Source organism: Arachis hypogaea, chromosome 20 (assembly GCF_003086295.3).
Source record: "Arachis hypogaea cultivar Tifrunner chromosome 20, arahy.Tifrunner.gnm2.J5K5, whole genome shotgun sequence".
In the NCBI taxonomy this organism is placed as follows: Eukaryota; Viridiplantae; Streptophyta; class Magnoliopsida; order Fabales; family Fabaceae; genus Arachis; species Arachis hypogaea.
Genome location: NC_092055.1, coordinates 88,981,270 through 89,053,358, shown reverse-complemented (window position 1 = coordinate 89,053,358; position 72,089 = coordinate 88,981,270). Strand labels below are relative to the sequence as shown.

The window sequence follows — 72,089 nt, the reverse complement described above, 5'->3', positions numbered from 1 at the left end:
AATAACATTCACCTTTGCTGGGTCTACAGAAATGCCATTATTAGATACCACATGTCCTAATACAATCCCTTATTTTACCATAAAGTGGCATTTTTCGAAATTCAATAGAAGGTTTGTATTAATACATCTATCTAATACTCTAGATAATCCCTCTAAGCAAAGGGTAAAAGAATCACCATAAACGCTAAAATCGTCCATAAAAACTTCCATACAGTCCTCAGTAAGATCAGAGAAAAGACTCATCATGCACCTTTGGAAAGTAGCTGGTGCATTGCATAAGCCAAAGGGCATTCTCTTATAAGCATAAGTCCCAAAAGGACATGTAAAAGTAGTCTTTTCCTGATCCTCAGGAGCTATATGAATCTGGAAATAACCTGTGTAACCATCTAGAAAGCAATAATGTGATTTACCTGACAGGCGATCCAGCATTTGATCAATGAATGGAAGTGGGTAGTGATCCTTACGGGTAGCTTGGTTGAGACGCCTGTAATCAATGCAGACTCTCCAAGCATTCTGAACTCTAGTTGCTATGAGCTCTCCATGCTCATTCTTCACTGTAGTGACTCCAGACTTCTTGGGCACCACTTGTACTGGGCTTACCCATTCACTGTCTGAAGTGGGATATATGATACCGGCCTCCAATAGTCTAGTCACCTCCTTCTTGACAACTTCCAAGATGGTGGGATTCAATCTTCTCTGGGGTTGACGGACAGGTCTTGCTCCCTCTTCTAAAAATATTCTGTGCTCGCATACTTGAGGGTTGATTCCCACTATGTCTGCCAAGCTCCACCCAATTGCCTTCTTATGTTTCCTCAGCACATCAAGTAGTTGCTCTTCTTGTTGAGGAGTCAGTTCTCTTGCAATAATAACCGGAAGCTTCTGCTCATCCTCAAGATAAGCATATTTGAGATGTGGAGGAAGAGGTTTCAATTCTAACTTTTGATCATGGGCAGGCGCTGGATTATCTGGAGCTCGTGAAAATGGCGAAGTGCCCTCACTGTCAGTTAAGAGGGTCCCCACACTCGGACCTTGTCCAGTGTGCCTCTCTTCAAACTCTTCTTTTTGAACTTCAGCCACACTTTCGTCTATGACATTACACTGGAAGATAGAACGATCTTCTGGGGGGTTGTTAATGACTCCATTTAGATTGAAGATCACTATGCGGCCATCTATTTCAAAGGAGTATGTTCCTGAAAAAGCATCCAATTTGAATTTTGATGTCTTCAGGAATGGTCTTCCAAGTAGGATCGATGATGACTTATCTGAATCATTATGGGGCATCTCCAAGATATAAAAATCAGTGGGAAATGTGAGCCCTTTAATGTTCACCAAAACATCTTCAGCAACTCCAGCCACTGTAATAATGCTTTTATCTGCTAACACAAAACGAACTGCTGACCTTTTTAAGGGAGGGAGCCTCAAAACATCATATATGGACAAAGGCATTATACTGACATATGCTCCTAAATCACACATGCAATCATAAATTACTACACCATCAATAGTACAACTAACTATGTAAGGACCTGGATCACTACATTTTTCAGGTAATCCTCCCATTAAAGCAGATATAGAACTATCTAAAGGAATAGTTTCTAATTCATTAATCTTGTCTTTATGGATGCATAAGTCTTTTAGAAACTTTTCATATTTAGGTACCTACTGAATAACATCAAAAAGGGGGACAGTTACCTTGACCTTTTTGAATATCTCTACCATTTTAGGATCAGGTTCCAGCTGCTTCCTGGGCTTCCTTGCAAGCTGTGGAAATGGAATGGGAACAGTGGTTTCCGTGGTGCCTGCGCCTTTTGGTGCTTCTTCTTGTGGTTGAGCTATCTCTTCTTCAGCTATGTCCTGTATATCCTCTTCCTCTTCAACATCTTCGATTTCCACCACCTCTTCAGCTGAGGAATATTCTGGTGAGCTTGGTTTCTCCTGATTCCTCTCCTGTAGTGTAGTTCCAGACCTCAGGGTGATGGCATTAATGCCTCCCTTTGGATTGGGTAATGGTTGAGAGGGGATTCCAGTGGTGCTTAAAGGTTGGTTACTGGAATTTTGTGCTGAACCAAGCTGTGTCATAAAAGCTTGCAGAGTAGAGGTGAGACCATTCAGACTGGCGTTAATACTGTTCACGATGGTACTTTCCATGGCCAGTTGTCTTTTCTCAAAAGCTTGTAATAAATCTTCATTAGAAGATACAGAAGAATGAGTAAATTGAGAGGTTTGCTGCTGATTGTTCGGTGGTCCTTGGTTTTGCCTCAGGTGAGGTGCTCGGTAAGGTTGATTTTGCTGCCTGTTGTTGTTATTATTCCACCTCTGATTTCCCTGATTATCTCTACCTCCCCTGTTATTGTTGTCCCTCCAATTCTGGTTTGAATTGTCCTGCCATCCATGGTTATTATTTCCACTTTGATTGTACCCTTGGTTGGGGCGGTCATAGAAGTTGTGAGTGGATGCCACCATGTTGTCTTCTTGTTGGAGCTGCGGGCATTCATCAGTGTAATGGCTGTAATAAGCACAAATTCTGCAAATTCTTTGTGGGACTAGTTGTTGGTTTTGCTGCGGTTGAGTTTGCTGAACTTGTTGATTCAACTGCATTTGCTTCAGCAGGTTGGTCATCTCACAGATGCTTTGAGTTAGAGCAGCAGTCTCTCTGCCAGAAGATACTTCTGCAACGGCTTTTGAACGGCCTTGCTTCTGTCTGTGGTTCCGAGTAGATTCAGCTAAATCACTGATCAATTGCCAAGCTTCATCAGTGGTCATGTACTTCTTCATAAACCCATTGCTGGCACTTTCCAATGTGGTCTTATCTTGGGGCCTCATACCTTGTGTGATATAGCTGAGTAGCATGATCTTGTCAATCATGTGGTGGGGGCATGCTTCCAGAAGATTATTGAAGCGCTCCCAGTATTTGAAGAGAGTCTCATTGTCATCCTGAACAATCGTAGAGATATCCTTCCTCAGTTTATCAGTAACTTCAGATGGAAAGAATTTCTCTAGAAACTCCTTTCTGAGTGTATCCCAGTTGGATACATTTGCTAGAGGTTGAGTGTAGTACCACTCTCTTGCTTTTCCCTCAAGAGAAAACAGAAAAGCTTTCAGCAGAATTGAAGTTTCATCAGTGCCGTCACGCCTGACAGTAGAATAGGCTGCCTGGAAATCTCTCAAGTGCTTGATAGGCTCTTGAGCAGGTAGGCCATGAAACTTGGGCATCAAATTTAACAGTGCGGTCTTTATTTCAAAATCTGTAGCTACCGCTGGATGATGCACTTGAAACGGTTGCATTGTAAAATCAGGAGCTCCTTCCTCCTGAATGGTAACTCTTCTAGCTGCCATATTTTCTGCACGTAAAACAACTGAATCAGTAGAACGGGGGCTGGTTTCTTCCTCAGATTCACTTTCAGATCCGCCCTCAGAGCGGGCTAACCTACGCTGTTCTCAATTTATTCGTGAAATAATCCTTTCAATTTCAGGATCGAATATTAGCAAGCGCGGATCAGGAAGTGAACGCGTCATTTGACGGAAGAAACATGCAGCTCATAGTAGCAAAATTAAATAAAATGCAAATAAATAAATTCTAATTAATAAAATTATCACTCTATTGCACCTCCCCGGCAACGGCGCCAAAAATTGATGGGAAGCAGAAGCTGATGAATTAAAAAATTATTAAAATTGATACGTTGCAAGTATAGTTCTTAATTCACCGAAAATCTGCCTATCAATTTAGAAATGTGTCACAAAGAGTTTAAATCAAAATTACTGGGAGTTTTAAGTCCCAGGTCATCTCTCAACGAGTTGCAGAGAAGGGTGCTATCTTATTAATCAGAGGTTCGAAGAAGTTGAGGTAAGTAAATTGGAATGTAAACTGAGGAAAATTAAATGATATGAATAAAAACCTTGACTAGTAATTGATTAGTTAGAATCTCTATCATTGATGGAATGATTTTTTAGATGGATTTATAATTAACGGTTACTCTGTTTAGTTATCCTTTACTAGGTAAGGGAAAGTCAAACAAGTTGGATTACTAGATCCGTTCACGAGTTACAACCCACTTAGTTCAAGGGATTGACGTTGGTGACAGGATAGCAATTCAACAATTAACCCAATTACAAATTTTCTTTCAATCCTTCCAACTCAAGAGTTCCTTTTCAATCAATTCCCCATCAAGTAATGAAACTACTCACGCATTGTAAATAATAAACCCATAACACATAAAAGGGAATTAAAAGAAGACATGATTATTGGAATTGAAATTTAATTAAAAAGAAATAATCCTTGCATTAAATAATCATAAAAGTATCTGAATAATAAAATTGAACAAAACAAAGAATATGGAAGAATAAAACCAAGTTAAGAAAACAAACTAGAATGATGAAGTCTTGATGAGGAAATAACTCTTCTCAATGTTCCAATGCTAAGACCAATTGAAAATTAAAATTCTAAAAACTAGAGAGAAAAACCTAAGAGGGTGAAAAACTAGATCTAAAACTACTGAATGAATGTGTGTGTTGTTTCTGCATATTCTCTGACTCTAGTCTGCTGTTCCGGGCCGAAAACTGGGCCGAAATAAGGTCCAAAAATCGCCCCCAGCGAATTCTGCAGATTATGCAGATCGCACATGTCACGCGATCGCGTCGTCCATGCGGACGCGTCACTTGCGCTTTTTCCTCTCCACGTGTTCGCGTCGTCCACGCTACCGCATCGCTTGCGCTTTCCAATCCGCACGGCCGCGCAAGCCATGCGGCCGCGTCACTGCGATTTGCGCTCCTTCACGCGGTCGCGTGAGCCATGCGACCGCGTCACTTATAAAGAGATAAAGAGATAAAGAGAAAAAGAGTAATATAGATACAGAGGAAAGAGAAACCAAAACAGAGTAAAGAGATATAAGGAGAAAAGAGTAATATGATAAACAGAATAGAGAACATGCAGAGGGCTTGTTGAAAGGTCATTTGTTGCACTAAGGCAACTCCAGAGTTATTTGTATGATCATCTGCTGCACTGAGGCAGTCAGATAGATGGTGGTACAACCACTGAGAGTGCTTTCCTGGGATACCTTACCATAATGCTTTGCTGTAAGACAGAGGTTGCTTACAGAGGTATCGAGATTAGTGTGCTCCTGTAAGACAGAGGTTGCTTACAGTGAGTGTGTTGTACTCATGTAAGACAAAGGTTTCTTACAGTGAGTGTGTTGTGCTCCTGTAAGACAGAGGTTGCTTACAGTTAGTGTGTTGGGAGTATATTGGCTAATATGTGCCACCCTGCAAGACAAAGGTTGCTTGCAGTGTGTATTACCAATAGGAAAGCCTTATCCAGACAGAGATTGCTGGATAACGTCGGGAGCGGGTATGTAACCGACAAATGAGCTCATTACCTACACTAGGGCTAGAGATGCATCATACTTGGTTGTACATTTCCTTTGTTATGATTGTGGTATGAATGTATGCTTTCCTTGTTTGTATTCTATTCTCTGTGTCTGTGTTGTATTTTCTTGTATTCTTCTGTTGGTATTCTGTTTTTCATTTTCTCTATTTCCTCTATTTATCTTCATCTTCTATTTACTGCTTTCTGTATTTTGCTATTCATTTGCAAAATAACATATAATTAATGAACTTAACTAATAACCCCGACCCTACTAAGAACTCCCTAGTTCTTACCCCTTCTCTCTCCCTTCCACCTTCAGATGGAAGTATGAGTACCCTTTCGTAGTTCGCTGACGATCGTTCCCAAAAAGGATTCCGCTCTAGGTAGTATTCTAAGTCTAGGGTGAATCTCGTTCTCTATTTATATGTATATACTGTGAGACCAGCCAATGTCTGCACCCCGTTTGTACGTGAACTTTAACCTAAATCATATGTACCAGACTCCTGTTGTGTGGCTACTTGATGAGGTACCAGAGAGACGTCCTATAGCAATGTCTGATCGTGCAGAGGAGTAGCAAATGATGTTCTACCTTTTGATGACGTTCCACCTGACTTGAGTTTTGAAGACTTAGAATGTACTTTCCCTCGCTTTAGTAGTTTAGAGGGACTAGGTGAGTATAGAGTCTAGGCTATCCTGGGTGCCAGCTTAGGGACTTCTTGAACAGGTTAGGGCCTGGGATGTTGTATGTATATATATGTATATAGTTATTATCTAGCTATATCTAGGGGTGTTCTAACTAACAGTCTATACTCTAACAAAGGCTGAATCACCGAATGTTGTCAACTACTTGTGATGTATTTATGTGTGGTTATTTATAACTGTTTTATCTGTTATTATTTGTGAATTGATTATAAATGATTCTATTTATTAATTTAAACTTTTTCAAAAAAAAAGTAGCTCGCAAACTAACTACGCTTTTAACAACGAATCAGGCTCATATAATAAATAATAGATAATAATTAGGATGACAAATTGGTAGCACTCAGTTTCTGGTATGTCCTAGGTGTACTGAAAATTGGGTCGTTATAATTTGGTATCAGAGCAGTTTGTTCCCAGTAGAGCCTGGGGAGTGGACTGACTATGCTTTACTGCATACTCTTCTTTTGTGTCTCATGCTGTTAGGGTATCTTTAAGATATATTGGGCATGAAGGTCTATGAGTGCTCATTTTGGGAATGTTCGTGCCTAGCTTGAGATATTAAGATTGATCATCTTAATGTTGATTGTTTGGTGCGGATAAGACCTCAATGACTGTGAATAGACATGGTTTAATTGAGCTCTGAAAGGCAAATCGACGTGAGCCACGGCTATCTTCATAGCTGTTCTGATCTTCATGGCTATGGCTGTGTGAGATTTGGATGCTGTAAGGAATGAACCGATCTCTTCATCAGGAGGGTAGAATGTAACAACCCTAATTTTCGAGTACACGAGATCTTTTCTAGAGACACGGATTTCTCTGGAAGATCAGTAAAGGGAACACCTCTTCTGTATCATCAAGCATCTCAATCCTCATTGTCATTATATTATCTTTAACTCAGGAACTTAGTTGAGACAAGCCCGACAACGTAATCGCGAAGAACCTTGTTTTTGAACCGTATCGGTTAGGAGTTTTGATTCTAGTTTTCGTAAATAGTCTCTGTTTGATGAACTGGACTCGATTCATGAGAGAAAAGAGATAATAGTATAATATTATCATTATATTAGTATTAGAAGGTGATTGAATGATATTATAAGGTTACTTGGTCTGTTTTAGTTAAAAACAAGGAATCGGTTTGACCAGGTTCACAGTTTACTGGTGCAGCTTAGCACTAGCACTCTCTGATGACTTTAGCAATGCTAATGCCTCATCATACATCATCTATTCTCATATTAAATATGTTACTAGTTTCTTTTATGCTAGTAGCTCATAAAAGAAGTTTTAGAGATGTTTTTACAAGTGTTCCGATACACCTAGTTTTAGTAGTTATACACCTGAGATATTTTAATATTATTTTAATCCACCTCCAAGCCAACCAATCACGACTCACCCTACACCCCCAAGACACTCCAAGGCTGGTCATTTACTCTATTTGGCCGAAAATGAGAAGAGAGAAAAGAGAGAAACTTTCATGACACTTAAATCTTCAAAGCTTGATTTCTTCTGAACTAAAACTCAAATCAAAACTCCGATTTCACCAAAATGATCCTCTCCTTCCTCTACATAACCATGTAACTTATCAAGGCTGGAAATAAGGTGAGATGGCTGTTCCTTTCCCCTTTCAATTCGGTTTTCAAGGAAACATGCTTAAACATGTGTTTTCTTGATGTTCTTCCTTAGGAATCATGCTTAACTTGACTTGAAGGCCAAGAAACGTTAATTTTCAGCAAGTCTAAGGTGAGATATCCCTTCCTAACGTGCTGAGAGAGATTTGGTTAGTTGAGGGTTTGTAGATTTAAAGTTGTCATTGATGTGATCTAGGAGGAAAAAGTGCTTAAGGACCACCTGAAAGTATAACTGAATTTGGAGAAGCAAAACTAGGTAGGGTGTGACGAAATTAATCTTGATTATTTGTGTTTGAGTTGTGTGAATGTTGTATGATTTGTCTGTGCTAAAAGTTGGCTGCATATATGATTGATTCTTGGTGAAAATTTGGTGAAATTTTAATGAAATTTGATGAAATTCAAGCTTTAAAGTTCATGTTCTTGGAGCAGATGGAAAAACGAAACCCTAGGCTTAAATTGAGGATCAATTTATGTTGAAATCATGTAGAAAATATGGGGTTTTAGTGGCTGCAATTTTATTTTGAATTATGGTTAAAATCGGTTGCTGAAAAGACTAAAAAACGGGTAGAAATAGAGAAAAAATCTGAAGAATTTACGAAGAACACAAAGAACACTTTGAGTGTGATTAAGAACATTGAAGAACACCTTTTAGATCTTAGAAAGGGAAAGGAAGTAAATATTTTGGTGTTTGAGGGGTTATTTTGTACTTTCTAAAAGTTAGGGTGGTTAAAGTAGAAATATTAAAAGTTACGGGTGGTAAAAAGTGAATTTTAAAGGTTAAAGGTTAAAGTAAAGTTAATTTTCGAAAATTTAATGATAAAATAATAAATAATAATAAAATATTAAATAATAATATTTAATTAAAAATAATATTTTAATAAAAATAATAAAATAATGCGAAAAAGACAGTTTTCTATAAAAGCTTTAGAAAGACAACTTTAAGTGCAAAATCTCATAATTACCTTCATAAAATACTTAGGGAGTGGTAAGAACATATTAGCGAGGCAAAGATAAAAGAAAGATAAGAAGTTGAAGAAAAGATAAAAATCGAAGAAAAAGTCTGTAAAGTATTAAAGACAGAAAAACAGACAGGGACTAACGAACGAACTAGGGCAACATAGTTAGTCCTTGAGTTACGAATAGGGTTAGGTATTATATGAAAAGTTAAACTGTTTCAGTATAGACTTAATGAACCTATACTCGGGATAGGCTAAATATTTATACCGAAATTTACATAAGCTTTAAATACATATGTTAAGCAGAGATGTCAGAGCAGAGTAGAGAAATATAAAGAAGATCAGAGCAACCAGAGTAAAGTAAAGAGATAAAGAGAAAAAGAGTAATATAGATACAGAGGAAAGAGAAAACAAAACAGAGTAAAGAGATATAATGAGAAAAGAGTAATATGATAAAGAGAATAAAGAACATGCAGAGGGCCTAATGAAAGGTCATTTGTTGCATTAAGGCAACTCCAGAGTTATTTGTATGATCATCTGCTGCACTGAGGCAGTCAGATAGATGGTGGTACAACCACTGAGAGTGCTTTCCTGGTATACCTTGCCATAATGCTTTGCTGTAAGATAGAGGTTGCTTACAGAGGTATCGAGATCAGTGTGCTCCTGTAAGACAGAGGTTGCTTACAGTGAGTGTGTTGTACTCATGTAAGACAAAGGTTTCTTACAGTTAGTGTGTTGTGCTCCTGTAAGACAGAGGTTGCTTACAGTGAGTGTGTTGGGCGTATATTGGCTAATAAGTGCCACCATGCAAGACAAAGGTTGCTTGCAGTGGGTATTGCCAACAGGAAAGCCTTATCCAGACAGAGGTTGCTGGATAACGTCGGGAGCGGGTATGTAACCGACAAATGAGCTCATTACCTGCACTAGGGCTAGACATGCATCATACTTGGTTGTGCATTTCCTTTGTTATGATTGTGGTATGAATGTATGCTTTCCTTGTTTGTATTCTATTCTCTGTGTCTGTGTTGTATTTTCTTGTATTCTTCTGTTTGTGTTCTATTTTCTATTTTCTCTATTTCCTTTATTTATCTTCATCTTCTATTTACTGCTTTCTGTATTTTGCTATTCATTTGCAAAACAACATATAATTAATGAACTTAACTAATAACCCCGACCCTACTAAGAACTCCCCAGTTCTTACCCCTTCTCTCTCCCTTCCCCCATCAGATGGAAGCATAAGTACCCTTCCGTAGTTCGCTGACGATCGTTCCCAAAAAGGATTCCGCTCTAGGTTGTCTTCTAATTCTAGGGTGAATCTCGTTCTCTATTTATATGTATATACTGTGAGACCAGCCAATGTCTGCACCCCGTTTGTACGTGAACTTTAACCTAAATCATGTGTACCAGACTCCTGTTGTGTGGCTACTTGATGAGGTACCAGAGAGACGTCCTATAGCAATGTCTAATCGTGCAGAGGAGTAGCAGATGATGTTCTACCTTTTGATGACGTTTCACCTGACTTGAGTTTTGAAGACTTAGAACGTACTTTCCCTCACTTTAGTAGTTTAGAGGGACTAGATGAGTATAGAGTCTAGGCTATCCTGGGTGCCAGCTTAGGGACTTCTTGAACAGGTTAGGGCCTGGGATGTTGTATGTATATATATGTATATAGTTATTATCTAGCTATATCTAGGGGTGATCTAACTAACAGTCTATACTCTAACAAAGGCTGAATCACCGAATGTTGTCAACTACTTGTGATGTATTTATGTGTGGTTGTTTATAACTGTTTTATCTGTTATTATTTATGGATTGATTATAAATGATTCTATTTATTAATTCAAATGTTTTCAAAAAAAAAAGTAGCTCGGAAACTAATTACGCTTTTAACAACGAATCAGGCTCATATAATAAGTAATAGATAATAATTAGGATGACAAATTGGTAGCACTCAGTTTCCGGTATGTCCTAGGCGTACTGAAAATTGGGTCGTTACAAGTTTGGTGTTGCAAAAGCTTTAGTTTTTTACTTTTACCACTCCTAAGTATGGAACCAAAGACCGGGGGAACCTTAAGGAAGAAGAAGAGAAAGGAACTTGCCTTCTCTTCCCTTACCTTATATGTCACCTATGCAATTCAGCCGGAATTCTCACAGAATGAGACATTCCCAGTAAGAAGAACAAGCCCATTACTAAAAGAAGGATGGAGCATGTTAGAGAGCCGTCACATGGACCACAACAAGAGCATATGGAGCCGCCTCAACAAGAACTCCCTGAGATGCCTCAAGGATGTATTTTCCTCCCCAAAATTTTTTTGGGACCAATTGCATACTTCTCTCAGAGAATTGAGCTCTAACAAGGATCGACTGAGGATGGGACACCAAGAGCACTCCACCATCCTCCATGAAATAAGAGAAGATCAAAGAGCCATGAGAAAGAACAAAAGAGGCAGGGGCGTGGCATAGAAGAAATCAAGCACCCCATTAGATTGCCAGAAGCAGTAGCAGCTGCCATTACTAAGGTGGATTCGTTCCCTTTACTCCGCTGTTGCCTATCTTATTTTTTTCTGTTTTCCATGTATTTTGTTTTGTTGTCTGTTTCTAGTGCATGATCATCTGTCTTTATGTCTTAAAGGTATGAAATATTCCATGCATCTCTCATCTTGCTTAAAAGAAAAATTATTTTATTGAAAAAGAAAAGTAAGATGCATGAGTTTCAAGTTTTATATTAGGAATAGTTCAATTATATGATGTGGTGGAATCGCTTTTATTTTCTGAATGTATGAATAGACAGTGCATATTTGATGTTGGAGTTAAAGAATGTTGGCTCTTGAAAGAATGATGATGAAAGAGAAGTGTTATTGGTAATCTAAAAAATCCAAAAATTGATTCTTGAAGCAAGAAAAAGTAGCAAAAAGCAATTAAAAAAATATGCAAAAAAAAAGCGGAAAAAGCTAATAGCTCTTTAAACCAAAAGACAAGAGAAAAAAGCCAGTAGCTCTTTAAACAAAATGGCAAGAGCAAGGATCCAAGGCTTTGAGCATCAATAGTTAGGAGGGCCTAAGAGAAACAATATCTTAGCCTAGGCAGTTCAATTGAGCTGCTTCCCTAACTATATGCTTGTGGTGTGAAGGTGTCAAGTGAAAAACTTGAGACTGAGCATTTAAAGTCGTGGTCCAAAGCAAAGAGTGTGCTTAAGAACTCTGGACACCACTAGTTGGAGCCTTACCTCTAGTTGTAAGGCAAAGAATAACAAAGTGCCACGACAGTTCTAAAGCTTATAATATATAATATATGTCCAAAAATATATATAACTAGAATCCCAATGAAGGAATAAAGCTCAAGGTCGCGTAAAGCGGAAATACAAAACGTGAAGCGTTCACACATGATAACTAAACACGGAAGCACGAACAGGACAAGACATAACACATATAAACCTTGTAGATAGCTCCAAGATAAATAAGGCAATAATCAAATTAACAATATATATATATATATATATATATGACATACCAAAACAAGAACTAGTCACAGTCTGCAGAGTTTAGGCCGGCTAGTCAAACTGAAATACAAAGAGTTTTTGAAGTTTAAAACAGCTTATGCAACTATTCTCTCAAATCAAGCCTCTAAGGCCATAAAGTCTAAAACATAAAGGTGTGAGAAAGTACTACAGTAAAATAATCAAAAATACTGAAAAGATTAAAAAAATCCTCCGCTCTATCACCATACTGCAACTCACCGAGGTGTGTTACAACCTGCATCTGAAAAGCAACAACAACATATGGTATGAGAACCGGAGGTTCTCAGTATGGTAACAGTGCCCAATATATAAGATGTAAGGTTCTGGGACGCCAAAGGCAATCCTAGAACTTCACACCGAAAACAGATATTCAAGCTTACCAAAATAAATAACGTAAACTATAAACAATAAACAATGTTATCTAAACTTAGGGAATTTCTAACTTGTACTAATCACACCGATGTAAAGCACAAGTAAAGCACAAGTAAAGTACATGTACAACAAATAGAACAATTAGCAAGTAAACATGTGATTCATTTAGGCATAACAGAAATTAAGCAAAGCAAACAAGCAGGTAGAAGATGCATATGATGAATGCCTTTCCTATTGGCTTGTGATATCACTTGTCGGTCTATAAATGCCAGCCTGACACATCCTTTCTGATGTAGCTTTTCTGCCACTCCCACGTATATAGTGTCGGGCACACTATATTGACCCACAGATATAGTGACGGGCACACGCTATTGACCCACGGATATAGTGCTGGGCACACTCGCATGCGTAACCCAAGGATATAGTGCCTGGCACGCTCTTGTAGCAGAAAATGTTATTAATCATAATTTATTACCAGGGACATAGTGCCTTGTACATTATCGTACTTAACCCAAGGATATAGTGTCTGGCACACTCTTAACATCCAACAAGATCCTCATCCCTTTTTAATTTCTCAACTCATCATAACTATTACTGATTTCCAACTTCTTAAAAAGCTCTTCAACTATATACTTCACAACTTAACACTCACCACTCAAGCTAGAAAATTACACAAACCTTCCAAAACCTATGTCACCAGCTCTAAACTCATAACTAAGAATACCCTTTTTATTCCTTTATTATTTTCTCCCTTAATTCTAGACCCTAAAACTAGAAAAATGTTTTAAATAAGTGTTACAGAAATTCGCAAGCTTGCTGGAAAGGTAAAACGGTTAAAAATAAGGTTTTAATTGCAAAACAGGGCAGTGTGCGTACGCATAGGGTTGTGTGTACGCACGCCCAGGAGAGTTTTCCCAGCTTATGTGTATGCACGATGTTGTGTGTATGTACAACTTGGGAAATTCGCAGGGTGTGTGTGTGCGCACCAGAGCGTCTGATCACTCTCAACAGTAGGCATCTCCCTGTGTGTGCGTGCACACCAGTGTGCGTATGCACATTTTTAAAAATTCACAGGGTGTGCGTGTGCACGTGGATGTGCGTACGCACAAGTCCAAATATAGCCACTGGTAAGAGCACGCGCACAGCAATGTGCATTCGCACACAAACCAGAAATCACAAATTCTGCAACATCATAGAATTCAGAATTTTAACACAAACTTCTAACGATCATATATTTCTTTACAAAATTCAGATATCTACAGAATATATAGCATTTTAAAGCTCTTCGAATTATCTTTAATTTGATATAAAATTTAATCAATTTCAAAAACTGTAGCTCAAGATATGATCTGCCAAAGTTGGCCTAAAACCCATTTTTACCAAAAATACTGAAAGCTCAAATTCACCAAAACCCTCAATTTAAACCAATTCAATCACATTTCAACCATACCAAAACAACCCAAAAATTCATACCAAACACTGGTTCAACCATTTTCTCAATCACACAACCTTCTAAACCATTCAACAATTCTAAATCCAACCTAATTCACATCTTTCAATTTCCATGGGCCTCATTAACATCCATATCACCACTCACCATTCCCATCAATCATCAACATTATATATTTCCAAACTTCCATCCAAATAGACACATTATCATCAATTCATCATCATCAATACTCATAATCATTATCAATCATAATTACCCTAACATTCATCATAATATCATCAAAATCATACTTTCCCATATACAACTCATTCAACCCTCATCATCATCATCATCAATCATAATATTCACATACAATTAATCATACAACCATATTATTCAATCCTATCTTAAAGATCACTAGCCTAAGTGTCCAGAAACATTACTTATTATATAAAGAAAATCGAAACCATACCTTGGCCGATTCAATGTGCTCAAACACCAAACATGATCCCAACAAGCTCCAAAACACCAAAGCCAACCCAACCACCAACTCCAAAAACAAGCTTCATACATACAACATAACCATGCATTATGATAAGAATTTAATTGGGGATTAATACATTCAAAGTAATAAAATCCTAATGGAAGGGGGACAAGAAAAGAATGACATTAAGAAGAGGAATGTATTGGCATAAAGAGACACAGCGGAAACATAAAAGATAGATAAAGAGGTTTTCCTACTAGACCTCTAAGAAATCTGTTCTTAGCAACCTAGGTCACCGGAAAAGATTCCATACTAGACCTTCAAAGAACTTGTCCTTGATAACCTAGATCAGAGGGATAAAAATTGAATCACTCAATTTTCTCCATGCAACAAGTGAAGCAAATCACTTACCTCACTTAATCACACTAAAAAAACGTGCATAAAGCACTAAAGAAATTTTATTCATCAAAAATTATGTAAATTGTCTCACCAAAGGTGTTTAAATAGGCCCCTAACAAACTAACTAAAAGATAAGATAAGATAACTTAATTTAGATCTCCTAAAGATAAGATAACTAATTTAAATCAGATTTGATCTTATTGGATTAGATCAGATTTGATTTAAATTTTAAAATCCTAAAGATATGATAACTAATTTAAATCAGATTTGATCTTATTAGATTAGATCATATTTGATTTAAATTTAAAATTCCTAAAAATACTACTAAGCAAATCAGAAGTAACTCAAATCTTCCAATAAACTCTAACAGCAAAATAAATAAAAAATAAATTACTAAAAATTCAAAAATTAATAAAAATCATGCCTCCCATCGAATTTGAACATCTTTATTAGGCTTCTCGTTGTCGTGCCTTAGCCCAATGGGCCTTATGGATTGTTGCCCTTTTAGCACCACTGTTTTTGAGACGGACTCTCGGTCTTTTTGATGTCCAAGACTGGCATGGCACAATTCTCCTAGTATTTAGATCCTTGAATATGACAAGATTACCATTCCACCCCTTAGGTCTAAGATGACGAAAATGCCCTCCTGACCACGTATCATCCTCTCCCTTTTCAAAAAGATTCATCCTCGAAGTTGTCTTTTTTCCTTTTCATCCATATTAATGCCTCCATAATTGACCAGTGAATCTACAAATTTTGGAAGAGTTGATATAAAAGCACTAGAAATTTTATGGTTAGATATATGAGAAACTAAGGACTCTCTAGAATTCAATGATACTAATGTACTCTTGTCTAAGCTAGAATTTTCTAGATCTCTCTCACAAGTGTGTTTACTGCTCTCAGTTTCTTTTTCGCTCATTGACTCCTCTCGCTCACTATTCTCATCTTTTCTCTCAAAACTCTTGCTTTCGAACAAACATGGATTCTTTTCACTCAAGCACTCACTCTCTTTTTTAATTTCCTTTCTCTCATATTTTTCAAATTGCTCATATCCTAAGGACTTAGTTGATAAATTCTACATGTTTGAATGTTCCGAGAATACATCACCATCTACAGCAAACTCAACAGATTCTTCCATCTCTGGCTTTGAAAAAGAATGAAAAATAGGTGTAAAAGAAATCCTCTTCTTATGACGATCTATCATTTCTTGCACCTGCTCCCAGTCAATGCCAATTTAACCAAATTCTCCATGGTTACGTAATGGTAACGTTGGATGTTATCTACAAGTTCTTCACGTAATTCAAACAAAAATCGGTCCATCAGAACCTCAGGACTCCTTTTGATATTAGCCTTGTCCATCAAATATAAAAACTCCTTGTGGTACTCCATCACTGATTGTAAACCTTGTTGTAACTTACAAAACCTTCCAAAAAATTCATTGTGGTAAGATGATGGTCCAACTCGATTCCTCATGTGGTATGATGATGGCACAAACTGGCTCCTCATGATTTTCTTCATCTTCTCCCAACTGCAAATTGGGCTCTTTCTATACCGTCTTCTAGATCTTCCTAATTCAGTCCACCAAATACGGGCAGCATCGAAAAAATTGGCTTGTACCAGTTGAACCTTCTTTTCCTCTGAAAGGATGCAATTTGCAAAAATTGATTCTCCCTTCCTTTCCCATCTGAAATACGCTTCAGGATTATTTCTTCCTTTGAATGCAGGGATTTGAAACTGAAAACCCTTTTTTGCATTTCATCATCACTAGGGTAATACAGAATCATTTTTTTGTAACTCTTTTTGTTTTTTTGGTCTTTTTTTTTGGGGGGGGGGGACTCTAAGGTGAATTTGCAGAAATTAAAGAGAAAAAAACAAAGAGATTAAACAAGACCATGGAACGTATAGATAAATAAGAATTTACCTACAACCTGTAACTAATACTAGATGATAAGGAATTATCTTGGGGGTTTAATAATTTAATACATTCAAACTAATAAAATCACAATGGAAGGGGACAAGAAAAGAATAGAATTAAAAATAGGAATTTATTGGCATAAAGAGACACAGCGGAAGCATAAAATATAGATAAAGAGGTTTTTCCTACTAGACCTCTAAGAAACCTGTTCTTAGCAACCTAGGTCACCGGAAAGGATTCCCTACTAGACCTTCAAAGAACTTGTCCTTGACTGCCTATATCAGAGGGATGAAAATTGAATCACTCAATTTTCTCCATGCAACAAGCGAAGTAAATCACTCACCTCACTTAATCATACTAAAAAAATGTGCATAAAGCACTAAAGAAATTTTATTCATCAAAAGTTATGTAAATTGTCACACCAAAGGTGTTTAAATAGGCCCCTAACAAACTAACTAAAAGATAAGATAAGATAACATAATTTAGATCTCCTAAAGATAAGATAACTAATTTAAATTAGATTTGATCTTATTAGATTAGATCAGATTTGATTTAAATTTTAAAATCCTAAAGATATGATAACTAATTTAAATCAGACTTGATCTTATTAGATTAGATCAGATTTGATTTAAATTTAAAATTTCTAAAAATACTACTAAGCAAATCAGAAGTAATTCAAATCTTCCAACAAACTCTAACAGCAAAACAAATAAAAAATAAATTACTAAAAATTCAAAAATTAATAAAAATTATGCCTCCCATCGAATTTGAAAAGCTTTATTAGGCTTCTTGTTGTCCTGCCTTAGCCCAATGGGCCTTATGGATTGTTGCCCTTTCAGCACCACCATTTTTGAGACGGACTCTTGGTCTTCTTGATGTTTAAGACTGGCATGGCACAATTCTTCTAGTATTTAGATCCTTGAATATGATAAGATTACCATTCTGCCCCTTAGCTCTAAGATGACGAAAATGTCCTCCTGACCACGTATCACATGAACAACTAAAGCTCACACTACACCAAACCACAAGAATATAAAGGTTCTTTACCTAATCCAACGGTGATTGGGGCAAAGTCTGACAATTACCCACTATTAGAGATCACCTAAACAAGCAAAATCACAAAATCTACTCAAAACCAAACCTAAAATGCAGAAAAACTAGAGCAGGAAACTAGAGCTTGAGATACGAGTTCTTACTAGCAAAGCCTAGATAAAAATGAAGAGCTCGACAAGAGCTTCGCGTGGCCGCAAATGGCTCATCAATCGGAGCTCCATAGCTCAAGTTATGGCTCCCGAAAAGTGACAATGAATAGTGTCACCCCCTTTCTTCTCCCTCCTCTCTCAATCCGCGTTTCCCTCTCTCTTTGTTGTGAAAAATGAGCTGAAAGCTTATTAGTTGGCATTATATATGTTGGGTCTTGGGTCCAATTTGGGCCCCGTCTAACCCGTTAGTGTTTTTAACCCGTTTGGCCCACTTTGGGCCAAAACCTTTAAGATTAGCGCCCGATTTTCGATTATAAAATTATTTTTATCCTTTCAAAACAATAAATTTAATTTTTCCAAAATACATGGTACCTAGCAAACTAGAGCCGGTACTGCCATCTTAAGCTCCGGTACACATTTTTACAAAAATCTTTCGCAAAAGATACATTTTCCAAATTAAATTTCACCTTTAAATTTTCAAATTTAAACTTCTAAATTTTGAATTTACATCCGGGCACTCAAAAATTATTATTTTATTAAAACGGTTATGCCGGTTCTTACATTCTCCCTTGCTAATAAATTTTTTGCCCTCGAAAATTCGAATTACGCGATATATCCTCCTCGAAGCATTCTACCGTGTCGATGTCCCCTCTCTCCTTCTACTACATCACTCTAATTAGTTGCCATTAAGAACCCGAATTTTCCTTTAAACCAAATATCGATTTTGTAATATTTTTGAAAACCTTCAAAAGAAGTTCAATATCAAACCTTTTTCAAAAGACTCAAAAATCATTTATTCTTAAATCAAATACTTTGAACCAAAATTTTATTAAATTAATTGAAATCCTTAAATCATAATTTCAAGTTGAATCCCTTTTTGATAAGATAAATTATAAACCAAAATCATAAATTAACAAAATCCTAGAACTCACTTTTCTTTTAAATCATATCATTTAATAAAAAATTTTGACCTAGTTTCAAAACCAACTCATGTAAATCGAAAGTTCCAAACCAAATTTCAAAGTCATTTTGAGCTTTCAAACCTTTTTAATAAGGCTCAAGGCCACACCGGTCAAAATTAAAAGTCCTAATTAAAAACCACAAAAGCATCAGTAGGTCCTTCTAATGTACACCCTCATTCCGTAGCTGTGTCAGTCGGCACTTCCATTGCTTTTAGTACTGTGCCACACTCATCAACTGTTATGCCACAACTCCACGAACTGGTTTTCCAGAACATGTTGAGCTCGTAACGCATAGGCTAGGTTAGTCATCCTCATACCTCTCCGTTAACGTGATCGACCCCATCTGTGAGTTGCCATTTGGGTTTTCTTTCCACACCAAACAATCGATATCGAGGTGATCAGTCTCAATATCTCAATCTTAGTGCTTCAACTATTCCAAAAAGGCACCCACAAACAAGAATGCTATGCATATCAAGCAGATAACCAAAATAGCATGAAAGAAAAATGACCCAGAGTGTGCAACGAAGCACAATCGGTCCATTCCTCAGGCTCACGAGGACGAACTTGGCTCTGATACCACTAAATGTAACACTCTGTTACCCTACGCCTTACCTCTAGTCGTAAGGCAAAGAATAACAAAGTCCATCGACAGTAATAAAGCTTATAATATATAATATATGTCCAAAAATATATATAACTAGAAGCCCAATGAAGGAATATAGATAGCTCCAAGATACACAAGGCAATAATCAAGTTAACAATATATATATATATATATATATATATATATATATATATATATATATATATATATATATATATATATATATAAGTATGACATACCAAAAAGAGAACTAGTCACAGCCTACGGAGTTTAGGCCGGCTAGTCAAACTAAAACACAAAGAGTTTTTGAAGTTTAAAACAGCTTATACAACTATTATTCTCTAAAATTAAGCCTCTAAGGCCATAAAGTCTAAAACTGAAAGGTGAGAGAAAGTACTACAGTAAAATAATCAAAAATACCGAAAAGATAACAAAAGATCCTCCGCTCTGTCACCATCCCGCAACTCACCGAGGTGGGTTATGACCTGCATCTGAAAAGCAACAACAACATATGGTATGAGAACCGGAGGTTCTCAGTATGGTAACAGTGCCCAATATATAAGATGTAAGGTTTCGGGACGCCAAAGGCAATCCTAAAACTTCACACCGAAAACAGATATTCAAGCTTACCAAAATAAATAATGTAAACCGTAAACAATAAACAGGGTTATCTAAACGTAGGAGATTTCTAACTAGTACTAATCACACCACTATATCCCACAGCCTTTGCCAACCTAACCTCCATGCAATCCCATCACCACTGCGTTCTGAACCTCCTCAATCCTAGCAGAAAAACACAAGTAATGCAGACATGTAAAGCACAAGTAAAGTACACGTACAGCAAATAGAATAATTAGCAAGTAAACATGTGATTCATTTAAGCATAACAGAAATTAAGCAAAGCAAACAAACAGGTAGAAGATGCATATGATGAATGCCTTTCCTATTGGCTCGTGATATCACTTGTCGGTCTATAAATGCCAACCCGACACATCCTTTCGGATGTAGCTTTTCTGCCACTCCAATGGATATAGTGCCGAGCACACTCTATTGACCCACGGATATAGTGTTGGGCACACTCGCATGCGTAACTGATGAGTGGATATTTTATACGCTTTTTGCCATCATTTTCATATAGTTTTTAGCATGTTTTGTTTAAGTTTTATTAAGTTTTCATAGGTTTTAGTGAAAAATTCACATTTTTGGATTCTACTTTGATTTTGTGTATTTTTATGCAATTTCAGGTATTTTCTGGCTGAAATTGAGGAGCTAGAGCAAAAGTCTGATTCAGAGACACAGAAAGCACTATAGATGATGTCTAGATCTGACCTCTTTGCACTTAAAACAGCTTTTCTGGGGCTACCGAAATCCAAATGGAGCGTTCTTAATGGCTATGAAAAGCTAACATCCGGATCTTATCCAAAACTGGCGTCCAACGCCAGCCTCCTACCCTAGTCCAGTGTCCAGCGCGCACAAGGGGAGACCAGCATCCAAATGCCCAAAGAGGACCATCAAGCCAGCGTTCAATGCCCTAGAGGCCTCCTAGCACGTGGATCTCATCAAAGCTTAGCCCAAACACTTACCAAGTGGGCCCCAGAAGTGGATTTTAGTACTAAAAGACTATTTTACCCTTTCTTATGTAATCCTTAATCATTAGTTTAGTATTTAAAGACTTTTACACCTCTCATTAAGGAAGATCTGCCTTTTTCATTTTTTACATTGTTTTTTCTATCAGTATGAGCTTCTAAACCTCCTAGGTTTAGGGGAGGAGCCCTGCTGAGTTTTATGGATTAATAAAAGTATTACTGTTTCTCTTTAATCCGTGTTTGATTCAATTCTAAGATGTATGTTCGTTCTTCAACTTGATGAATGGGATGACCCATGACAATTATCTCGTTCTTCACTCTAAGACCGTGTGCTTGACAACCACCCGTGTTCTTCTTGGGTTCGTGTGCATACATAACTGGAAAGCATCGAACCACTAGCTTGATTATACATCTCTTAGACAGCTAATCCACGACTTCGTTAGGGACTTCTCAAGACACCACTTCAGCCAAGGTATGGGGAGATTAGGGTCTCTGTGGTAGAGGCTAGAACCCAAAGGCACAGCATTCTCTGATCCGGAAGATCCGACCTTGTCTGTGGCATTTTGAGTAGGATCATTAAGAAGAACGGACTGCAGGAGTTTCACCCTCAATCAGAATGGATCCACACTAACCCTGGGGTTCAGATCTGGAGGAGATTGGTGACCTCTCAACCGGAGACAATCAGATATAGCCTACTATAGAAGAAATCATTCACAGTTGAAGAAGACAGTAAGACCAGAGTCAATCCAGAAGGACAAAGCATCTCCAAGCCTTAACCATCTTCTTATCATAATAAAGAGGTCAACCTAGTTCAGATCTCATTATTCCTTTCATGCAATAAAACAACATACCAACATCTCTAACTCACCTGACTAAGATCTGCAGGATAACCATAGCTTGCTTCAAACCATAATCCTCATGGGATCGACCCTGACTCGCTCAGGTATTATTTGGACGACCCAGTGCACCTGCTGGTTCAGTTGTACGAAGTGTGGGGATTCGTGCACCAAGTTTTTGGCGCCGTTACCAGGGATTGTTTGAGTTTGGACAACTGATAGATTATCTTGTTCCTTAGATTAGGTATTGTCTTTAATTTTGTTAGAGTCTTTTCTTTTATTTTTATTTTTTTCGAAAAATCAAAAACCTTTTTAAAAAATTTTTTTTCTTTTCTTTATTTAATCTTTGTTTTTGGTTTGAGTCTTTTGGTTTTGTTCTTGTTGAAATTTTCGAATTCTTTAAGTCTTTCTTTCAAAAAATTTTCAAAAATAGTTTCTTTTGTTTGAGTCTTATGTCAATCTTTAAGTTTGGTGTCTTCTTGTGTAATTTCTTTAATTTTTCATAAATTTTGTCTTTGGTTTTCAAAATCTTTAAAATTGGTGTCTTTTGCATGTTCTTGTGTTCTTTGAATTCTTTGAGCTTTGTTCTTGGTATTCTTTTTTATCTTCAAAGTGTTCTTGTTTTTCTCTTTGTTTTGATCTAAAAATTTTAAGTTTGGTGTCTTTTAGTTGTTTTTCTCTTTCTTCATTAAATTCAAAAAATAAAAAAAATAAATATCTTTTCTTATCTATGCATTAATTTTCGAAAATCATCAACAAGTTTTTCAAATTTTAATTTCAAAATCATTATCTTTTCTTATCTTAGTTTCAAATTTCAAATCTTTTCAAAATCAAATCTTTTCATAAATCATATTTTTTTCAAAATCTTATCTTGTCTTTTATCTTTCTTTAAAATTCAAAAATCTTATCTTATCTTATTTCAAATTCAAATTTTAAAATTCAATTTCAAAATTTAAAATTTCGAATTTCAAATTTTAAAATCAAACATTTTCAAAAATCAAATCTTTTTTAAAACCTATGTCACCGGCTCTAAACTCATAACTAAGAATACCCTTTTTATTACTTTATTATTTTCTCCCTTAATTCTAGACCTTAAACCTGGCAAAAAGGTTTTAAATAAGTGTTACGGAAATCTGCAAGCTTGCTGCAAAGGTAAAACAGTTAAAAATAAGGTTTTCATTGCAAAACAGGGTAGTGTGCGTACGCATAGGTTGTGCGTACGCACACCCAGAAGAGTTTTTCCTACTTCTGCATACACACAATGTTGTGCGTATAAACAACTTGCAAAATTCACAGGGCCTGCGTGTGCGCACCAGAGCGTGCGATCGCTCTCAACAGTGGGCATCTCCCTGTGTGTGCGTTTGCACCAGTGTGTGCGTACGCATGTTTTCAAACATTCACAGGGTGTACATGTGCACAGGGCTATGCGTACGCACAAGTCCAAATATAGCCACTGGTCAGAGCACGCGCACAGCAGTGTGCGTTCACACAAACCAAAAATTACAAATTCTGCAACATCACAAAATTCAGAATTTTAATACCAACTTCTAATGATCATATCTTTCTCTACAAAATTCATATTTCTACAAAATCTATACCCTTTTAAAGCTCTTTGAATTATCTTTAATTTGATATTAAATTTAATCAATTTAAAAAATTGTAGCTCAATATATGATCCACCAAAGTTGGCCTAAAACCTATTTTTACCAAAACAACCCAAAAATTCATACCAAATAGTGCTTCAACCATTTTCTCAATCACACAACCTTCTAAATCATTCAACAATTCTAAATCCAACCTAATTCACATCTTTCAATTTCCATGGGCCTCATTAACATCCATATAACCACTCACCATTCCCATCAATCATCAACATTACATATTTCCAAACTTTCATCCAAATAGACATATTATCATCAATTCATCGTCATCAATACTCATAATCTTTATCAATCATAATTACCCCAACATTCATCATATTAACATCAAAATCATACTTTCCCACATACAACTCATTCAACCCTTATCATCATCATCATCAATCATAATATTCACATACAATTAATCATACAACCATATTATTCAATCCTATCTTAAAGGCCACTAGCCTAAGTGTCCAGAAACATTACATATTACATAAAAAAAATTGAAACCATACATTGGTCGATTCCAAATATGCTCAAACACCAAACATGATCCCAACAAGCTCTAAACCACCAAAGCCAAACCAAAAGCCACCACCAACTCCATAAACAAGCTTCATACATACAACATAACCATGTATTAACAACTAAATCTCACACTACACCAAACCACAAGGATATAGAGGTTTCTTACCTTATCTAATGGTGATTGGGGCAGAGCCCGACAATTACCCACAACTAGAGATCACCTAAACAAGCAAAAGTACAAAATCTACTCAAAACCAAGCCCAAAAAAGTAAAAAAACTAGGGCAGGAAACTGGAGCTTGATATGCAAGTTCTTACCAACAAAACCTAGATAAAAACGAAGAGCTCAACAAGAGCTTCGCATGGCCGCAAACGGCTCATCAGTCGGAGCTCCGTAGCTCAAGTTATGACTCCCGGAAGGTGACAATGAATAGTATCACCCCTTTTCTTCTCCCTCCTCTCTCAATCCGCGTTTCCCTCTCTCTTTGTGGTGAAAAATGAGCTGAACGCTCATTAATTGGCCTTATATATGTTGGGTCTTGGGTCCGGTTTGGGCCCGGTCTAATCCGTTAGTGTTTTTAGCTTATTTAGCCCACTTTGGGCGAAAACCTTTAAGATTAGCGCCCAGTTTTCGATTATAAATTATTTTTATCCTTTTAAAATAATAAATTTAATTTCTTCAAAATACATGGTACCATGCAAACTAGAGCCGGTAGTGCCGGTTTAAGCACCGGTACCCATTTTTACAAAAATCTATCGCAAAAGATACATTTTCCAACTCAGAAAAATTCATTGAAATTAAATTTCACCTTTAAATTTTCAAGTTAAAACTTCTAAATTTTGAATTTACATTCGGCCACTCAAAAATTATTATTTTATTAAAACGGTTATGCTAGTTTTTACAAGACTCATATTAGAAAACCGTAGTTAATGTCTATAATGATATTAACCTAGATGCATCTAATTCAGACCTCAACTAACAGAAGCATTATTAGCTTAACATGTATGTCACACGTTAGATCTGTTATTCTATATAGATACACGAGAGAAAAAGAATACCCTTAGAAGTAAAACCTCCTAAGTGTGAACTATTTAATTTAATTTTTATATTGAGAGCTTCCCTATCATTTCGTTTATTTGTATAAATTGTATAAATTATCTTCTAAATAAAATATATTTTGATAATACTTTCTAACTAGTCTCGTATAGATTATAAATATATTATGTAGTCACTAAGTTACAAAATTTATTCCATTTTTATAAAAACAATTTTAAAAACAGATAATTGAATATGTATGCTTTTATTATCCAAGAATAATTATCTATAATAAATACTTACTATTTGTTGAGTTTTTAAATATTATATGCTCTATATATTACAGATAAAATCTAACAATGTCAATCTATTTTATGTTGTTATTAAAAATAACATATAATTTATTCATTTTAGTACTTATAAATTTATGAAAAATATTTATAACGTTCTTATTGATTTAGATTTAAATGTTATGTTTGACAGGAGACTATTTCTTTAACTCTTATGATTTTTCCTATGTTGCAAAGGTCTGTATCACAAAACTATGTGAGGAGACATGTGATTTACATTGTTGTGGGGGTAACGAATCAGTGTTTTTGATTTCTTTATATTTAACTTTTTTAACAAATAATCACACATAGCCATGGGCGCCGGAAACGTTCAAGAGAATAGGAGGGCGGTGGGGCAACGTGGTCCAGTGTGATGTAATGACGGGGGAAGGAGCATCGTTTGAAGCAGGGAGGATTCAAGTTGAGACGGGGGTATTCGATGTAATCCGAGAATGGATGCAAATTGTTGTTGGGAAGACGGTGTTTGAGATCTTTGTGAAGGAGGTAGAACCACAGGAGGGCGGTGCGGTCAGCATGGGGAGAAGCAGAAGTGTCTATGCGGAGAATGAAGTTTCTGGCACCGCTGGCACGGCCATGAAGAAGGGGGAGGGTAGTTGGGACCCGGCGGCGGAACTGGTTACTGGTAGGCCTACGGAGGCTGAGCACGGTGAGGACAGAATAGTAATCTCTGATGTGTTATTGAATGATGTGGACGTTGCCTTTTTGAAATTCAAAAAGGATACAGTTGTACCGGATTCAGCTAGTACCAAGGACGGTGAAGTAGCGGGTTTGAAGGGATGTGAGATAGTTCATGAAGGGGAGTCGGAGAATACAGTCACGCAAGTATGGGGAGGGGTGGGAGGAGTTCATGCAAAGTGGGCTGATCCATTTGGTATGACTAAAGAGGCCCATCCGGATTGGGACCAAGCTGGGACACGGTTGGAGTATTGTAACAGTATGGGCTCGCATTCAATTGGCCCAACACCAACTAAGAACGGAGGGGGGAGGCTGACCGTAAGGGACATGAGTATTGAGAGGGAGCCTGTTGTTGGGCTGGGCCAGGATGGCCTCCTAACTGAAACGGCGTATGGTTTTCTTTCCATTGGAGGCCACGACGGGTCGGGCGGCCTGAGGATCCGGAGGGATCCACGGGAGCTGTTTGAAGCGGCGCCGATGGAAGGTTTGCGAGGGCTGGGGTGCTCACCAGCGGAGAAGGATCCTGAGGCGAGAGGGTTGCCGCTTAAACTCGGGGATCCGTCGGTGGATAAGAACCCGGAACTAGAGGAGATGGTGGGGGGCGGAGGACCGATCAATGGGGTGGGAGTTGAGCTTGATGGGGGAAGGGTTGCGCAGGAGGGGACGGGAATCAGGGCGGCAGTCCACCGGCAGGAGCAAGGGGCGCATGATGGGATAAGTGAGGCCGGCTTGCACGATGAGGGATCCCAAGCGGGATTGAGCTGCCTAATGGGGAAGGATGGTACCTCGGGAGCACAGGAAAACGCAGTGAGGGACGTCCCGGAGGTGGCTGCCTGTGGCAATGCCCGGGGGGCAGGAGCAGGGGCTAGGCTGGGCACAGTTAGCCATTTAGAAGGCGAGGGGACACAGGAAGAGCGGCACCAGGAGAATCAAGCAACCTGGGCATTGGCTGTGGAATCAGGAGCGGTTTTATGCGATGAGGAAGAAGATATTATGGCGATTTTGCAAGCACAAAATGAAGAAATAGCAGCTAAGAGAAAACTGGCGAAGCAAAAGGAAAAGGCGAGAAGGAGTCGACCAAAAAATAAAAATAAGGTGAGCAAATCTTTATTTAAATGATTGTGAGCTGTTGGAATATTAGGGGGTGGAGGGGGACGGTAAATTAAGCATGCTGAAATCTTTGAAAAATAAATATAATTTGAACATGTTGGGATTGCTTGAAACAAAAAAAGAAGTGATTACTAAATATGAGGTTGCAAGGCTTTGGGGATCTAGTACTGCTGGTTGGGAGTTTGTGGAATCTGCAGGAATGGCGGGGGGTCTGCTATTAATTTGGGATGAAGGAGTGTTTCAAGTAGATCAAAGGTATAAAGGTGAGAGGTGGCTGTGTGTTGAAGGCGTTTTAACAAAGACCAACTTCCAATGTGCTTTCTGTTTGGTGTACGGGGCGCATGGGAGGGAGGCAAAGAGGGGGGTGTGGGAGGAACTGAGCTATGTGGCGGGGTTGTGTCAGATTCCTTTCTGTTTTCTCGGAGACTTTAATGAAATTTTACAAGTAGAGGATCGTAAAGGAGCTACTAGCTTGATGGCGTCATCGGAGGAATTTAAGGAATGGGTGCGAGACATGCAGTTGATAGATTTGCCTCTTACTGATAGGAAGTATACATGGTTTAGGGGGCGTTCATGTAGTCGGATTGATAGGGTGATGGTTAATGTTGAATGGACTGAGGTGTTTCCGGATATTAGGATTAAGGGTGGCCCAAGGGGATTGTCTGATCACTGCCCAGTGATCATGGAACTAACAAGAGTAACGGGGCCCCCTAGACCATTCAGAAGTTTAGACGCCTGGTTTACGCATGAGGGATTTCTGAGAATGGTGAAGGATGAGTGGCGAAGCCTCGGAGAAACGCAGTTCCCGTGCAAGCTGAGGGCTCTAGCAATACAACTGCGGCAATGGCACAAGGATAACTTCCGGGACATGGATAAGAGACTCATGAGGTTTGAGGAGGAGCTCACCAAGCTGGACAATTCAGTCAGTGATGGAGTTTATGATGGTACAACGGAGGCTAGAAGGAAGGCGCTTGTGAGCTTTTGTTCAAAATGGTATATTAGAAAGGAAATGCACTGGAAACAGATGTCTCGGTCTAAGCATGCTGCAAACATGGATAGGAATACCAGATACTTTCATAACATTGCTTCGGCCAGAAGACGGAATAACAGAATTGATGCTCTGATGTTACATGGAAGACTTGTGCGGAATCAGGCGAGAATAAAAGGTGCGATTAGAGGGTTCTACAAGGATTTATATCGACAGGAATATGTTCCGAGGATTGGAATCAGAGATGGGTTAGTAAAGTGTATCCATAGGGATGAGGCTGAAGCTTTAGAAGTGATGCCGACGGATGAGGAAATTAAGGAGGCTGTGTGGGACTGCGAATCTTCCAAGGCCCCAGGGAGTGATGGGTTTAACATGAACTTCATAAAGAAATGCTGGGATGACATTGGGCCGGAATTCACTGCTGCGGTAATGGGGTTCTTTCAAAGTGCGAAATTGCCAAAGGATGTCAATGTAACGTGGGTGACACTAGCTCCAAAGTTTGAAGGTGCAAAGGAGGTGAAGGATTTTAGGCCGATTAGTATGGTGGGGTGTGTGTACAAAGTGATTTCGAAAGTGTTGGTGCACAGGATGCGATCTGTGATGTCGGGACTGGTTGGAGAGACTCAGACTGCGTTTGTAAAGGGAAGGAAAATTCATGATGGTGCACTCATAGCCTGCGAGACGGTTCATTGGCTGAAGACTCGGAAAAAGTCAGCAGTCATTATCAAACTGGATTTTCAGAAGGCCTATGACAGAGTGAGATGGGATTTTGTTGACATTGTGCTACAGAAAATGGGCTTCGGCCAAAAATGGAGGAGCTAGGTGAAGGAGTGTGTTACTACGGCCACCATGGCAGTCTTGGTAAACGGGGCACCTTCCAAGCCATTCAAGATGGAGAGGGGACTAAGACAAGGGGACCCACTTTCTCCATTGCTATTTGTATTAGTTGTAGATGTGTTGCATAGGATGTTGGGGGAGGCTGTGAGGAATGGCCGCATTGCTCCACTGCTGGTAGGGGGAGATCTTATTGAACTGTCACACCTACAATTTGCAGATGACACTATTTTATTCTGCCCGCCGGAGACTGAAACAATTGTAAACTATAAGAGACTGTTACGGTGCTTTGAGTTGATGTCTGGGCTGAGCATTAACTTTGATAAATCGAATCTGATATCGGTGAACTGTGAGCAAGGATGGATTGATCAGGCATGTGGACTGCTGGGATGCCAACAAGCTTCTCTACCGGTTAGATACTTGGGAGTTTCTCTAGGTGCGAATCCGCGCTTGGTGAAGACTTGGAAACCAATCATTGATAAGGTGGAACAGAAGCTGAGTTTGTGGAAAGCCAAGGTTTTGAATAAATCAGGTAAGCTGGTCCTTATCAAATCGGTGCTGAATAGTCTCCCCATCTACTACCTTAGTCTATACAAGATGCCGAAGGCGGTAGCGGACAAGCTGATTGCTTTACAACGGAACTTTATGTGGTGCAGGGAGAACGGGAACTATGGTATACCTATGGTAAAGTGGGAGATAGTTCAGGCTCCAAAAAAGGTTGGGGGATTGGGGGTTGGTGATGCAGTGCTGAGAAACACAGCGCTTCTGTTTAAGTGGTGGTGGAGGTTTTCAAAGGAGGATTGTCCGCTGTGGAAGAAGATTGTGTGTTCGTGTAATAAGTTGAACCCGGATGTCATGTTAGCAACTCAGCCTTTACCAGTAAAGGGTGGCCCTTGGAAGGACATATGTCAGCTGAATATAAAAGAACCGCGGATTCGTGATAAAGTGGTAAGTGGACTGGCAATGGAAGTAGGCAATGGTATGCAGACTCGATTTTGGGAAGATAACTGGGTTCAAGGTGGTACTCTGAAAGGAAGTCATCCGAGACTCTACTCTATTTCCAGTCAGCAAGGACTTGTCATCGGGGAGTGTGGTTTTTGGGATGGGCTTGATTGGATTTGGAATTTTCAATGGAGGAGGGCACTGTTCCAATGGGAGCTGGAGCTTGTCAATCAACTGCATGAGAGGTTAAGGCCAGTGAGGTTGTCATCAGGTAGGGAGGACAATGTGGTGTGGAAGTTTGAAAATAAAGGTATTTTCTCTACTAGTTCTGTGATCCAGGCTATACAAGCGGAGACATTATCAGCTGAGATAACGAGTTATAACTTCACGAGTTCCATTTGGAAAGGTTTCGTCCCTCCGAGAATTGAGCTCTTTGGGTGGTTTGTGCTAGTGGGTAGAGTTAACACCAAGGAGCGGCTGACTAAACTAGGAGTCAACATTCTGGGGGATAGTATGTGTGTACTGTGTACCAAGGAATTAGAATCTGTTGAGCATTTATTCCTTAGGTGTGAGGTAACATGGCAGGTGTGGTGCAAGTGGCTGAGGTTACTAGGAAGGGAGTGGGTGATTCCTGGAACTGTTAAAGAAATGTTTGAGAGTTGGCATGGAATGCATAATAGACAACAGGGGAAGAAGATGTGGATGTCAGTGTTCTTTGCAGTGATTTGGAACATCTGGCTGGAACGGAATGCACGAATCTTCAAGAATGCAAGAGCAAGCCTGGAGGTTATACACACAAGGACGTTGATGAGCTACACGGAATGGAGTGGTGGTGATCCTGGGGGAGGATGAGAGTACTGGGGATAGTAGGGGTTGGTTTATTTGTTGGTAGCTGGTTATGTGTCTTCTTCTTTCTTTTATTTGCTCCACTTTAATGTGTTGAGCTTCCTTTGTTTCAAAAAAAAAAAAATCACACCTATCGAACCATTTAATTTGTGTTTTGAAAATTTAAAATTTTTTAATATTAAAATTGGACTGTCCAATATTACGTATTATTTATGTTTTTAAAATAAAAAATTACATTAAAATCAAATTTTTTAATTTTTATTTTTAAAAATAAAAAAATTTAAAGTACAAATCGAATATTTTGATTTATAGTTTATTTTTTTTCTTTAAACAAATTGAACATTTTGATTTGATTAATATCAATTTAAAAAAAATATTATATAAAAAAAAATACCCAAATTTTCAATGACAACGTATTACACGTATTTAATCGATATAAAAAAAATGAACCTGTTTCCTTGAGCCTGTCGTGACTTAATTTTGGGCTGTGATAGGAAATTTATATTATTTAATATATTATGAGATAAGAAAGGCGGTAGTTGAATTTGTTTTCACTTATTATTATTTGGTGCAACGTGCAAGAGAGATTTGAATTTCATAGACACGGAATGCACTTGTCCTTCTTGCCGTTATCCGTCACGCACTGCTTTCTCTGGAAGTGTCGAGCGTCTGACGTGTGTGGTCACGGGCCACGGTTCTGTCTTTTTCCCTTGTTTGTGCAAGAAAGCTGTCCCACTACAATTTTGGACAGCATCCACCTTTTCATATCAGTTTGGTACAACTTTTTCCCCTCTTCAATGTCTTTTATTTGGATTTTTATTCCTTTACATATATATATATATACGAACCATCAAATCTTGTTTTTTATTTTATTTTTATTTGTTCAAAATTTATTTAAGTTATTATCAACAGAGAAAAAGACAATAGGTTTTTGATATTTTTATTTATAAACATTATATTCTTAAGAATTTAAAAAGAGATCTACTACACATACAAGTCTTTTTGACATACAAGTTTATACAAGTTAATCCTAATTGAATAAAATTCACTTTTATAATGCAAGGAAGGAGAGGAAGAGTTTTGAATTATATATAACTTATCAATACACATACATAAAAAATTCTTAAACAATACAATATAAATGACTTGTATGGATTTGTATGTCTAAATGACTTGTATGTAGAGAATAATCCATTTAAAAATATATTTAAATTTAGACATACTAATTTTTAGATTTAATTTATTTTATTTTAAAAATTCTCCCATATATGTATCAGTATATCGGCTAAGCCAGAGCTATATTTAATTTTTTAGTTGAATTTGCCAACCACAAATTAATAAAAAGATTGATATGTATAGATTGTAAAAAAATTAAAAACTTAAATGTATTTTCAAATCGTTAGAGATTTAAATGTCTATGGGACAAAAAATTAATAATCTATTTATCCTATTTTTCTGTTATCATCGATTCTTTTTTAATAGAAATTTCACTAGCGCTCAAGTTTGTGATTCGTTTTAGTTCGTTTCTAATAAAAAATTTTGGAATAGATTTAGAAATAAAATAAAAAAATAATTATCTTTTTATACCTAATTTTTAATTTTAATTTTTAATTTTAATTTTTTAAATACGATTTTTTTTATTTAGGGCGAGTTCGCAACACTCCAAACTCTATATTTTTTTTATAGAGTTCGCTTAACTCCGGCCAACTTCAGTTCAATTTTTTCTAAAACCCACTAAATTCAAATTTTTAAGCAATTATAATGGTGTCCAAGAATACATAAGAGTATACAAAAATACACATTCAATTACCATGGCTTTTTCAATATTGCTGCCGGCAATGGCGACCATTATCATCGTCCGTTTCCACATACGTAGATACACGGGAATAAGCCATATTTAACAAGGATTTTTTTTTCATTATAAATAAAAAAAAAATATTATTTTTCCAATAAAAATATGACTTATGTACACTCTTATGTACTTTGAAAAAAATAATAATGGTTGCGATTGTCCGTTATGAAGTTTAAAAATTTGAGTTAGCCATTTATTTTTGGAATTTGAAGAACTCTATAAAAATTATAGAGTTCGCTGGGATACGACAAACTTGCTATAAAAAAAATATTTTTTGAGAAATTAAAGTTAAAAAATAAAATTTTAAAAAATACTAAATTTTTTTTATTTTATTTCAATGGAAAAACCAAAAAATCTCATATGTTCATACTTATATAGTAATATTTAAACAAAAGATACTAAAACTTAATACATATTCAGATTGATTTTAGAAATTTAAAACAAAAGCCGAAGATATCAATGCTAAATTCTTATTAACTAAAAATAAACTAATTCAACTCTAAAAAAATACTATTTGAAAAATTAAAGTTAAAAAATGGAGTTTTAAAAAATAATAAAATTTTTTATTTTATTTCAATAAAAAACCAAAAAATTTCATATGTTCATACGGATTCATTTTTATATAGTATTATTTAGACGAAAGATACTAAAAAATAATACATATTCAGATTGATTTTAGAAATTTAAAACAAAAACCGAAGATATCAATGCTAAATTCTTATTAACTAAAAATAAACTAATTCAACATGTTTATTATTTGGATATTTTATTTGTTCATTCGGTTTTGGAGTTTTACTTTAGTTTGGTTCGATTTTGAATACCTCTTATTACCAAGCAACAATAATGACTAATCTTTGGGCCGTAATTAGGTGAAATCCTTAAAAAAAAAAAGTAAACAATCAACTATAAAATACAATTTATTTTATTTTAGACTAAAGTATTATTTTTGTCTTCAATGTTTGGGGTAAATTTTATTTGTGTTCCTAATGTTTAAATCGTCCTATTTGTATCACTAAAGTTTGTAAAAGTGATTCAATGTTATCCTGCCGTCAATTACACATCATGAGCGTTTAAAAATCTCTTCTTAAAGTTAGAATACAAATGTCTGAGATAGAATCGATGATCTACTCCGAAAAATAGTTCATCAAATGTTGAAACTAATCCCTACAACATTTACATCATTTACTTTTCTAAGGACATAATTGAATTTAAACACAAATAGTGGATATAATATTAAAATCGAACACATTCAAGTGAGACCTAATTGAGAATGAATATATCCAAGTGAGAATAATTGAAAAATATAATCTGATTTGTTAGTATAATTGATAGTAGGATAACATTGGATCACTTTTATAAATGTTAAAAATACAAATAGAACAATTTAAACATTAGGGAAACAAACAAAACTCCAAACATTGGGGACAAAAACGATACTTTACTCTTTTATTTTATCAAATACGTTTTATGTACTGACGTGGCGGAAATTGGCGAGTCAAGAATTGTTATAAGATATGCATTGCAAGTATAGTTCTTAACCAACCAGAAATCCGCTTATCAATTTAGAAGGGTGTCACAAAAATTAAAATTAAAATACTGGGAGTATGAATCCCAGGTCGTCTCCCAACGAGTTGCAGAAAGGTGTGCTATTTTATTAATCAGATGTTTTCAAAATGGTTTGAATTGAATAACAGAAAATTAAATTACAGAATTTATGTAATTTAAATAAAAGCCTTGACTGGGAGTAGATTAGCTGGAAGCCCTATTCTTGTTGAAGTACTCTCAAGATTAATTGACAATTGAAGGTTGTCCTGTTTAGTTATCCCTTACTAGGTAAGAAAAAGTCAAACAAGTTGGAATGCTACTTCTATTCACAAGTTCCAACCCACTCAATTAAAAGGGATTGGTGTCAGTGACTAGAGGGCAATCCAACAATAAACCCAATTACAATTTTTCTTTTTGAGCATTCCGACTCAAGGGTTCCTTTCAATCAACTCTCCATCAAGTTGGGGAACTACTCGCTCATTGTGAATGTAGAATTCATAACATAGGAAAGGGAATTAAAGAAAGACATGATAAATAAAAATCAAAGAAATCAATTAAAAATAAAAGTAATTCTTGTATTAATAAATTCTAAAAATAATTCAATAGTAAAATTGAGTAAATTAAAGGACATGGAAGACTAAGAGCCAAGTAAAGAAAACGAACTAGAATGACGAAGTCTTGATGAGGTAATAACTCTTCTCAATATCCCAATGCAAAAAGCAATAGAAATAAAATCCTAAGAACTATGAATGTGTACAGAGAAAACCTAGAGGAGGAGTAAAACTAGATCTAAAAACTAAAAATTGTGTAGAATGAATGTTGTTCTCGCTCTCTGCATGTTCTCTGGCTCTAGTCTGCTTTTCTGGGCCGAAAACTGGGTCAAAACAGGGCCCAAAATCGCCCCCAGCGAATTCTGCAGATTATGCAGATCGCGCACGTAACGCGATCGCGTCATTCATGCGGCCGCGTCATTCGGCCTTTTGCCCTGCCACGCGAGCGCGTTGTCCACGCCTCCGCATCACTTGTGCTATTCCAATCCGCGCGGTCGCATGAACCATGCGGCCGCGTCACTGCGATTTCCTCTCTTTCGCGCGGTCGCGTGAGCCATGCGGCCGCGTCACTTCTCGCTGGTCACCTCCTCAATTTCTTGTGTTCCTTCCATTTTTGCAAGCTTCCTTTCCAATCTCCAACTCATTCATGCCCTATAAAGCCTGAAACACTTAACACACAGATCACGGCATCGAATGGAATAAAGGAGAATTAAAATACATAATTAAAAGTCTCTAGGAAGTAAGTTTTCAATCATGTAATAATTTTAGGAAGGAAATATAAATGCATACTAATCATATGAATAAGTGGGTAAAGATCATGATAAAACCACACAATTAAACACATTATAAACCATAAAATAGTGGTTTATCAACCTCCCAACACTTAAACATTAGCATGTCCTCATGCTTAGTTGAAGGAGATAAAATAAATGAGTAGGAACATGTAAAACTCATGCAATGCAATGTAACCTATATATGTGAATGCAACTATATGATTCTTGTCCACTTGATCAATAGTAAATAAGCTCTTCAAAACAATTACAAATCAGATTCCACTAATTCAATTCTTATACAGTAAGAACAGATAAAAATGCAAGAAGGTAGCTCATGAAAGCAGGGAATATAGAATTTTAAGCATTGAACCCTCACTGATGATGTATGTACGCTCTAATCTCTCTAGTGTATAGGGAAATCACTCTATCATTCTCTACTCCTAACCAATCAACAACATTTAATATACCAATGCAAACATCATGAGGTCTTTTCAAGGTTGTAATGGGGTCAAGGTAATGGTAAGGATACATATGTGGCTAAGTAAGCTTATAAACTGAATCTTTAATTAACCCAAGCTTTAACATAACCTATATATATTCTTTATAACTTTAGATAATTGAGCTAAACAATTAATGGCCTCAATCATATGCAAACATATAAATATAATAAACATTGGACATATAGGATGGAACAAAATATAGATTACAATCATAGAGAAGTAAACACACAAGAATAAAATAATTATGGTTAAATAATGTAACCATGCATAAAGGCTCAAATCTCACAGGTTGTGTGTTCTTTTAGCTCAAAAATCATGTTCCAAATACAACTTCAAGCAAATTTAACATAAGAGTTTTAATTAAAGTTAGTGAAATTTTGTTCCGAAAATAGGGTCTTAGAGGAAAACTTATTGTCTTTTCAATCAAGTAGAACATGCATGCAACTAACCTATTACTATGCAATTTATCCTATTCTACAAAAGAAAAACTAACTAAATATCCTAATTTATTGGTGTTTAGGGAAGAGAAATTACCTTCGGAAGTCAGATACTGACTGACCTCCCCACACTTAAGGCTTTGCACCGTCCTCGGTGCCATTTGTCAGAAATAAAGGTGGGCTGGTAGCAGTATCTCCACAGTCGGGACCATCATGGCTTCCTGTGCTGGTAAAGGAAGTAGAGTCCGAGGTGTCTGAGTCCTTGAATTTTCACATAATCAGCTCCTTGAGGTATGTGAATCGGCGCTTTTTACGGCTCTCTCTCATCTTAGCTTTGTATTCCTGCCGATCTAACCTTTCGAGTATCTGATGGAGCAATTGGTCTGTTGTAGGTGCTTGTGGTGTTGAAGAAGGAATATCTTCAACCGGTTCAGTAGGATGGCTTGTGGCGGCTGGTGGAGGTTTGATGTATTTCCCGTTAGGGACATACTGATCATCCCGTGGGAGCATGGCTTTGGCGTCCCAGTCAAATTGGTACATCTGGCGCTTGAGTGCGGCTTCTTGAAAGGCGTCCAATCCTTCTGGAACAGGGGGAAGACCTAGAGCTTTTTGAATGGCCTCTTCTGTAATGGGACTTGCTTCTGACGGACAAAGATAGACTGCAGGGTTGGCAGGTGGAAGTTGGAGTAGAACTCGACTACCCAAGAAAGATTGACCTGCCTCTGCTGTCTCTGTAGGAAACCCCATTGTCTTTGTGCAATTTGCGGCTCAACAAAGGTAGCAATATAGTTTGGGAGGAGAAGAAGGTATTCGTTGTTGTAACTCCTTTCTGCCAGGATGGGGAACATCTGCTCACAGTAGCGATTGGGAAATCGCGCAGTGTCCTTTGCTGGGAAGGCTTTTTCTTTATCATCAACCTTTATAATCCTCTTAATTCTTTTTGTTGAGGGTTTAACCGCAGTTGAAGAGGGCTCTGCCACTAATGCTCTTTTTGTTCCTCTTCTTGCTGGTGGTTTGGGAGTAGCTTTCTCTTTTCCTTTCTTGGTGGCCATCCTGAAAAGGGAAAAAAAGAAAGTAACGTAAATTCAAAGAGATAGAGCAAGGAAGAGGGTTGTATAAGTGATAAGCAATGCACGGTAAAGAGGATGTTGTTAACACATGGTCATGACTACATGCGAAAAGTTCATCAATGGAAATATAGCAAGTGCATTGGAGGATAATTAAATGCAAGGGGTTTATTGGCATGCAGGCAAAGGCATGAGTAGCATAGATCAAGCATTTAATTAGTTGAATGTGTTATCACTCTTAACAAACTAGCCATCACGTTTGTATTGACAATTAAATTTAATTAATATAATAGTAAAGAGAATTTGTGAAAAGCAAGCATTGAGTAGTAGAATAGAATAATGTAGAAAAATGCATGATGCCATATGGGCTTTTTCACAAACACATAGCATGCATGGTAAATAAGGTATAGAAAGTATTAAAGTGAACATGCAAGCAACCCTTTAAAAAGGTAATATATAATTGCCAAACAATTTTACAACAATCCACAAGCATCTAATGAGAAATAATGACTCAAATAAATTTTCAACACCAAGTAAAAAGGAAAAAGAAAGAAAAAGAAAATATGGATAATGAAAGTAAAAAGAAAAGAAAAGAAGATAACATATAAAAATAAGAAGAATAATAGAAAAGTAAGGGGGGAAGAAGAAAAGAAAACCTTGTTAATGGGGGTGAGAGAGAGAGAGAGAGTAGAAAGTGAGAAAGAAGGAAGAAGGAAAAAGGAAGAAATAAGGAGGGAAAAGAGAAAATAGGATTTGGGGAAAAGAAAGATAAGATAATTGGCAAACCAGGGAAGCTGTGCGGCGCAAGCGACGCGGTTGCGTGGGGCACGCGGTCGCGCGACTTGCACTTATACTAATTGACGCGGTCGCGTCGGTCATGCGGTCGCGTGACCCATTTTATGCTACTGGCGCGAGGACAGTCTCGCACTTGCACAACTCTCTGTTCAAACTCTTATTACGCCAAATGTTGGGTGACGCGATCGCGTGGGGCATGCGATCGCGTGAGTGGCCATTAGAAGGATATGACACGGACGCGTGAGCCATGCGTCCGCGTGGGAAGAATTGTGCGTTCAGCGCCAATCCAGCACCACTCTAGCACAACTTTCGGTCGTGCACCCTTTTCACGTCGAATTCCAGGGCACGCAGCTGCGTGAGTGACGCGGTCGCGTGGGAGGCCAATGTTCCCACCCGATGCGAACACGTCGACACGGTCGTGTGGGGCGATTTGTGCCACGGGCACACCTCCAACCACGCTCTTGCGTGACTCTCTGTTCGTTTTATTATTTTCTCCAATCACCTACGACGCGGACGCGTCGCGTGAAATTTTTTTTTTAAAAAATAAAAGTATGTAAATGCAGATGCACGAAATGTACTAATAAAGAGAAGAGTTATTGAATAGGAAAACTAAGAATAAAGAAAAGAACGATCATACCATGGTGGGTTGTCTCCCACCTAGCACTTTGCTTTAACGTCCGTAAGTTGGACGCTCCACTAGCTCAGTCTTCGGCTATGTGGGGATCTTCCAAGAGGAAGATCTCGAGCTCCTTGTTTTTCTTCATCCTCTCTCCATGGTACAGCTTTAAACGTTGTCCATTAACTTTGATAAGTTCAGAGCATGAAGGATGACTTAGGTGAAAAACTCCGTACGGTTCGGCCTTCTCGACTCTGTATGGACCTTCCCATCTTGATCTTAACTTGCCTGGCATGAGCCTCAGTCGAGTTTTGTAAAGGAGGACTAAATCCCCAAGTTGGAACTCTTTTCTCTTGATGTGCTGATCATGTACAGCCTTCATCTTCTCCTTGTATAGTCTTGAGTTCTCATAAGCTTCTAGGCGAAGGCTTTCCAGTTCTTGCAGTTGCAACTTCCTTTCAGCTCCGGCTTTCTCAATTCCCATGTTGCACTCTTTTACTGTCCAAAAGGCTTTGTGCTCTACTTCAACAGGGAGATGACAAGCTTTTTCATAAACTAAGCGGAAAAGACTCATCCCAATGGGTGTTTTGTATGCTGTTCTGTATGCCTAGAGTGCATCTTGTAGCCTGGTGCTCCAGTCTCTTCTATGAGGTTTGACTATCTTCTGTAAGATACGCTTTATATCTCTGTTTGACACCTCGGCTTGTCTATTAGTCTAAGGATGGTAGGCTGTTGCAACCTTATGAATTATCCCATGCTTCTTCATTAATCCTGTTAGTCTCCTGTTACAAAAATGGGTGCCTTGATCGCTCACGATTGCTCGTGGTGATCCAAAGCGACAAATAATGTGGTTTCTCACAAAGGAAACAACAGTGTTAGCATCATCAGTGCGGGTAGGAATTGCTTCCACCCATTTGGAAATATAATCCACAGCTAACAATATATAAAAATAACCATATTTGGAAATGGACCCATGAAGTCAATGCCCCAAACATAAAAAATTTCACAGAAAAGCATAATTTGTTGAGGCATCTCATCCCTCTTGGATATATTACCAAATTTTTGGCATGGGAAACAAGATCTACAAAATTCAGCAGTGTCTCTAAAAAGAGTAGGCCACCAGAATCCACAGTCTAAGATTTTTCTAGCTGTTCTTTGAGGGCCAAAATGTCCTCCACTCTCAGATGAGTGATAGGCCTCTAAGATGGACTGGAATTTTGATTGAGGCATACACCATCTAATTATCTGGTCAGCGCCACATCTCCATAAATATGGGTCATCCCATATATAATATATAGACTCGCTTTTCAGCTTGTCTCTTTGATGCTTAGAAAAGTTTGGAAGAAAGGTGCGGCTAACTAGATAATTAGCTACAGGTGCATACCAAGGGACTACCTCAGATACTGCTTGCAGGTTATCAAATGGGAAATTATTAGCTATAGGAGTGGGGTCATCTGTAATGTGCTCAAGGCGACTCAAGTGGTCTGCCACTAAATTCTAGTTACCACTCCTATCCTTAATTTCCAAATTAAATTCTTGTAATAGTAGTTTCCAACGTATAAGCCTTGGTTTGGAATCCTTTTTAGCTAATAGATACTTTAGAGTTGCGTGGTCTGAGTACACTACTACCTTCGTACCAAGTAAATAGGCTCGGAATTTATCCAGAGCAAAAACAATAGCAAGAAGATCTTTCTCAATAGTAGTGTAATTGGACTGAGCGGCATCTAAAGTTTTAGACACATAAGCAATAACAAAGGGGTCCTTACCTTCACGCTGAGCCAGTGCTGCTCCTACTGCATGGTTGGAGGCGTCGCACATTATTCCAAATGGCTGGCTCCGGTCTGGTCCTCTCACAATTGGAGCTTGAGTCAGGGCGGTCTTCAGCTTATCAAACACTTGTTTGCAATCCTCACTGAACTCGAACTCAATATCCTTCTGCAGTAGTCTGGATAAGGGAAGTGCTACCTTACTGAAGTCCTTAATGAATCTCCTGTAAAAAACTGCATGGCCAAGGAACGAACAGACTTCCCTCACAGAAGAGGGGTAAGATAAACTAGAAATAACATCCACCTTTGCTGGATCTATAGAAATGCCAGTATTAGACACAACATGTCCTAGTACAATATCTTGTTTTACCATAAAGTGATATTTTTCAAAATTTAATACAAGGTTTGTATTGACACATCTATCTAATACTCTAGATAATCCATCTAAGCAAAGGCTAAAGGAATCGCCATATACACTAAAATCATCCATAAAAACTTCCATACAGTCCTCAATAAGATCAGAGAAAAGACTCATCATGCACCTTTGGAAAGTAGCTGGTGCATTGCACAAGCCAAAGGGCATTCTCTTGTAAGCATAAGTCCCAAAAGGACATGTAAAAGTGGTCTTTTCCTGATCCTCAGGAGTTATATGAATCTAGAAATAACCTGTGCAACCATCTAAAAAACAAAAATGTGATTTACCTGACAGACGATCCAGCATTTGATCAATGAATGGAAGAGGATAGTGATCCTTACGAGTGGCCTGGTTGAGGCGTCTGTAGTCAATGCAGACCCTCCAGGCGTTTTGAACTCTGGTTGCCATGAGATCTCCATGCTCATTCTTTACTGTAGTGACTCCAGACTTCTTGGGCACCACTTGTACTGGGCTTACCCATTCACTGTCTGAAATGGGGTAGATGATATCTGCCTCCAGTAGTCTGGTCACTTCCTTCTTGACAACGTCTAAGATAGTGGGGTTCGTCTTGCTCCCTCTTCTAAAAATATGCTATGCTCACAGACTTGAGGGTTGATGCCTACTATGTCTGCCAAACTCTAACCAATTGCCTTCTTGTGCCTCCTCAGCATACTAAGTAACTGCTCTTCCTGTTGAGAAGTGAGTTCCCTTGCAATGATAACTGGAAACTTCTGCTCGTCTTCAAGGTAAGCATATTTGAGGTGTGGAGGAAGGGGTTTTAATTCTAACTTCTGATCATGGTCAGGCTTTGGGTTGTCTGGAGCTGGTAACAATGGTAAAGCACTGTCATTGTCCTCTGAGAATGTCCCCACACTTGGACCTTGTCCTATGTACTTCTCTTCAAATTCCTCCTGGTGAACTTCAGCCACAGTTTCATTTATGATGTCACACTGGAGGATAGAATGATCCTCCGGCGGATGCTTCATAACTCTATTCAGATTGAAGATTACTACTCGGCCATCTATTTCAAAAGAGTATGTTCCTGAAAAAACATCTAATTTGAACTTCGAGGTCTTCAGGAATGGTCTTCCGAGTAGGATTGATGATGGCTTCTCTGAGTCATTTTGGGGCATCTCCAGGATATAAAAATCAATGGAAAATATGAGCCCCTTAATGCCCACTAATACATCTTCAACAACTCCAGCCACTGTAATAATGCTTTTATCTGCTAACACAAAATGAGCTGCCGACCTTTTTAAGGGAGGGAGCCTCAAAATACCATATATAGACAAAGGCATTATACTCACACATGCTCCTAAATCACACATGCAGTCAGAAAATACTACACCACTGGTGCGTGAAATTCTGATCATCAACAATGGCACCTAAGGACTTGGAGCTCTCAAACGTGAATCACACTTTGTCACAATTCCGCACAACTAACCAGCAAGTGCACTGGGTCGTCCAAGTAATAAACCTTACGTGAGTAAGGGTCAATCCCACGGAGATTGTCGGCTTGAAGCAAGCTATGGTCATCTTGTAAATCTCAGTCAGGCGGATTCAAATGGTTATGGAGTTTAAGGTGATGAAAATAAACATAAAATAAAGATAGAGATACTTATGTAATTCATTGGTGGATTTCAGATAAGCGTATGAAGATGCTTTGTTCCCCTTGAACCTCTGCTTTCCTATTGTCTTCTTCCAATTATTCATACTCCTTTCCATGGCAAGCTTTATGTTGGGCATCACCATTGTCAATGGCTATATCCCGTCCTCTCAGTGAAAATGGTCCTGATGCTCTGTCACAACATCGGCTAATCAGCTGTCGGTTCTCAATCATGTCGGAATAGGATCCATTGATCCTTTTGCGTCTGTCACACGCCCCACAATCGCGAGTTTGAAGCTCGTCACAGTCATCCCTTCCCAGATCCTACTCGGAATACCACAGACAAGGTTTAGACTTTTCGGATCTCAGGAATGGCCGCCATTAATTCTAGCCTATACCACGAAGGTTCCAATCTTAGATTAGAAACCCAAGAGATACGCATTCAAGCCATTGCTAGTAGAACAGAGGTGGTTGTCAGGCACATGTTCATAGGTGAGAATGATAATGAGTGTCACAGATCATCACATTCATCAAGTTGAAGAACAAATGAATATCTTGGAGAAGAAATAGACTTGAGTTGAATAGAAAAACAATAATACTTTGTATTAATTCATGAAGAACAGCAGAGCTCCACACCTTAATCTATGGTGTGTAGAAACTCCACTGTTGAAAATACATAAGAACAAATAGTGTAAGCATGGCCGAATGGCCAGCCTCAAAGGTCTAAGGAAAAACGTCCCAAGATTTGTCAAAAGTATGAAAATACAATAGCAAAAGGTCATATTTATAGAGAACTAGTAGCCTAGAGTTACAGAAATGAGTAATTAATGGAGAAATCTTCTTCCGGGCCCACTTGGTGTGTGCTTGGGATGAGCATTGAAGCTTCCATGTGTAGAGACTTTTCTTGGAGTTAAACGCCAGCTTTTGTGCCAGTTTGGGCGTTTAACTCCAGCTTTTGTGCCAGTTTTGGAGTTAAACGCCAGAATTCTTGGGCTGACTTGGAACGCCTATTTAGGCCATTAAATCTTGGGTAAAGTATGGACTATTATATATTGCTGAAAAGCCCAGGATGTCTACTTTCCAACGCAATTAAGAACGCTCCAATTGGGCTTCTGTAGCTCCAGAAAATCCACTTTGAGTGCAGGGAGGTCAGAATCCAACAGCATCTACAGTCCTTTTTCAACTTCTGAATCAGATTTTTTGCTCAGGTCCCTCAATTTCAGCCAGAAAATACTTGAAATCACAGAAAAATACACAAACTCATAGTAAAGTCCAGAAATATGATTTTTAAATAAAAACTAATAAAAATATAATAAAAACTAATTAAAATATACTAAAAACATACTAAAAACAATGCCAAAAAGCGTATAAGTTATCCGCTCATCACAACACCAAACTTAAATTGTTCCTTGTCCCCAAGCAACTGAAAATCAAATAGGATAAAAAGAAGAGAATATACAATGAATTCCAAAAACATCTATGAAGATCGGTATTAATTAGATGAGCGGGGCTTTTAGCTTTTTGCCTCTGAACAGTTTTGGCATCTCACTTTATCGTTTGAAGTTCAGAATGATTGGAATCTATAGGAACTCAGAATCCAGATAGTGTTATTGATTCTCCTAGTTAAGTATGTTGATTCTTGAACACAACTACTTTATGAGTCTTGGTCGTGGCCCTAAGCACTTTGTTTTCCAGTATTACCACCGGATACATAAATGCCACAGACACATAACTGGGTGAACCTTTTCAGATTGTGACTCAGCTTTGCTAAAGTCCCCAATTAGAGGTGTCTAGGGTTCTTAAGCATACTCTTCTTTTTGCTTTGGACCTCGACTTTAACCGCTCAGTCTCAAGTTTTCACTTGACACCTTCACACCACAAGCACATGGTTAGGGACAGCTTGGTTTAGCCGCTTAGGCCAGGATTTTATTCCTGTGGGCCCTCCTATTCACTGATGCTCAAAGCCTTGGATCCTTTTTATCACCCTTGCCTTTTGGTTTAAAGTGGTATTGGCCTTTTCTGCTTGCTTTTCTTCTTTTTCTTTCTCTATCTTTTTTTTTGCAAGCTTTTCACTGCTTTTTCTTGCTTCAAGAATCAATTTTATGATTTTTCAGATCATCAGATAACATTTCTCCTTTTCCTTTCATTCTTTCAACAGCCAACAATTTTAATATTCATAAATAATCAAATTCAAAAATATGCACTGTTCAAGCATTCATTCAGAAAAACAATAGTATTGCCACCACATCAAGATAATTAAACTGTTTTAAAATTTGAAATTCATGCACTTCTTTTTCTTTTTCAATTAAAAACATTTTTCATTTAAGAAAGGTAATGGATTCATTTTCATAGCTTTAAGTCATAGACACTAATGATCATGTAATAAAGACACAAACATAGATAAACATAAAGCATAATTTTCGAAAAACACGAAAATAAAGAACAAGGAAGTTAAAGAACGGGTCCACCTTAGTGATGGCGGCTTGTTCTTCCTCTTGAAGATCTTATGGAGTGCTTGAGCTCCTCAATGTCTCTTCCTTGCCTTTGTTGCTCCTCTCTCATGGTTCTTTGATCTTCTCTAATTTCATGGAGGAGGATGGAATGCTCTTGGTGCTCCACCCTTAGTTGTCCCATGTTGGAACTTAATTCTCCTAGGGAGGTGTTGATTTGCTCCCAATAGTTTTGTGGAGGAAGATGCATCCCTTGAGGTATCTCAGGAATTTCATGATGAGGAATTTCATCATGCTCTTGATGAGGTTCTCTTGTTTTTTCCATCCTTTTCCTAGTGATGGGTTTGTCCTCATCAATGAGAATGTCTCCCTCTATGTCAATTCCAACCGAATTGCAAAGGTGACAAATGAGATGAGGGAAGGCTAACCTTGCCAAAGGAGAGGACTTGTCCGCTACCTTGTAGAGTTCTTGGGATATAACCTCATGAACTTCCACTTCCTCTCCAATCATGATGCTTTGTATCATGATAGCCCGGTCTATAGTAGCTTCGGATCTCATGTCGGATCTCCGGATATTCGCCCTTTTTGAGCTTAAAAGGGACCTCGGGGATCACCTTCTTCTTGGCCACAACTTCATAGAAGTGGTCTTGGTGCACCCTTGAGAGGAATCTCTCCATCTCCCATGACTTGGAGGTGGAAGCTTTTGCCTTCCCTTTCCTCTTTCTAGAGGTTTCTCCGGCCTTTGGTGCCATAAATGGTTATGAAAAAACAAAAAGCTTTAGCTTTTACCACACCAAACTTAGAAGGTTGCTCGTCCTCGAGCAAAATAAGAAAGAAGAGAGTAGAAGAAGAAGAAATAGAGGAGATGGAGGGGGCTTTGTGTTTCGGCCAAGGGGGAGAAGTGGTGTTTAGGTTGTGTGAAAATGAAGGAGTGAAGATGGGTTTATATAGGGGTGAGAGGGGTGTGTATGTTCTGCCATAGAGGGTGGGTTTGGGAGGGAAAGTGGGTTGAATTTGAATGGTGAGGTAGGTGGGGTTTTATGAAGGATGGATGTGAGTGGTGAAGAGAATGGTGGGATTTGATAGGTGAGGGGTGTTTGGAGAAGAGGTAATGAGGTGATTGGTGAATAGGTGAAGAAGAGAGAGAGTGGTGGGGTAAGTGGGGATCCTGTGGGGTCCACAGATCCTGAGGTGTCAAGGATATCTCATCCCTGCACCAAGTGGCGTGCAAAATGCCCCTTTCTGCCAATCCTGGCGTTAAACGCCAGGCTGCTGCCCATTTCTGGCATTTAACGCCAGCTTCTTGCCCATTCCTGGCGTTAAACGCCAGTCTGGTGCCCATTTCTGGCGTTAAACGCACAGAATGGTGCCAGACTGGGCGTTTAACGTCCATTCTGCTACCTTTACTGGCGTTTAAACGCCAGTAACTGTCTCCTCCAGGGTGTTCTATTTTTCATTCTATTTTTCCTTCTGTTTTTGCTTTTTCAATTATTTTTGTGACTTCACATGATCATCAACCTACAGAAAATATAAAATAACAAAAGAAAATAGAAATTTAACATAGATAAGTAAAAATTGGGTTGCCTCCTAACAAGCGCTTCTTTAATGTCAATAGCTTGACAGTGGCTCTCATGGAGCCTCATAAATGTTCAGAGCAATATTGGAACCCCCCAACACCAAACTTAGAGTTTGAATGTGGGGGTTTAACACCAAACTTAGAGTTTGGTTGTGGCCTCCCAACACCAAACTTAGAGTTTGACTGTGGGGGCTCTGTTTGACTCTGTATTGAGAGAAGCTCTTCATGCTTCCTCTCCATGGTTACAGAGGGATATCCTTGAGCTTTAAACACAAGGGAGTCTTCATTCACTTGAATGATCAATTCTCCTCTGTCAACATCAATCACAGCATTTGCTGTGGCTAGGAAGGGTCTGCCAAGGATGATGGATTCATCCATACACTTCCCAGTTTCTAGGATTATGAAATCAGCAGGGATGTAATGGTCTTCAACCTTTACCAAGACATCCTCTACAAGTCCATAAGCCTGTTTCTTTGAATTGTCTGCCATCTCTAGTGAGATTCTTATAGCTTGTACCTTAATGATCCCTAGCTTCTCCATTACAGAGAGATGCATAAGGTTTATGCTTGACCCTAGGTCACACAGAGCCTTCTCAAAGGTCATGGTGCCTATGGTATAAGGGATTGAGAACTTTCCAGGGTCCTGTCTCTTTTGAGGTAATCTCTGCCTAGTCAAGTCATCCAGCTCTTTGATGAGCAATGGAGGTTCATTCTCCTAAGTCTCATTACCAAATAACTTGGCATTTAGCTTCATGATTGCTCCCAGGTACTTAGCAACTTGCTCTTCAGTGACATCTTCATCCTCTTCAGAGGAAGAATACTCATCAGAGCTTATGAAAGGCAGAAGTAAATTCAATGGAATCTCTATGGTCTCAGAATGAGCCTCAGATTCCCATGGTTCTGCATTAGGGAACTCCATGGAGGTCAGTGGGCGTCCATTGAGGTTTTCCTTAGTGGGAATCACTGCCTCTTCCTCCTCTCCATGTTCGGCCATGTGAGATGTGGTTATGGCCTTGCACTCTCTTTTTGGATTCTCTTTTGTATTGCTAGGGAGAGTGCTAGGAGGGAGTTTAGTAATTTTCTTACTCAGCTGACCCAATTGTGCCTCCAAATTTCTAATGGAGGACCTTGTTTCAGTCATGAAACTTTGAGTGGTTTTGATTAGATCAGAGACAATGGTTGCTAAGTCAGAGGGGCTCTGCTTAGAATTCTCTGTCTGTTGCTGAGAAGATGATGGAAAAGGCTTGCTATTGCTAAACCTGTTTCTTCCACCATTATTGTTGTTGACACTTTGTTGAGGTCTCTGTTGATCCTTCCATGAGAGATTTGGATGATTTCTCCATGAAAGATTATAGGTGTTTCCGTAGGGTTCTCCCATGTAATTCACCTCTTCCATTGCTGGGTTCTCAGGATCATAAGCTTCTTCTTCAGAGGAAGCTTCCTTAGTACTGCCTGGTGCAGCTTGTATTCCAGACAGACTCTGAGAAATCATATTGACTTGTTGGGTTAATATTTTATTCTGAGCCAATATGGCATTCAGAGTATCAATTTCAAGAACTCCTTTCTTCTGATTTGTCCCATTATTCACAGGATTCCTTTCAGAAGTGTACATAAATTGGTTATTTACAACCATTTCAATGAGTTCTTGAGCTTCTGCAGGCGTCTTCTTCAGATGAAGAGATCCTCCAGCAGAGCTATCCAATGACATCTTGGATAGTTCAGACAAACCATCATAGAAGATTCCTATGATGCTCCATTCTGAAAGCATGTCAGAAGGGCACCTTCTGATCAATTGTTTGTATCTCTCCCAAGCTTCATAGAGGGATTCTCCTTCCTTTTGTCTGAAGGTTTGGACTTCCACTCTAAGCTTGCTCAATTTTTGAGGTGGAAAGAACTTTGCCAAGAAGGCATTGACTAGCTTTTCCCAAGAGTTTAGGCTTTCTTTAGGTTGTGAATCCAACCATGTCCTAGCTCTGTCTCTTACAGCAAAAGGAAAGAGCATAAGTCTGTAGACTTCAGGGTCAACCTCATTGGTCTTGACAGTGTCACAGATTTGCAAGAACTCAGCTAAGAACTGATGAGGATCTTCCAATGGAAGTCCATGAAACTTGCAATTCTGTTGCATTAGAGAAACTAATTGAGGCTTAAGCTCAAAGTTGTTTGCTCCAATGGCAGGGATAGAGATGCTTCTCCCATAAAAATCAGGAGTAGGTGCAGTAAAGTCACCAAGCACCTTTCTTACATTGTTGGCATTGTTGTTTTCAGCTGCCAAGGTTTCTTCTTCTTTGAAGAGCTCTGTTAGGCCCTCTAAAGAGAATTATTCTTTAGCTTCTCTTAGCTTTCTCTTCAAGGTCCTTTCAGGTTCAGGATCAGCTTGAACAAGTATGCCTTTATCTTTGTTCCTGCTCATATGAAAGAGAAGAGAACAAGAAAGTAGGGAATCCTCTATGTCACAATATAGAGATTCATTGAGGTGTCAGAAGAAAAGAAGAATAGAAGAAGAGGATAGAGATGAGAGAATTCGAACTTACTAAAGAATTAGGGTTCGAATTGCACCTTGAGGAGGAGTGTTAGTCCCTTAAATAGAAGGATGTGAGAAGAGGGGAAGAATTTTTGAAAATAAATTAAAAAGATTTTGAAATAATAAAAAGAAATTTGAAAATTTGATTGAGATTTTCGAAAATTAAGTTTGGGAAAGAAATTAAGTGATTTTGAAATCAGAAATGAAAAAGATATGATTGAAAATTAATTTTGAAAAAGGGTGTGATTGAAAAGATATGATTGAGAAGATATGATTGAAAATCAAATTAAAAAGAGAAAGTTTTAAAACCAAAGTTGATTACTTGACTAACAAGAAATTAAAAGATATGATTCTAAAATTTAAAATTTGATCCTTTCTTAATAGGCAAGTAACAACTTGAAAATTTTTGAAGTAAATCTTGAATTGAAGCAAGGATTTTTGAAAATAGTATAAATAAATATAAAATGGAAAGAAATTGATTTTGAAAGAGATATGATTGAAAAGATATGATTTGAAAAATATTTGATTTTGAAAAATTATGAAAACCTGAAAAAAATGTGAATTAAAAACAAAATCTTCCCTCTAGTGTCATCCTGGCGTTAAACGCCCAGAATGGCATCCATTCTGGCGTTTCACGCCCAAAACTCAACCTTTTTGGGCGTTAAACGCCCAGCCAGGTACCCTGGCTGCCGTTTAAACGCCAGTTTTCCTTCTTCACTTGGCGTTTTGAACGCCTAGCTTTTTCTGTTTGATTTCTCTACTGAATGTTCTGAATCTTCAATTCTCTGTATTATTGACTTGAAAAGACATAGTTTTGAAAAATATTTTTAAATTTTTGATGATGAGAATCAATAAAAATGCAACTAAGATCAAATAAACAATGCATGCAAGATACCAAACTTAAATGTTTGTATACTAAGGACTATAACAATGTAAAAATGCATATGAAAAACAACAAAACACACTAAACAAGAGAATTTAAAGATCAGAGCAAGGAAATCATCAAGAACAACTTGAAGATCAATGAAGAACAATATGTATAAATTCGAAAAATGCAAGAAGAATAAAAACATGCAATTGACACCAAACTTAAATATTGATACTAGACTCAAACAAGAAACATAAAATATTTTTTATTTTTATGGTTTTATAAAATTTTTTTTGTGATTTTCGAAACTTATATGGAAAAGAAAATAAAGAGAATCAAAACTTTTAATAAGAATTCCAAGAATCATAACAATGCTAGTCTAAGACTCCGGTCCAGGAATTAGACATGGCTTACTGGCCAGCCAAGCTTTCAATGAAAGCTCCGGTCCAAAACACTAGACATGGCCAATGGCCAGCCAAGCGTTAGTAGATCATTGCTTTCAACAGCAAAATTGATAGAAATCAACAAGCTCTTGTGATGAGAAGTTGAAACCTCGGTGCAAAAGATTAGACATGGCTTCTCAGCCAGCCAGACTTCAACAAATCATCATGAAACTCTAGAATTCATTCTTAAAAACTTTGAAGAACAAAATAGAAAATATTTTTGTATTTTTGAAAATTTTTTTCGAAAAATAAAAAGGAAAAGTACCTAATCTAAGCAACAAGATGAACCGTCAGTTGTCCAAACTCGAACAATCTCCGGCAACGGTGCCAAAAACTTGGTGCGCAAAATTGTGATCATCAACAATGGCGCCCAAGGACTTGGAGCTCTCAAACGTGAATCACACTTTGTCACAATTCCGCACAACTAACCAGCAACTGCACTGGGTTGTCCAAGTAATAAACCTTACGTGAGTAAAAGTCGATCCCACGGAGATTGTCGGCTTGAAGCAAGCTATGGTCATCTTGTAAATCTCAATCAGGCGGATTCAAATGGTTATGGAGTTTAAGGTGATGAAAATAAACATAAAATAAAGATAGAGATACTTATGTAATTCATTGGTGGATTTCAAATAAGAGTATGAAGATGCTTTGTTCCCTTTGAACCTCTGCTTTCCTATTGCCTTCTTCCAATCATTCATACTCCTTTCCATGGCAAGCTTTATGTTGGGCATCACCGTTGTCAATGGCTACATCCCATCCTCTCAGTGAAAATGGTCCTGATGCTCTGTCACAACATCAGCTAATCAGCTGTCGGTTCTCGATCATGTCGGAATAGGATCCATTGATCCTTTTGCGTCTGTCACACGCCCCACAATCGCGAGTTATAAGCTCGTCACAGTCATCCCTTCCCAGATCCTACTTGGAATATCACAGACAAGGTTTAGACTTTTTGAATCTCAGGAATGGCCGCCATTAATTCTAGCCTATACTACGAAGGTTCCAATCTTAGATTAGAAACCCAAGAGATACGCATTCAAGCCATTGCTAGTAGAACAGAGGTGGTTGTCAGGCACATGTTCATAGGTGAGAATGATGATAAGTGTCACGGATCATCACATTCATCAAGTTGAAGAACGAATGAATATCTTGGAGAAAAAATAGACTTGAGTTGAATAGAAAAACAATAGTACTTTGTATTAATTCATGAAGAACAGCAGAGCTCCACACCTTAATCTATGGTGTGTAGAAACTCCACCATTAAAAATACATAAGAACAAATAGTGTAAGCATGGCCAAATGGCCAGCCTCAAAGGTCTCAGGACTAAACGTCCCAAGATTTGTCAAAAGTATGAAAATACAATAGCAAAAGGTCCTATTTATAGAGAACTAGTAGCCTAGGATTACAGAAATGAGTAATTAATGCAAAAATCTTCTTCCGGGCCCACTTGGTGTGTGCTTGGGCTGATCATTGAAGCTTCCATGTGTAGAGACTTTTCTTGGAGTTAAACGCCAGCTTTTGTGCCAGTTTGGGCGTTTAACTCCAGCTTTTGTGCCAGTTTTGGAGTTAAACGCCAAAATTCTTTGGCTGACTTAGAACGCCTGTTTGGGCCATCAAATCTGAGACAAAGTATGAACTATTATATATTGCTGGAAAGCCCAGGATGTCTACTTTCCAACGAAATTGAGAACGCGCCAATTGGGTTTCTGTAGCACCAGAAAATCCACTTTGAGTGCAGGGAGGTTAGAATCCAACAGCATCTGCAGTCCTTTTTCAGCCTCTGAATCAGATTTTTTGCTCAGGTCCCTCAATTTCAGCCAGAAAATACCTGAAATCACAGAAAACCACACAAACTCATAGTAAAGTCCAGAAATATGATTTTTAAATAAAAACTAATAAAAATATAATAAAAACTAATTAAAATATACTAAAAACATACTAAAAATAATGCCAAAAAGCGTATAAATTATCCGCTCATCAACCACCAATAGTACAATTAACCATATATAGACCTGGGTCACTACACTTTTCAGGTAAACCTCCCATTAAAGCAGATATGGAACTACCTAAAGGAATAGTTTCTAATTCATTAATTTCGTCTTTATGTATACATAAATCTTTTAGAAACTTTGCATATTTAGGTACCTATATAACATCAAAAAAGAAGAACAGTTACCTCAACCTTTTTGAATATCTCTACCATTTTGGGATCAGGTTCCAGCTGCTTCCTGGGCTTCCTTGCAAGTTGTGAAAATGGAATGGGAGTGGTGTCTTCTGCAGTGTCTGCGCCCTTTGGTGCTTCCTCCTGTGGTTGAACTTCTTCTTTTTTAGCCATGTCCTGTATGTCCTCTTCCTCTTCAACATCTTCTATTTCCACTACCTCTTCAGCTGAGGCGTGTTCTGGTGGGTTGGCTCCTCCTGATTCCTCTCCTGTAGTGTAGTTTCGGACCTTACGGTGATGGCATTAATGCCACCCTTTGGATTGGGTAATGGTTGAGAGGGGATTCCACTAGAGCTCAAAGGCTGGTTATTGGAGTTATTCATTGATCCAATCTGTGAGACAAGAGCTTGCAAAGTAGAGTTCAGACCATTTAGTATAGCATAAAGGTTATTTTCCATGGTCTGTTGTCTCCGATCAATAGATTGTAGTAAGTCATCATTAGAAGATGAAGAAGGATAAGTAATTTGAGAGGTCTGCTATTGGGTATTCTGTGGTCCTTGGGATTGCCTCAGGTGAGGTGCTCTGTAAGGCTGGTTCTGGTTCTGCTGCCTGTTGTTGTTATTATTCCACCTCTGATTTTCCTGATTGTCTCTGCCTCCTCTATTGTTGTTGTCCCTCCAATTCTGGTTAGAATTGTCCTACCATCCATGGCTGTAATTGCCACCTTGATTGTACCCTTGGTTGGGGCGGTCATAGAAGTTATGAGTGGCTGCCACAGTGTTGTCTTCCTGCTGGAGCTATGGACATTCATCAGAATAATGGCTATAATCAGCACAGACTCCGCAAACTCTCTGTGGGACTAACTGTTGGCTTTGCTGTGGTGGAGAAGGTTGAGCTTGCTGAACTTGTTATTGATTCAATTGCATCTGCTTCAGCAAGTTGGTCATTTCACAGATACTCTAAGTTAGAGCAGCAGTCTCTCTGCTAGAGGATACTTCTGCAATAGCTTTTGAATGGCCTTGTTTCTGCCTGTGATTCCGAGTAGATTTAGCTAAGTCGCTGATCAATTGCCATGCCTCATCAGTGATCTTGTACTTTTTCATAGACCTATTGCTAGCACTTTCTAATGTGGTCTTATCTTGGGGCCTCATGCCCTGTGTGACGTAACCGAGTAATACTATCTGGTCAATCATATGGTGGGGGCATGCTTCCAGAAGATTATTGAAGCGCTCCCAGTATTCATAGAGAGTCTCGGATTCGTCCTGAACAATCATGGAAATGTCTTTCCTCAGTTTATCAGTAACTTCAGCTGGAAAGAACTTTTCCAAAAATTCTCTTCTAAGTGTATCCCAGTCGGATACAGTTGCTGCGGGTTGAGTGTAGTATCACTCTTTTGCCTTTCCCTCAAGAGAAAATGGGAAGGATTTCAACAAAATTGAAGTTTCATTTGCACCATCACGCCTGATAGTAGAATAGGCTACTTGAAAATCTCTCAGGTGCTTGATAGGCTCTTGAGCAGGTAAGCCATGAAACTTGGGCATCAAATTGAGCAGTGCAGTCTTTATTTCAAAGTCTGTAGCCACCGCTGGGTGATGCGCTTGAAACGATTGCATTGAAAAATCAGGGACTCCAGCCTCCTGGATAGTAACTCTTCTAGCTGCTGCCATGTCACCTACTCATAAATTAACCGAATTAGTAGAACGGGGGCTAGTTTCTTTCTCAAGTGACGTTTTAGATCCGCCCTCAGAGAGGACTAACCGATGCCGAGCTTGCCTTATTCGTGAAATAGTTCTTTCAATCTCAGGATTGAATACTGGCAAGCTTGGATCAGGAAGTGAACGCGTCATCTAACGAAAGAAACAAGCAGCTCATAGTAGCAGGATAAAATAAAATGCAAATAAATAAATTCCAATTAATAACTTTAGCACTCTATTGCAACTCCCCGACAATGGTTCCAAAAATTGACGTGGCAGAAATTGGTGAGTCAAGAATTGTTATAAGATATGCGTTGCAAGTATAGTTCTTAACCAACCAGAAATCCGCTTATCAATTTAGAAGGGTGTCACAAAAATTAAAATTAAAATACTGGGAGTATGAATCCCAGGTCGTCTCCCAACGAGTTACAGAAATGTGTGCTATTTTATTAATCAGATGTTTTCAAAATGGTTTGAATTGAATAACAGGAAATTAAATTAGAGAATTTATGTAATTTAAATAAAAGCCTTGACTGGGAGTAGATTAGCTAGAAGCCCTATTCTTGTTGGAGTACTCTAAAGATTAATTGACAATTGAAGGTTGTCCTGTTTAGTTATCCCTTACTAGGTAAGGAAAAGTCAAACAAGTTGGAATGCTACTTCTATTCACAAGTTCCAACCCACTCAATTAAAAGGGATTGGTGTCAGTGACTAGAGGGCAATCCAACAATAAACCCAATTACAATTTTTTTTTGAGCATTCCGACTCAAGGGTTCCTTTCAATCAACTCCCCATCAAGTTGGGAAACTACTCACTCATTGTGAATGTAGAATTCATAACATAGGAAAGGAAATTAAAGAAAGACATGATAAATAAAAATCAAAGAAATCAATTAAAAATAAAAGTAATTCTTGTATTAATAAATTCTAAAAATAATTCAATAGTAAAATTGAGTAATTAAAGGACATGGAAGAGTAAGAGCCAAGTAAAGAAAACGAACTAGAATGACGAAGTCTTGATGAGGTAATAACTCTTCTCAATATCCCAATTGAAAAAGCAATAGAAATAAAATCCTAAGAACTATGAATGTGTACAGAGAAAACCTAGAGGAGGAGTAAAACTAGATCTAAAAATTAAAAATTGTGTAGAATGAATGTTGTTCTCGGTCTCTGCATGTTCTCTGGCTCTAGTTTGCTTTTCTGGTCCGAAAACTGGGTCAAAACAAGGCCCAAAATCGCCCCCAGCGAATTCTGCAGATTATGCAGATCGCGCACATCACGCGATCACGTCATTCATGCGGCCGCGTCATTCGGCCTTTTGCCCTACCACGCAAGCACGTCGTCCACGCCTCCGCGTTACTTGTGCTATTCCAATCCGCGCGGTCGCATGAACAATGCGGCCGCGTCACTGCGATTTCCTCTCTTTCGCGCGGTCGTGTGAGCCATGCGGCCGCGTCACTTCTCGCTGGTCATCTCCTCAATTTCTTGTGTTCCTTCCATTTTTGCAAGCTTCCATTCCAATCTCCAACTCATTCATGCCCTATAAAGCCTGAAACACTTACCACACAGACCACGGCATCGAATGGAATAAAAGAAAATTAAAATACATAATTAAAAGTCTCTAGGAAGCAAATTTTCAATCATATAATAATTTTAGGAAGGAAATATAAATGCATGCTAATCATATGAATAAGTGGGTAAAAATCATGATAAAATCACACCATTAAACACATTATAAACCATAAAATAGTGATTTATCATGTACATAACTAAAACACGTATAAGAACTATCACTACCTCACCAGTCACACCAGATGAGTATTGATTCTCAGGATAAAGAAACAAAAACGTAACTGAGCTTTAATTTCAACAAAGAAAGACAAAATTTTTGGATGCTTCTTCCTAATGTTATAGAATGATGATTATTGTAGATGTCATATTATAAAATATGAAATATTATTATATTAGAATATAGAGCATTACCATACTTAATAAAGTATAGAATATTACCATATATAATAAAATATAAAATATTATTAATTAATAGGATATGAATTTATATAATATATTTATATTAATTAGTAAATAAATTAAGTAAAAAATATCTTATTATTATTATTTATTTTAAAATTATTATCTATAAATAAATTCTAAAAAAAGGTTTCAACACGTATACACAAAATTTATAACTTTACGTTATTTTAACTCTTGTGTTGAATTTCTGTATATTTATTTTTGTGCAATAAAAAATCTATTCTCATAAATTACCAAATTTTATATTGTAAAGATATCATCAAGATACAATTCTTTTATATTTTCATATATAAATCTGTATTTTTATTTATCTACTTTCATCGTATTTTCACAACATATTATTAATATAAAGGCTCTGATCTCAAGGTAAAAAAACTTTTAATTATGTCAAATTTTTTCGTTTGGAATTTATACTGCTTCAGATTTCTGAAAAAAATTATTTATCATAGATTGTAGATGCTGAAATTTATCTTAACTCCAGTGGCGAAGCCACGTTCATGGAAAAGGGGACAATGACCCCTCCCAAACTTCCAATTTTTTAGTTTAACTCTCTTTTAATTATTAATTTTTCTCTCTTCTTAACATATATTTTTTATGTTCGCCCCTCCCAAAAAAATTTCTAGCTCCGCCCTTACTTGACTCAATGCATGGGTTTCTATAATGCTATTAAGGCAAATAATAATACAACGCTAACGAATTACGCTATAATAATGATTTTTCTTCGTCATCATCTTGACGAATGATTGAAAAATAAATATCGTACCATAAAAAATTCAGCAGAACTATAGAAGATCCTAGAAAAAAGGTATATCATCAAAAATTGGTGATTCTTTCAAATGTCCGATATGAATAGCTACATTTATGGTTACACGATTTTAAATCCATCACTGAATATAATTCTTCAATGCTCAAAATAACTCCCAAATTAAAATTGTGTGAAAAAAATATTATTGATAGTGATATATTAGAGAAGACATATTCAATCTTTCATCCTTCGAATATACTCCTTCAGCAGCAATATTGAGAGAAGAAATTTATAAAATATTCTAAATTAATATTATTCCTTCCTGTGCCAGAATAGAATAACGAATTGCTCATGAAAAATTACGAAACTTGTCCTTCTAGCTCTGCTTCATTTTTCGAAGTAAATGTGACACATTGTAATTTCAAAAATATTAAAAGTTATTATTTCTGTGACAAATATGACAAAGAAAAGAAGAAAAAGATTCGTCAATAATAAACGATCCTAAAGAGGTGGGATAATAAAGAAAAAAAATTGGCACAAAAATAATATAGAAACCAGATGTCATTGTTGTAATGGTAAAGGTCATTGGTCACGTACTTGTCATACGCCAAAGTACTTAGTTGAACTTTAACAAACATCTTTAAAAGAAAATAAGAAAAAGATAGAAACTAATTTTATCTCAAAAGATGCTCCTACCATAACTCATTATAATGTGTCTGATTTCTTTAAAGATACTGAAGGAAATATTGGTCATCTGATTAATAATAAAAATGTTGAATTTTTTTTATTATATGTTTGGGTTTTTAATATATTAATATATATTTTTACTTATTTATATAATGTATTTATTTTTAAATTTGTCATTTCATGTAAATTTCAAAGAATCAATAAAAAATTTATGCTATTATGTTATGTGTATGATAAATACAATAGCTATACAAGTGAAAAAATGATTTAACTCATTACATATATATGCATTAACAAAATAATTGAGTTATGAATTTTATAAGAAAATTAAATTTTAAGATAAATCATACACTGAATTGTATTTTCACATGTTTATTCTTTCTTGTGAAGAAAATGAAGGTGCAAGGAGAAGATATTTATCTTGAAGATAGTGCAAATATATATACTTCTCAAAAGCAAAAATTATTTTGCTAACCTTGTATATGTAAAACGTGATTAATTAATAAATAACTAACTCATAAATTAAAATTTATTCTAGAAAATTAGAAAATAAAATTTGATAGTTTAATGTGATAAAGAAAATTAAAACAAGAAATTTAATACTAATTTTAAAGAATTTGGCTCAAAGTTGGGCCGAACGAGCCGAACCGATCGAACCAGACCCAAACCAGACCCGTGGGTCCAAAACCCATCAGCTTATTAACGAAGGGCACAGCCCTTCCCTCCCCATTCCAAACATCAAACACGCTTAAGCACTTTGGAGAAGGGAAGATGGTGCATGAAATCGTGATTGTTCATTCCTTGGTAACGGCGCCAAAAACTTGGTACGCACGTTCATAATCTCAATTCTTTTTCACAACTTCGCACAACTAACCAGCAAGTGTACTGGGTCGTCCAAGTAATAAACCTTGCGTGAGTAAGGGTCGATCCCATAGAGATTGTCGGCTTGAAGCATGTTATGGTCATCTTATAAATCTCAGTCAGGCAGATTCAAATGGTTATGAGGTTTTGATAATTAAAATATAAATAGAACATAAAATAAGATAGAGATACCTATGTAACTCATTGGTGAGAATTTCAGATAAGCGTATGGAGATGCTTTGTTCCTTTTAAACCTCTGCTTTCCTACTGCCTTCATCCAATCATTCATACTCCTTTCCATGGCAAGCTGTATGTTGGGCATCACCATTGTCAATGGCTACTTCCCGTCCTCTCAGTAAAGATGGTCCAAATGCACTGTCACCGCACGGCTAATCATCTGTCGGTTCTCGATCATGTTGGAATAGGATCCAGTGATCCTTTTGCGTCTGTCACTACGCCCAACACTCGCGAGTTTGAAGCTCGTCACAGTCATCCCTTCCCAGATCCTACTCGGAATACCACAGACAAGGTTTAGACTTTCCGGATCTCAGTAATGGCCGCCAATAATTCTAGCTTATACCACGAAGACTCCAATCTTTCATAATGGAGGCTAAGAGATAAACGCTCAATCCAAGGTAGAACGGAAGTGGTTGTCAGGCACACGTTCATAGGTTGAGAATAGTGATGAGTGTCACGGATCATCATATTCATCATGGTTGAAGTGCAAGCGAATATCTTAGAATGGGAATAAGCTTGAATTGAATAAGAAAACAATAGTACTTTGCATTAATTCATGAGGAACAGCAGAGCTCCACACCTTAATCTATGGTGTGTAGAAACTCTACCGTTGAAAATACATAAGTGATGAAGGTCCAGGAATGGCCGAGTGGCCAGCCCCCTAAACGTGATCTCAGAACATAAAATTATTCAAAGACTAACCAGAGATCCAGATATATAAAATAAATCACTAAAAGTAGTTTTTATATTAGACTAGTAACTACGATTATAGAAAATAAGTAAATGATGCAGAAATCCACTTCTGGGCCCACTTAGTGTGTGCTTGGGCTGAGCATTGAGCTTTCATGTGTAGAGACTCTTTTTGAAGTTAAACGCCAGGTTGTAGCCTATTTCTGGTGTTTAACTCTGATTTGCAACCTGTTTCTGGCATTTAACTCCAGAATAGGGCAGGAAGTTGGCGTTTTAACGCCAGTTTGCGTCATCTAAACTCGGGTAAAGTATGAACTATTATATATTTCTAGAAAGCCCTGGATGTCTCCTTTCCAACGCAATTAAAAGAGCACCAATTGGGTTTATGTAGCTCCAGAAAATCCATTTCGAGTGCAAGGAGGTCAGAATCCAACAGCATCTGCAGTCCTTATTCAGCCTCTGAATCAGATTTTTGCTCAAGTCACTCAATTTCAGCAAGAAATTACCTGAAATCACAAAAAAACACACAAACTCATAGTAAAGTCCAGAAATGTGATTTTTATTTAAAAACTAATAAAAACATAGTAACAACTAACTAAATCATACTAAAAACTATGTAAAAACAATGCAAAAAAGCGTATAAATTATCCGCTCATCACAACACCAAACTTAAATTGTTGCTTGTCCCCAAGCAACTGAAAATCAAATAGGATAAAAAGAAGAGAATATACTATAAATTCCAAAATATCAATGAAACCTAGTTCCAATTAGATGAGCGGGACTAGTAGCTTTTTGCCTCTGAACAGTTTTGGCATCTCACTCTATCCCTTGAAGTTCAGAATGATTGGCATCTATAGGAACTTAGAATTCAGATAGTGTTATTGATTCTCAGTATGTCGATTCTTAAACACAGCTACTTTATGAGTCTTGGCCATGGCCCTAAGCACTTTGTTTTCCAGTATTACCACCGGATACATAAATGCCACAGACACATAACTGGGTGAACCTTTTCAGATTCTGACTCAGCTTTGCTAAAGTCCCCAATTAGAGGTGTCCAGGGTTCTTAAGCACACTCTTTTTTTTTTGCTTTGGACCTCGACTTTAACCGCCCAGTCTCAAGTTTTTCACTTGACACCTTCACGCCACAAGCACATGGTTAGGGACAGCTTGGTTTAGCCGCTTAGGCCAGGATTTTATTCCTTTAGGCCCTCCTATCCACTGATGCTCAAAGCCTTGGATCCTTTTTACCCTTGCCTTTTAGTTTAAAGGGTTATTGGCTCTTTACTCTTGCCTTTTGGTTTAAAGAGCTATTGGCTTTTTCTGCTTGCTTTTTCTTTTTTTTTCTTTCTCTTTTTTTTTGCCATTTTTTCTGCAAGCTTTTGTATTCACTGCTTTTTCTTGGTTCAAGAATCAGTTTTATGATTTGTCAGATTATCAATAACATTTCTCCTTTTCATCATTCTTTCAAGAGCCAACAAATTTAACATTCATAAACAACAAATTCAAAAAAAATATGCACTGTTCAAGCATTTATTCAGAAAACAAAAAGTGTTGCCACCACATCAAAATAATTAAACTAAGCTCAAGGATGAATTCGAAATCATGTACTTTTTGTTCTTTTGTTTTTAGAACATTTTTCATTTAAGAGAGGTGATGGATTCATAGGACATTCATAGCTTTAAGACATAGACACTTAAACACTAGTGATCATGTAATAAGACACAAACATAAATAAAACATAAGGCTCAAAAACCGAAAAACAGAAAAATAAGAACAAGGAAATTAAAGAACGGGTCCACCTTAGTGATGGTGGCTAGTTCTTCCTCTTGAAGATCTTATGGAGTGCTTTAGCTCCTCAATGTCTCTTCCTTGCCTTTGTTGTTCCTTCCTCATAGCTCTTTGATCTTCTCTAATCTCATGGAGGATGATGGAGTGCTCTTGGTACTCCACCCTTAGTTGTCCCATGTTGGAACTTGATTCTCCTAGGGAGGTGTTAATTTGCTCCCAATAATTTTGTGGAGGAAAGTGCATCCCTTGAGGCATCTCAGGGATTTCATGATGAGGAATTTCCTTATGCTCTTGTTGAGGTCCATGAGTGGGCTCTCTTGTTTGCTCTATCCTCTTTTTAGTGATGGGCTTGTCCTTTTCAATGAGGATGTCTCCCTCTATGACAATCACAGCTGAATTGCATAGGGTACAGATGACATGGCCACAACATCATAGAAGTGGTCTTGATTGACCTTTGAGATGAATCTTTCCATCTCCCATGACTCAGAGGTGGAAGCAATTGCCTTCCCTTTCCTCTTTCTTGAGGTTTCTCTGGCCTTAGGTGCCATTAATGGTTATGGAAAAATAAAAAGCAATGCTTTTACCATACCAAACATAAAATCTTTGCTCGTCCTCGAGCAAAAGAAGAAAGAAAGTAGTAGAAGAAGAAGAAAATGGAGGAGATGGAGTGGTGTGAAGAGGACAGAAGAAGAGGTGGGATAGGTGGGGCTCCTGTGGGGTCCACAGATCCTGAGGGGTTAAGGACTTAGCATCCCTGCTCTATTTAGGCGTGCAAAATGCCCTTTGTGTGCACTTCTGGCGTTAAACGCCAGGTTGCTGCTTGTTTCTGGCGTTTAACGCCAGCTTTTCTCCCATTTCTGGCGTTAAATGCCAAGTAGATGCTCTGTTCTGGTGTTAAACGCCAGTTTGGTGCTTGTTTCTGGCGTTTAAACACCAGTAAGCTCTTCCTTTAGGGTGAGCTATTTTTAATACTGTTTTTTATTCTGTTTTTGATTTTTTAGTTATTTTTATGACTTCACATGATCATCAACCTAAGGGAAACATAAAATAACAAAGGAAAACATAAATACATAAAATTAGATAACATTGGGTTGCCTCCCAATAAGCGCTTCTTTAATGTCAATAGCTTGACAGTGAGCTCTCATGGAGCCTCACAGATAATCAGAGCAATGTTGGGGCCTCTCAACACCAAACTTAGAGTTTGGTTATCGCCTCCCAACACCAAACTTAGAGTTTGAATGTGGGGGTTTTGTTTGACTCTGTACTGAGAGAAGCTTTTCATGCTTCCTCTCCATGGTTACAGAAGGAGAACCTTGAGTTCTGAATACAAGGTAGTCCTCATTCAACTGAAGGACCAACTCTCCTCTGTCAACATCAATCACTGCTTTTGCTGTGGCTAGGAAAGGTCTGCCAAGGATGATGGATTCATCCTCATCCTTCCCAGTATCTAGGATTATGAAATCAGCAGGAATGTAAAGGCCTTCAACCTTCACTAGCACGTCCTCTACTAGTCCATAAGCCTTTTTCATTGATTTGTCTGCCATCTCTAGTGAGATTCTTACAGCTTGTACCTCAAAGATTCCCAGTTTCTCCATTACAGAGAGTGGCATGAGGTTTATCCCTGACCCCAGGTCACACAGACCCTTTTCAAAGGTCATGGTGCCTATGGTACAAGGTATGAAGAATTTTCCAGGATCCGGTTTCTTCTGAGGTAATGTCTGCCTCAGTAATGCATTCAGTTCATTGGTGAACAGTGGGGGTTCATCCTCCCAAGTCTCAGTACCAAATAACTTGGCATTCAGCTTCATGATTGCTCCTAGATATTTAGCAACTTGCTCTTCAGTGATGTCTTCATCCTCTTCAGAGGAAGAATATTCATCAGAGCTCATGAATGGCAGAAGGAAGTTCAGTGGAATCTCTATGGTCTCAGTATGAGCCTCAAATTCCTTTGGTTCCTTAAAGGGAAACTCCTTTCTGTCTAGAGGACGTCCCATGAGGCTTTTCTCACTGGGACTCACGTCCTCCTCACTCTCTCCAGGTTCGGCCATGTTGGTCATGGTTATGACCTTGCACTCTCTCTTGAGATTTTCTTCTGTGTTGCTTGGGAGAGTACTGGGAGGAGTTTCAGTAATCTTTTTACTCAGCTGACCCACCTGTGCCTCCAAATTTCTAATGGAGGACCTTGTTTCATTCATGAAACTTAGTGTGGTCTTGGATAGATCAGAGACTATGGTTGCCAGGCCAGAATGGCTCTGTTCAGAATTCTCTGTCTGTTGCTGAGGAGATGATGGAAAAGGCTTGCTATTGCTAAACCTATTTCTTCCACCATTATTGTTGAAGCCTTGTTGAGGCTTTTGTGGATCCTTCCATGAGAAATTTGGATGATTTCTCCATGAAGGATTATAGGTGTTTCCATAGGGTTCTCCCATGTAATTCACCTCTGCCATTGCAGGGTTCTCAGGATCATAAGCTTCTTCTTCAGAAGATGCTTCTTTAGTACTGTTGAATGTAGCTTGCAATCCTTTCAAACTCTGAGAAATCATATTGACTTGCTGAGTTAATATTTTGTTCTGAGCCAATATGGCATTCAGAGTATCAATTTCAAGAACTCCCTTTTTCTGAGGCATCCCATTATTCACAGGATTCCTCTCAGAGGTGTACATGAACTGGTTATTTGCAACCATTTCAATGAGTTCCTGAGCTTCTGCAGGAGTTTTCAGATGAAGAGATCCTCCTGCAGAATGATCCAATGAAATTTTTGACAACGCAGTCAGACCATCATAGAATATACTTATGATGCTCCATTCTGGAAGCATGTTAGTAGGACACCTTTTGATCAGTTTCTTATATCTTTCCAAAGCTTCATAGAGGGATTCTCCTTCCTTCTATCTGAAGGTTTGGATTTCCACTCTAAGCTTGCTCATCTTTTGAGGTGGAAAAAATTTTGCCAGGAAAGCACTGACCAGCTTATCCCAAGAGTTCAGGCTTTCCTTAGGTTGTGAATCCAACCATGTTCTAACTCTGTCTCTTACAGCAAAAGGGAAAAGCATAAACCTGTAGACCTCGGGATCAATTCCATTGGTCTTGACAGTGTCACAGATTTGCAAGAATTCAGCTAAAAACTGATGAGGATCTTCCATTGGAAGTCCATGAAACTTGCAATTTTGCTGCATTAGAGAAACTAATTGAGGCTTAAGCTCAAAGTTGTTTGCTCCAATGGCAGGAATTGAGATGCTTCTTCCATAGAAGTCAGCAGAGGGTGCAATGAAGTCACCAAGCATCTTCCTTGAATTGTTGGCATTGTTATTTGGTTCGGCCATGTCTCCTTCTTTTTCGAAAATTTCTGTTAGGTTCTCTCCAGAGGGTTGTGCTTTAGCTTCTCTTAGTTTTCTCTTAAGAGTCCTTTCAGGTTCAGGATCAGCTTCAATAAGAATGTCTTTATCTCTGTTCCTGCTCATATGAAAAAGAAGAGAACGGAAAAGAAGAGGAATCTTCTATGTCACAGTATAGAGATTCCTTTATGTGAGTAGAAGAAGAGAAGAATAGAAAAAGGAGAAAAGAAAAATTTGAAAATTAAAATAAAATAAATGAATAAAATTTTCTTTTGTTTTTATTTTAATTATTAGTTAGTATTCGAAAATTAAAAAGAGAAATAAAATTAAATTGAAATTTAAAACAATTAGTTAATGAAAAGAAATTTTTTAAAAAAAAGTTAGTGATTTTCGAAAATTGGTGAGAGGAAAGTAGTTAAATGGTTTTGAAAAAGACAAGAATTTTAAAAATCAAACAAAAAGTTAAGTAGTTAATTGAAAAGGATTTGAAAATCAATTTTGAAAAGATAAGAAGTTAGAAAAGATTTTGAAATTAAGTTTTGAAAAAGATATGATTGAAAATCAATTTGAAAAAGATTTGAAAAGGAAATTAAAAAGATTTGATTTTGAAAATTAAAGTTGATTACTTGACTAACAAGAAACAAAAAGATATGATTCTAAAATTTAAAGATTGAACCTTTCTTAGTAGGCAAGTAACAAACTTTAAAATTTTGGAATCAATCACATTAATTGTTAGTAATGATTTTGAAATTATGAAATAAAAATTTGAAAAATATTTTGAAAATCAATTTTTTAAAAGTTTTCGAAAATAAAGTAAAAATGAAAAAGATTTGATTTTTGAAAAAGTTTTGAAAAGATAGGATTTTTAAATTGAAATTTTGACTTGATTCATAAGAAACAATTAAATTTTAAAGCTTTATGACTAAATCAATTCAAATTTTCGAAATTTATGAGAAGAATAAGGGAAAGATATTTTTTTTATTTTTGAATTTTTAAGAAGAGAGAGAAAAACACAAAAAAGACACAAGACATAAAAAATTATGAATCAAAACACTCAATGCATGCAAGAACACTTTGAATGTCAAGATGAACACCAAGAACTTATTTTTGAAAATTTTTAAGAAAAGACACACATGCAAGACACCAAACTTAGAAATTTTCAATGTTTAGACACTAACAAATTGAAAATGCATATGAAAAATAAGAGAAGACACAAAACAAGAAAATACAAAAATCAAATAAAGAAGATCATCAAGAACAACTTGAAGATCATGAAGAACACATGAACACATTTTCGAAAAATGCAAGAAGAATAAAGACATGCAATTGACACCTAAACTTAATAATTGACACTAGACTCAAACAAGAAACACAAAATTATTTTTGGTTTTATGATTTTATGAAATTTTTTTTTTTTGTAATTTTCGAAAATTAATTGGAAAAAGAAAAATAGGGATTTCAAAATTTCTAATGAGAATTCCAGGAATCATGCAATGTTAGTCTAAAACTCCGGTCCAGGAATTAGACATGGCTTACTAGCCAGCCAAGCTTTCAGTGAAAGCTTCGGTCCAAAACACTAGACATGGCCAATGGCCAGCCAAGCTTTAGCAGAACATTACATACAACAGCTAAATTGCTGAGAAAGACAAAGAAGCTCTTCTAAGGATAGTTGAAACCTCGGTCCAAAAGATTAGACATGGCTTAACAGCCAGCCAGGATTCAACATATCTCATGAAACTCTAGAATTTCTTCTTAAAAATTCTGAAGAACATAGAATAATTAAATTTTTTTTTTGAAAATTTTTTGAAAATAAATAAAAAAAATTAAAAAGCATAAACATAAAATAAAAGTACCTAATCTGAGCAACAAGATGAACCGTCAGTTGTCCAAACTCGAACAATCCCCTGCAACGGCGCCAAAAACTTGGTGCACGAAATTGTGATAGTTCATTCCTTGGTAACGGCGCCAAAAACATGGTACGCACGTTCATAATCTCAATTCTTTTTCACAACTTCGCACAACTAACCAACATGTGTACTGGGTCGTCCAAGTAATAAACCTTACGTGAGTAAGGGTCGATCCCACGGAGATTGTCGGCTTGAAGCAAGCTATGGCCATCTTGTAAATCTCAGTCAGGCAGATTCAAATGGTTATGAGGTTTTGATAATTAAAATATAAATAGAACATCAAATAAGATAGAGATACTTATGTAATTCATTGGTGAGAATTTCAGATAAGCGTATGGAGATGCTTTGTTCCTTTTGAACCTCTGCTTTCCTACTGCCTTCATCCAATCATTCATACTCCTTTCCATGATAAGCTGTATATTGGGCATCACCGTTGTCAATGGCTACTTCCCGTCCTTTCAGTGAAAATGGTCCAAATGCGCTGTCAACACATGGCTAATCATCTGTCGGTTCTCGATCATGTTGGAATAGGATCCAGTGATCCTTTTGCGTCTGTCACTACGCCCAACACTCGTGAGTTTAAAGCTCGTCACAGTCATCCCTTCCCAGATCCTACTCGGAATACCACAGACAAGGTTTAGACTTTCCGGATCTCAGGAATGGCCACCAATAATTCTAGCTTATACCACGAAGACTTCGATCTTTCAGAATGGAGGCTAAGAGATAAACGCTCAATCCAAGGTAGAACGGAAGTGGTTGTTAGGTACACGTTTATAAGTTGAGAATAGTGATGAGTGTCACAGATCATCATATTCATCATGGTTGAAATACAAACAAATATCTTAGAATGGGAATAAGCTTGAATTGAATAAGAAAACAATAGTACTTTGCATTAATTTATGAGGAACAGCAGAGCTCCGCACCTTAATCTATGGTGTGTAGAAACTCGACCGTTGAAAATATATAAGTGATGAAGGTCAAGGCATGGCCGAGTGGCCAGACGCCTAAACGTGATCTCTGAACATAAAATTATTCAAAGACTAACCAGAGATCCAGAGATATAAAATAAATCACTAAAAGTAGTTTTAATACTAGACTAGTAACTAGGGTTACAGAAAATAAGTAAATGATGCATAAATCCACTTCCGGGCTCACTTGGTGTGTGCTTGGGCTGAACATTGAGCTTTCATGTGTAGAGACTCCTTTTGGAGTTAAACGCCAGGTTGTAGCCTGTTTCTGGCGTTTAACTCCAGAATAGGGCAGAAAGTTGCGTTTGAATGCCAGTTTGCATCATCTAAACCCGAGTAAAGTATGAACTATTATATATTGCTGGAAAGCCCTGGATGTCTAATTTCCAACGCAATTGAGAGCACGCCAATTGGGTTTCTGTAGCTCCAGAAAAGCCATTTCGAGTGCAGGGAGGTCAGAATCTAACAGCATCTGCAGTCCTTCTTCAGCCTCTGAATCAGATTTTTGCTCAAGTCTCTCAATTTCAGCCAGAAATTACCTGAAATCACAGAAAAACACACAAACTCATAGTAAAGTCCAGAAATGTGATTTTTATTTAAAAACTAATAAAAACATAGTAAAAAATAACTAAATTATACTAAAAACTATGTAAAAATAATGCCAAAAGCGTATAAATTATCCGCTCATCAGAAGAACACTCCAAAAACACAAACCCTTGTAACTTTTAATTCAGAGCTCCAATCGCCGCACCGTTTGTGGCTACGCGACCGCGGTGTCGAGCTTTACAAAGCCCACAACATTATTCAAGAGGTAAGCCACATTTTCTCACTTGTTTTACCAGCCCTTGATTTCGAAATTTTTGGGTAAAGGTGTTAAGAATTTGAGTTCTTTGATAATATAGGATCCAATTAACTTGAGAGAAAGGCTTACGCTTGCCTCTTTGATCGTTGGGTATGGTAAGGATTCTCAACCTTAGTGAAATACTTGGATTGTTGTGATTAGTTATTGAGTTTATATGTGTGGATGTATATTATGTGTATTAGGCAATATATATATATATATATATATATATATATATATATATATATATATATATATATATAAGTGGATTGAAGATTGATAGAGATTTTCAGAGCTTGAAGTGGATGGCAAGCTAAAAATCTATTTTTGGAGGTGTTGGAGTCTTGATAGTTTGAGAAAAGTTAAATTGGAGGTGTTCCGGGTTGAGCAGGGAATCGGCCAAGGTATGATTTTGGTTTTCTGTATCTAAAATATAATGTATTGTGAAAACTTAGGCTAGTGACCCTAAGATAGGAATTGAATTGTTGATGTAGTTGCTTGAATGATGTGGATTATGTTGATTATGTGGATAATGATTTTGGATGGTTGTAGTTGATGTTAATTATTGATAAGGCATGTAAAATTGTAAGTGACATGGTGTTGGTATCGTTAATTGTTGATGAAGTTGAGATTTTGTTAAAGTTGATATGTAAGTTGTCACAAGTAATTGATAATGTATATTGTGAATTGTTGAACTAGGATTATTCAGTTAAGATTGATAAAATTAGAGAATTGATGTGTTGTGGATTGAATAAAGAAGTTGGAATATGGTTGATACTGAATTAGTAAGGTTTTGGTTGGATTTAAAGGGGTTTGGAAAGTGTATGTTTTGAAAATTGAGGTTTGTTTGGTTTTGTGAAAATTGTGATTTTGGCCCAACTTTGGCGGAGCATAACTTGGTCTACGGACCTCCGATTTGTATCAAGCTTATTTAGAAATAAAATTTGGTCCGAGATGTTTATGCAGTTTGAAAAACAGAGGAGAAATGTTTTAAAATGAAGAAGTTATGCTAAATCAAAATTTGGTGCACAAAGTTGAAAATTCTAGACATAGCAGCTTTTTGGAACTTCTGCATTATATATGTATGCAAACCTACCATACGCGGCCAAGCGTTTTTGTTTGGCGCACGTGCGTACATGGAAAGGGTGATGCATACGCAAAATGGGCCAAAATGCACGCTCACGTGTACGCGTAACCTGAAGTTTTTACGTACGCGAACCCCATCATACGTGGCCATTCGCTTCTGTTTGGTGCGCGTGCGTACGCGGGAAGGTTGATGCGTACGCGACATGGTCCAAATGCGCACTCACGCGTACGCGTGGTGCATGACCCACGTGTATGCGTGACCCTATTTTCAGCAAATATGAGTTTTGTATTTTTAAAACCAAATTTCAAACTCTAAGCCTCTATTTTCATTCTTTTTGTCCTAAATCCTAATAGTATGCCTAGTAACGAGAAGAAGCTAGGAAAGGTGGTAACTTGTGGATATAGTAAGGGGAGAATTAATGATGAATCATGATTAATGATGATTGTATGAGTTGCTGAGGATGATGGTGAAAGTGTTGTATATGCCATGGACCAAATGACAATATTTGATAATGAATTATGGCTGGTTATGGATTATGTTATGAGCCGGATGGCTGTGAAAAATATTGAATTATGGCTGAGTATGTATATGTATTTGATAGATGATTGATAATGTGATTATTGCACTTCCAAATATCTGAGATACGAGTTTCCCTGGGTGAAAGCAATAGCTAGCCACCACATGCTCTAGGTTGAGACTGGATACTCTGCTGACCCTATGTCGTAAGTGTGGCCAGACACTGTGAATGTTTCGAATGAGCTCGCCCCCGTGGATAAACACTACCAGTGTGGGTGTTATATGATTATGATTATGATTGAGTATTACTCGAGTTGGGGATGCACGACAGAGGGACAATTCAATGGTTAGCTACCAGGACTTGTCGGGTTGGCTTCATAACCGACAGATGAGACTAATCAGCCATTAAGACAGGCATGCATCATATGCATCTATATGTTCGTTTGGTGTGTTTTGTTTGGAATGCCTAATTGACTACATAACTACTTGCTAATTGTTTATCTATTGTATATGCTTTCTACCTGTGATTTCATTGTCTATAATAAATGTGTTTGTAACAACTTGTTCCGATGGCAGTTGAAAGGTTCGGAGGCGTTGGAAATGGGAGTTTTAGATAACAGAAGACCCTTAGCTAGTTGCCTATTACTTTTTCATGGATTAGTTATGTTTATAAGCTTTAATTATCTGTTGGAAGTTCTAGGATTGCCTTCGGCTTTCCCTAGACATTATATGTTAGATATGTGGGCATTGCTACCATGCTGATAACCTTTGGTTCTCACCTATGTGAATTTTGTGGTTTTCAGATGTAGGACGTGAGTCTCCTCGCTGAGAAATGCTGGAAGCTTCTGATTTAGCAAAGATCCTTATCCTCGGGGTTTTATTTTGGTTATATGTATCTATATAGATACTTATTATCTCCACTTCTATATATGATCTATTAACTCCTCTTAGAGGTTATTTTGGAGAAACAGGTTCTGTAACTCTGTCATTTTGGATTTTGTCTTTTGGGTTCTCATATATATATATATATATATATTTATATATATGTATGTATACTTATATGCTCGGGCCGGTTACCTTCGTGAACCAAGTCTTGAGCTTTGTTATCTGTATTTTGGCACTCTTCTATATATATATATCTGTGTTAGCTTATCTTTTACCTGTTTTGCTTACGTTATCGTATTCGGGAGTGTTGCGCTTTTCAATTTAACAATTTTGCTTTATCCTTTTCTTCAAAGGCTCCTAGTTAAAAATCTTTTTCACTATTATTATATATATAATTTTACTTTTAGAGGTCGTAATACCTCACCACCTCTGTCTTATGACTTAAGCATAAGGCTCTGTGTGGTAGGGTGTTATAATATATGAAGAGACAAGTGTTGCTATCATTTTTTATACAAGAAAAATGATTGATGGCTTTAGAAGAGCTATTATTTTGATTTCTGGAAGAACAAAAGTCATTATAGATAGTGTGTTATTATCTTCTACAAAGTCTCAAAAGAAATTGTTAAGTTTTAAAGATATCCGTAAGAATGGATATCATATTGAGACAATAAATGAGGATAACAATAAGTTCCTACACCATACTAGTTTTGATTCAAATAAAAAAATCATATTAGAAAAATTGCCTATACTTTCTTCCCGTATATATTATACACATGTTAGTAGAACTGAATCGCATGTTATAGTAAACTGATGAGCGGATATTTTATACGCTTTTTGGGGATAATTTCATATAGTTTTGAGTATGTTTTAGTTAGTTTTTAGTTTATTTCCAGTAGTTTTTAGGAAAAATTCATGTTTCTGGACTTTACTATGAGTTGTGTGTTTTTCTGTAATTTCAGGTATTTTTCTGGCTGAAATTGAAGG

The 72,089-nt window shown here is 37.4% G+C and overlaps 1 non-coding gene across 1 annotated transcript; it reads left to right on the top strand.

Moving 5' to 3' along the window:
* Nucleotides 1–48,605: 48,605 nt before the first annotated feature.
* On the top strand, nucleotides 48,606–48,713 carry LOC112788215 (small nucleolar RNA R71). The gene has a single exon (XR_003195589.1). It is a non-coding gene; the product is annotated as a small nucleolar RNA R71 (small nucleolar RNA).
* Nucleotides 48,714–72,089: the final 23,376 nt, after the last annotated feature.